The 66583-nt window shown below is 35.1% G+C and overlaps 2 protein-coding genes and 1 pseudogene across 2 annotated transcripts; all 3 read right to left on the bottom strand.

The window, feature by feature from the left end:
- Positions 1-24668: 24668 nt before the first annotated feature.
- LOC110604675 (MLP-like protein 28) lies at positions 24669-25327 on the bottom strand. Its single transcript, XM_021742943.2, has 2 exons — positions 25055-25327; positions 24669-24974 (listed from the first exon to the last, which is right to left on the bottom strand). Exons 1-2 carry the CDS (start codon positions 25239-25241, stop codon positions 24697-24699), a joined length of 465 nt encoding a protein of 154 aa, XP_021598635.1. The 5' UTR covers positions 25242-25327; the 3' UTR covers positions 24669-24696.
- Positions 25328-28793: 3466 nt separating this feature from the next.
- Positions 28794-29461, bottom strand: LOC110604917 (annotated as a pseudogene).
- Positions 29462-40515: 11054 nt separating this feature from the next.
- On the bottom strand, positions 40516-46728 carry LOC110605655. The gene is made up of 7 exons (XM_021744294.2): positions 46147-46728; positions 44853-45094; positions 44630-44752; positions 44393-44509; positions 44121-44303; positions 42143-42284; positions 40516-40748 (listed from the first exon to the last, which is right to left on the bottom strand). The coding sequence occupies exons 1-7, from the start codon at positions 46604-46606 to the stop codon at positions 40573-40575; spliced, it is 1443 nt and encodes a 480-aa protein (XP_021599986.1). The 5' UTR covers positions 46607-46728; the 3' UTR covers positions 40516-40572.
- Positions 46729-66583: the final 19855 nt, after the last annotated feature.

The raw sequence follows: 66583 nt of genomic DNA, 5'->3' as shown, positions 1-66583 counted from the left end.
GCCTTGAGGTCTCATAGTTGAGCACACAACGTGGAATGCCTTCAAATGCTTGTGAGGATCTTCATTTTCTAGGCCTCTGAATTTAGGAAGGAGATGAATCAGACCTGTCCTTAGCTCGAATGGTGCTGTCAATAGGGGATATTCAATGCATAAGGGTGCTTGATCTCCTGCTGGTTCAGCCAACTCTCCGAGAGTTCTTTCCCGTGGCTGAGGTGCTTGAATGGGCACGTTTCCAGCTTGAATTTCAGCTTCTACATGTGCAGCAGGTGGTGCTGCCATTGCTGGATTTTCTGCCATGACCAGAAATTCAGTTTCTGGGAAAAATTCTGTTGTAGCAGGTGCGGTGATGGAAGTTTCTGCTGGTGCAGAAATTTCTTCAGCAGGGGCAGTAGGTGGTCTGTGAGGTGGAGTTGTTGATGAAGATGGTTTTGAGGCTTGGTTCCTCAAATTTGCTTGCTTCCTTAAGCTCTTGGCAGTCTTTTCAATCTCCGGGTCGTAAAGAAGAGTGTCTTTACGGCCAGACCTGGTCATAAAGGGAAAATACGTTAGTTTAAATCAAGTCCCCGGCAACGGCGCCAATTTTTGATAGGCGGTTGTCGAAGCCGTCAAAAATAAACCTATTAAACAATCAACAATAAACTTGTAGATAGTGGCAATAGGGTCGAACCACAGGGAATTGACACTAAAGATCTTCCTAATAATAACCAAGATGAGTAAATAACAAATAATTAAAAGATGGGGGTTTGATTTGATGATTAAAATTAAATAGCAAAAGAAAGCAATAATTTAAATAGATGAGAATTTCAATGAGAAAGAGATTCTAGCTGAAGTGTGAGTCTAATTCAGTTTGTTCAGAATTGATCATTGATTATTAAAGACTCCTATTTGATTTCAATAAATCAGTTTTGGTTGTGGAAGACGCTTCTCACAATCCAAATTCTTCCTTAGTTCTAGTTTGATTAGGAAACGTTCGCTAATCAAACACTAATCAACAAGTTGCCAAGGAACGTCCTTGGGGCATTGTAGCATCGAACAACTGTTGATTGCATTAAGACTTAGAAAAACCCAATTCTATCCTTGCACGTGGTCAAGTTTAGATTATGCAACTTGATTAAATGTGTATTTGAACAACCTAAGCAATTACGGACCTAAATCATTCAAACAATATTACTTAAGCAATTTAAAAGCAATGGGCCCTTATTGATTCTAAAAGCAAAGTAATAATTATGGAAAAGATCAGTTTGCATAAATATTGAAACAAACAAGAGTTCAACAATGGAGTATTAAACCTCCCAATTCATCACAAATCTGAATATTCTCAACTTCAGCTAGAAAATAATGAATTTAGCCACTCATGGTGACTAAAATACACAAAAAGATTAAAAGAAGAGAAAAGGGAAAAGTTGCAGAGCTTCTGGCGAAGGGGAGAGTATGCTGAATTGCTATCTCGATCATGCCTTTGCTGGTTTTGAGACTACCCTTTTATAGCTGAAGAATTGTCTAGGGTTTTGAAATCCCTTTTTGATTTGATGTTGGACTACTCTTTTGATGTTGAATTTGATTGCAATTGGATTTCCTTGGATGAGAAGTTCTTTCGTGGCTCTTGGATAAGTGTTGGTAGTGATTGGATTGGATTTGGACTTCTGAAAATTCGGATTTCTGTTTGCTGTCCATTTTCCCGCTCTGCTGTAATTTTCTGCTATCAAAGTGATTTGCCCGGCGATTTGACCAGTTTCTTGGGCAAATCACTGGGCAAATCGCTTCTCTGTGAGTCAGTCCTCTATGCCTCTGCGAGTGATTTGGCCAGTGATTCTCGATTGTCTTGGTCAAATCGCTTGCCCATGTCACTGCTGTCTGTTGCCTCTGGGTATCTGTTTTAGCTTGATCTGGGCAGTGATTGGAGCAGATTTTTGGGCAAATCACTGGGCAAATCATCCTTTTGCAAATTTTCTGCACTTTTTCTCCCATTTTCCAGATTCTTCCTTTTCTGTAAAAACAAGATAAAAACCATAAATTAAGCTAGAAAATGTGTAAATAAGTAATAAAAGAGATAATAAAAATGTGGCTAAATTGTGCTTGATCAGCCGCCGAACCTCAAGTTCGACCGCCGAACATGGCATGCATGCGGGGGCACGTTCGGCTCCCGAATGTGGCCTGGCCAGCCACTATGAAAGAGCCCCTTAGCCGAAATGGGCGAGCTTTCTCCCCATTTTCGGCCAAGGTGAGCCCTTCCGCCGTTCCTCACCATTCTTGAGTTCTTTCCTTCAAATCTTTCAAGATTTTCACAAGTTTTTACGTTGTTTTGAAGATTTTCGAGTTTAAAGCAAGTTTTGGAGCTTTGAGGTTCAAGAACTCAAAATCTCCCACCTCCGAGTTTAGGACGTCTCTCTCTCGATCTTCAAGAGGTAAGAGCCGATCTTAAGCTCATTTCATGTTTAAAGTAAGTTTTATGCAAGAGCCGATCTTAAGCTCATTTCATGTTTAAAGTAAGTTTTATGCAAGATCTATGGGGTAGAATGCATGTTTAGCTCATAGTTAGGTTTTTGAGTTAATGTTATGTTTTGAGCAATGTATGTTGGATTTTGTTGTTGTTGTGTGTTGTAGTTGGGGTTTAAGTTAGTTTGAAGCCCCTAGGAGCCAATGTATGTATATTTGCATGGTTTGGATGAGTTATATGCATGTTGGAATGAAAAGGAGAAGTTTTGTGCAAGGGAGCCAAGTTTCTGCCCTTTGGCAGAAACCAGGTTCGGCAGCCGAAGGAACTTTCGGCCGCCGAACATGGCTTAGGAGGCAGGCCTTTCGGCTGCCGAAGTTGCCCCCGAAAAGAGACTTTCGTCTCTGTCTGGGACTTTTGGCCGCCGAAGGTGCCGCCGAACCTGCCTGGGTTTCGGCTCTGGAGGGATTTCGGCCGCCGAAGGTGCCGCCGAACCTGCCCTGTCCAGCCTTCCTTTGCATGTTTTTACATGATTGTTTTGAGGTGTTTTAGGGGGTTTTTTGGGAGATGTTTTTAGAGTTATGTTCTAGTTGTTTGGTCCCTCATTTGAGTCCACCTGTGTAGGTTCGGACTCGAGGAACCGAGGACCTCAGCAGTGAGTCAGCTGCTTCAGTCAGTGTCTGAGCTAGCCGAGGTGAGTGGAATGACTCTTATGCTTTTAAATAAATAAATAAATCAGTTTTGAGCATGTTCATGCATCACGGATACCATGTGATATTTTAGGATGCTTGCATTAGAAATCACGAATATGTTGCATTGCATAATATGTTGTTGATGTGGATGAATGTTGAATGATCCATTAGCCCTCATATGTTATGACATGATGATATGATATGGAAGTCCAGGTGTGGCCTGCACTACGCCCCTGGCACTATGTAAGAGAAAGACCGGACGTGGCCTGCACTACGCCCCCGGCACCATGGAATACGTATGTTATGTTATGTTATGTATAAGGGAAAGACCAGGTGTGGCCTGCACTACGCCCCTGGCATGATTGGATTATGTAGAGGGCTAGATGGTGACAAGTTCATCCTTGATATGATTAGTTGTGATGTGATGCATTCCATGATAGCATGTGTTTTAAATGCTTTATGATTCTGCTCACTGGGCTCTAGTAGCTCACCCCTCTCCCAAATTCCCCAGGTTTGCAGGTACGGGCTAGACTGAGAAGTCAAGAAGAGTAAAGTCTTGTAATTGTAATAGTTAGAAAGTGGACATGACAAATTGTAAGATGATGTATAACTGCATAGTTATGTTATGTATAATGATATTGAGGATTAGAAGTTGTGCTTGACCCTATAGAGATTGTAATCCCATTTTGTTACATGATCTTAACGTCTATTGATGTTTATGTTTAACCAACTCAACTTATAATGTATCGCCCATTGGGGCATTGATGAGAATCCCACTGAGGGATCAATGTTTATAGTTATGATCATGTTTAGTGCATGCACAGGTTGAGTTTGGTGTATGAGAAACGAATGAAAGAAAAGTTTTAATTTTTATGTATGATTGTTGATCATGTATGGGATTAAACAGGTTTACAGGTAACATGTCAGGCTTGCTACGGGTCCCGGCGGCCTTAAGCCGATCTGGATCCTAGCGCCGGTAGCAGTTCGATTTTCGGGTCATTACAGAATGGTATCAGAGCCCTAGGTTCACATGGTCGGACCTAGAGTGTCGGGCTCATAGAGGTTATAGAAGGTCAAGCACAATAGGAAAGGTCATGTCCACTAGGATAGGATGTGGAGTCCTGTCTTACATGATGTTGTGAAATGCCATGATTATATGCATGTGCATTAATGATATGCTATGATGTGTGATGCGGGTTCATGTGTGCCCACATGAACCATATGATGCTAATATTTATGTGATGTGTGCTTGTTTTCAGAAATCAGGATGAGAGGAACTCGTCGATCAGCAAGATTAACTGGAGTACCACTTGAGGATGAGGGCACGAGCGCCCATCCTCCAGCATTGCCTAGGGCAATGTCTAGTAGGTCTAGCAGAGAAAGAGCAGTAAGAGACCCTAGAAGGTCTTTGGATCTGGATAGAAGCATATCAGTCAGAGGAACAGTTCAGGGAGAAGCGTCAGAGGATATGGGGGATGATATGGATGTAGAGCAGAGGAAGGATGGCAGTCTGGGAGTTAGCATGTCAGAAGAAGGAATGGGAGAATCCCAAGGAGGCACTCAGGCCTCGGGATTTGTTCAGCCACCTTACTACCCACCCTTCTCACAAAACCCTGGGTATTCGATGGGAGGCACATCGGATTACCATAGCTTTAGCCCTTATCCCACACAGATGCCATACCCACCCTACTACCCACCATATTCACAGTACCCAATGTATCCACCTCCACCTTACTATCCAAATCCAGCAAACCCTACCTCAGAAAATGTTGCACCACCTCCACCACCAGCAAAACCAGCAGCCCCAGCTACCCAACCTCCTAGACCTAGCTCAGCCAGTGGGAGCAAGGTCAAGATGACCGACTACATGAAGTTGGATGCTCCCCAGTATGAAAAAGGGGATGACCCATTTGTGTATCTTGAGAGGGTCAAGGTGATCACAGATGAGATTGGGGCTGATGATAGTAGAGCCATTTAGATGGCTGGGTTCACACTTAAGTGCAAAAAGGCACGAGAGTGGTTCAAGAATTATGTGAACCCGAGGGTGGACAGCATGTCTTGGGAGGAATTTGCAAACGAGTTTGCAGGATGGGCTTTCCCTGACAGCTCAAGGGAGCTGAAGATGATAGAGTTTGAGCAGTTGAGGCAGACTGACGAGATGGGTGTAGAGGAGTTCACAGACAGATTTTTGGAGCTGTTGCCATTTGCAGGGCAAAGCCTTGACTCAGATCAGAAAAGTTCAAGGAGGTATATCATGAAACTCCACTCCAGATATTCCTCCTTGATCCAGTCAGCAGATAGGGAGAGCTTCCATGCCATAGTGGATATGGCCCGGAAAATGGAGGCCAGTGCCATCGTTCAGGGGTCAGTTAAGCAGTCAGTGGCACAGCCTTCTGGTTCTAAGACCCCAGGCTCTTCTTCAATGAGTGCAGCAACTTCAGGTAGCAAGAAGTGGGATAGAGGTCCCAGGAAGTCTAAGAAGAACAAGTTCTGGAACAAGGTTAAGTCCAGTCTGGGACTAGGGAGTGGCTCAAGCTCTGGCGCGGATAATGCAGTTTGTGCAAAGTGTGGTAGGCTACACAGGGGAGTTTGCCGAGCTGGGACAGCAGCCTGCTTCAGATGCGGGCAGGAGGGACACATGGCTCGGGAGTGTCCCAGGGCAGCTTTTGGAGCACAGTCTCAGCAGACAGCTTCTGGTAGTGTGGCTCAGCCAGCAGCTCCAGCCATGACTCAGGCCAATGGCAGAGGCAGAGGGAGAGGGGCAGCCTCTTCTTCAGCGGGTTTCAGAGGTGAAGGTCCATCAGCTCCAGCACGGATCTTCACGATGACTCAGCAGGAGGCAGATGCATCTAACACTGTGGTGGCAGGTAATTTAGTCATTGGTTGTTCAGATGTGTATGCCTTGATGGACCCTGGTGCATCTCATTCTTTTATTGCTCCGAGAGCCGTCCAGAGGTTAGGGTTGATGATCTCTGAGTTAGAGTGTCCTCTCTGGGTCAGTGGACCCAAGTGTGATCCATCAGTGGCAGAGTCAGTCTGCCAGTGTAGTCCTGTGTTTATTGAGGGAAGACGCTTGTCCGCCAACCTTGTGGTTCTAGACTTGACAGATTTTGACGTTGTTCTAGGGATGGACTGGTTATCTACCCATGGTGCTACCTTGGACTGCAGGGACAAGGTAGTCAAGTTCAGAGGTCAGGATGGATCAGAGGTTGTCTTCAGGGGAGACAGGAGGGGTACACCTAGAGGTCTGATATCAGCTCTTCAGGCTCGTAGGTTGCTTAGGAGGGGATGTCAAGGGTATTTGGCTCATGTGAGAGAGCTTAGCATTCACGTTAGAGAGCCCGCCTCAGTGCCAGTGGTTAGAGAGTTTTTAGACGTCTTCCCAGACGAGCTGCCAGGTATACCACCTGCTAGGGAGATAGAGTTCGAGATAGAATTGATGCCTGGAACCCGACCGATCTCTATCCCTCCCTACAGGATGGCTCCATCCGAGTTGAAGGAATTGAAAGAACAGTTGCAAGAGCTGGTAGACAAGGGCTTCATCCGACCGAGTACCTCACCCTGGGGTGCTCCAGTCTTGTTTGTCAGAAAGAAAGATGGATCCCTTAGACTTTGTATCGACTACAGGCAGTTGAACAAAGTCACTACCAAGAACAAGTACCCTTTGCCAAGGATCGACGATCTATTCGACCAGCTAGCAGGAGCGGGTTGTTTCTCCAAAATAGATCTGAGATATGGGTACCATCAGCTGAGGATCAGAGATGAGGATGTGCCAAAGACAGCTTTCAGGACCAGATATGGGCATTTTGAGTTCCTTGTAATGCCGTTCGGGTTAACTAACGCCCCTGCAGCATTCATGGACCTCATGAACCGAGTGTTTAGCCAGTACCTGGATCACTTTGTTATTGTCTTCATAGATGATATCTTGGTGTATTCCAGGAATGCAGAGGAGCATGCCCATCATCTGCGGTTGGTTTTGCAGACCTTGAGAGAACATGGCTTGTATGCCAAGTTCTCTAAGTGTGAGTTCTGGCTGAGGAGCATCTCTTTCTTGGGGCATGTGGTGTCAGAAAATGGGATAGAAGTGGACCCCAAGAAGACAGAAACTGTGGCTAACTGGCCTAGACCCACTTCAGTGACGGAAATCAGGAGTTTCTTGGGTTTGGCAGGTTACTACAGGAGGTTCGTTCAGGACTTCTCGAAAATAGCAGCTCCTCTGACCAGACTAACCAGGAAGAATCAGAAGTTTCTGTGGACCGACCAATGCGAAGAGAGTTTCGAAGAGCTTAAGAAGAGGTTGACTTCAGCACCAGTTTTAGCTCTGCCATCTAGTGATGAGGACTTTGCAGTCTTTTGTGATGCGTTCCGTGTGGGACTGGGTTGTGTACTGATGCAGAATGAGAGGGTGATTGCTTATGCTTCTAGGCAGCTAAAGAAGCATGAGTTGAATTACCCCACACATGACCTTGAGATGGCAGCAGTAATCTTTGCACTCAAGATGTGGAGGCACTACCTCTATGGGGTAAAATGTGAGATCTTTACAGATCATAAGAGCCTGCAGTACATCCTGAGTCAAAGAGATTTAAACTTGAGACAGAGGAGATGGGTAGAGCTGCTGAGTGACTATGATTGCAAGATTCAGTATCATCCGGGTAAGGCGAATGTCGTGGCAGACGCCCTAAGCCGGAAGTCACTAGGCAGTCTATCCCACATCACGGCAGAGAGGAGACCAGTGGTGAAGGAGTTTTACAAGCTCATTGATGAAGGTCTACAGTTGGAGTTATCTGGTACCGGTGCTTTAGTTGCCCAGATGAGAGTGACACCTGTGTTTCTGGAGCAAGTGGCTCAGAAACAGCATGAGGACCCAGAGTTAGTGAAGATTGCCAGGACTGTTCAGTCATGCAAGGACAGTGAGTTCAAATTTGACAGTAAGGGGATCCTCCGCTATGGGAGTCGATTGTGCGTACCAGATGACATAGGGCTAAAAGGAGACATTATGAGGGAGGCTCATAATGCAAGATACAGCGTTCACCCTGGAGCCACCAAAATGTATCAAGATCTGAAGAAGGTTTATTGGTGGCCAGCGATGAAGAAAGAAGTGGCACAGTTTGTGTCAGCCTGCGAAGTGTGTCAGAGGGTGAAGCTGGAACATCAGAAGCCGGCTGGAATGCTTAACCCGCTACCTATTCCATAGTGGAAATGGGAGAATATAGCTATGGACTTCGTAGTGGGGTTACCGGCAGCGTCCAACAGATTGGACTCCATATGGGTGATTGTGGACAGACTCACCAAATCTGCTCACTTCATCCCTGTCAGGAGTGGCTACTCTGTGGACAAGTTGGCGCAGGTATATGTGGATGAAATCGTCAGGCTGCATGGGGTTCCGGTTTTGATAGTGTCGGATAGAGGGCCCCAGTTCACCTCCAGGTTTTGGCGGAGTCTGCAGAATGCCATGGGTACTAGATTAGATTTCAGTACTGCCTTCCACCCCCAGACGGACGAACAGTCCGAAAGGACCATCCAGACTATCGAGGATATGCTTAGAATGTGTGTGCTGGACTTTGGCGATTCTTGGAGGCAGCATCTACCTTTGGTGGAGTTTGCCTACAATAACAGCCATCATGCTAGCATCGGGATGGCTCCATATGAAGCTTTATACGGGAGGAAGTGCAGGTCACCTGTTTGCTGGGAGGAAGTTGGAGAAAAGGCCTTGGCAGGGCCTGAGCTAGTAGAGATCACCAGCAGGGTGGTACCTATAATCAGAGAGAGAATCAAGACTGCTGCAAGCAGACAGAAGAGTTATGCAGACATCCGCAGAAGACAAGTAAAGTTTCAGGAGGGGGATCTGGTATTGCTCAAGGTGTCTCCAATGAAAGGAGTGGTTCGCTTTGGGAAGAAAGGTAAACTAGCCCCACGATACATCGGACCCTTTGAAATCTTGCAGAAGATTGGGAATGTGTCGTACAAGCTAGATTTGCCTGCTTCAATGGCAAGAATCCATCCGGTTTTCCATGTTTCAATGTTGAGGAAATTTGTGTCAGATCCGGGCAAGGTTCTTAGTGAGCCTGATGTGGAGATCCAAGAGGATCTCACCTATGTTGAGCAGCCAGTACGGATCCTAGACACCCAGATCAGAAAGCTAAGGAACAAGGAAATCCCGATGGTGAAAGTCCTTTGGAACCACCACAATATTGAGGAATGCACTTGGGAGACACGGGAGTCCATGCTCCGGCAATATCCCCATCTCTTTTAAGGTTAGTTTCTATGTGTTTAGTATGTGTGTTACGTTTTATGCTATGCATGTACTAGGTGAGGAACATTCGGGGACGAATGTTCTTAAGGGGGGGAGAATGTAATACCCGGCTAGACTCCGGTATCGGAATTCCTACCGTGCGGTGGAACCTCGGATGTCGGAGACCTCTAGAAGGGTAGAATCATATTTGTATGAAATGTTTTTCATGTATTTCATGTTTTTAAGTAAGAAATTAAATGAGTTTTTGCATGAAAATAGCATTGGAGGAAAACCCAGGTTCGGCCGCCGAAAGTCAAGTTCGGCCGCCGAACATGCATGCGTTTTGGAGGCACGTTAGGCCCCCGAAAGCATGAGTGAGGGAAGTCCAGGTTCGGCCGCCGAAAATCAAGTTCGGCCGCCGAACATTGCATGGATGCGGAGGCACATTCGGCCCCCGAACGTGGCCTGGCCAGCCACCTATAAAAGGGTCCCTTAGCCGAAAATGGGCGAGCTTTTTCTTCCCATTTCGGCCAAGGTGAGCATTCCGCCTTCCTTCCCCAATCTTGAGTTTTTCCTTCCTTTTTCCATGATCTTTACAAGTTTATAACTTTGGTTTTGAAGATCTTTGAGCTTAGAACGAGTTTTGGAGCTTGGAGACCAAAAGTTGGAACTTCTCCCATCTCCGAGTTTAGATCTCCTCAACCCTCGATCTTCAAGAGGTAAGAGCCGATCTTAAGCTCAATGTATGATTTAAACAAGTTTTATGAAGTTTTAAGGGATAGAATGCATGTTAGGGCATATGTTGAACCTATGGGTCTATATTGATGTTTTGAACAATGTAGCTTGATTGTGTGTGATTGAAGTGTTGTAGATGGGGTATATGCATGTTTGAGGCCCCTAGGAACTTGTACGCATGCTTTGGTTGAAAAATATGCATGTTTGGAAGGTTTGGAGGCGAAATGCGCAAAGGAGCCAAGTTTCTGCCCTTTGGCAGAAACCAGGTTCGGCAGCCTAAGGCACTTTCGGCCGCCGAACATGGCTGGGGAGGCAGGCCTTTCGGCTGCCGAAGTTGCCCCCGAAAAGAGACTTTCGTCTCTGTCTGGGACTTTCGGCCGCCGAAGGTGCCGCCGAACCTACCTGAGTTTCGTCTCTGTCCAGGACTTTCGGCCGCCGAAGGTGCCGCCGAAAGTGCCCTGTTCAGCCATTTCATGCATATCTCTATGTGATATTTTCAGGATGTTTTAGGGGGTTTTTGGGGAATATTTTAGAGTTATGTTCAGGTATGTTTGGTCCCTCATTTGAGTCCACCTGTGTAGGTTCGGACCCGAGGAACCGAGGACCCCAGCAGTGAGTTCAGCTGCTTCGGTATTGTCAGAGTCAGCCAGAGGTGAGTGGAACTAAACTTAATCTTTTAAATTAAATGTTTTTATCATGTATCATGCATCATGATTATGCAATAGGATGATTGCATTAGTTTTCACGAATATGCCGCATCGCATAAATTGTTGTTGATGTGGGTGAATGTTGGATGACCCAATTAGTCCAAGACAGGAAGACCAGGACCCCATGCTACGGCCTGGCACAGAGTAAGAAAGACCAGGCCCCAGTCTACAGGCCTGGCACAGAGTAAGGCACGGTTATGGGACTCGAAGACCAGGAGCCCAGAGGAGGCCCTGGAAATTGGTAAGTAATGTATGTATGACAGGAAGACCAGGACCCCATGCTACGGCCTAGCACAGAGTTAACTTGGACTATTTGGTGACAAGTTCACCCAACCCTTATGTGAATTGTCTGTGTTATGATGCATTCCATTTGAGCATAGTGTTAATGTGTTTTACTAGCTCTACTCACTGGGCTTTTAGCTCACCCCTCTCCCTTTACCCCCAGGCTTGCAGGTACAGGATAGAGCAGGAGTCCGGATAGGATAATGAAGTCTTGTTTATGTAATAGCTAGCAATGGACATGATCAAATTGTAATGTAAAAGTACAGTATAGTTATGTAATGAGGTTTAAGGATGTTAGTGGTGTGCTTGACCATAGATTGTTGTATCCCTTTTATACATGATCTTAGAGATTTTGTTGATGTTTATGTAAACCAACTCAACAGATGTATGTTACCCATTGAGGGCACAGATGAGATCCCACAGAGGGATCAAAGTTATGTTAATGTTATGCACAGGTTGAGTTTGGTTGATGTTCAATGGAAAGAAAAGTTTTAATTTTTATGCATATTGTTGATCATGTATGGGATTATACAGGTTTACAGGTTTTATGTCAGGCTTGCTACGGGTCCCGGCGGCCTTAAGTCGACCCGGATCCTAGCGCCGGTAGCGGTCCGATTTTCGGGTCGTTACACAGTATATGTATGTATCTTTTCTTGTTGATGTATATGAGAAAACCAGGCTTAACATTATGAGTTTATCCGCTTAGAGACGGATAAGAGAGAGCAGAAATAGTGCATGCACAGGTTAAGCCCTGGAGGAAAGAACAGTTTTAATGGTTTGACAGAAAAAGTATGATCATGTATGGGATTTCACAGGTACACAGACAGGATAGCAGGCTTACTACGGGTCCCGGCGACCTTAAGTCGATCTGGATCCTAGTGCTGGTAGCAGTTCGGTTTTCGGGTTGTTACACATGTGGAGTCTAATCTGTTGGACACTGCCGGTAAGCCCACTACAAAATCCATAGCTATGTTTTCCCATTTCCTCTCTGGAATCGGCAGTGGGTTAAGCATTCCAGCCGGCTTCTGATGTTCCAGTTTCACCCTCTGGCAAACCTCACAGGCGGACACAAACTGTGCCACTTCTTTCTTCATAGCTGGCCACCAATATACTCTCTTCAGATCCTGATACATCTTGGTGGCTCCAGGGTGAAACTGTACCTGGCATTATGAGCTTCCCTCATAATGCCTCCCTTCAGACTTATGTCATCTGGTACACATAGGCGATTCCCATAGCGGAGGATCCCTTTGCTGTCAAATCTGAACTCTGCACTGTTACCCGACTGAACAGTCCTGGCAATTTGCACTAACTCAGGGTCCTCATGCTGTTTCTGAGCTACCTGCTCCAGAAACACAAGTGTCACTCTCATCTGTGCTATCAACATACCCGTACTAGACAACTCAAGCTGTAGCCCTTCGTCGATGAGCTTATAAAACTCCATCACCACTAGTCTTCTCTCTGCTGTTATGTGGGACAAACTGCCAAGTGATTTCCGGCTTAGGGCTTCTGCCACAACATTCGCCTTACCCGGATGATACTGGATCCTGCAATCATAGTCACTGAGCAGTTCTACCATCTTCTCTGCCTCAAATTCAGCTCTTTCTGACTCAAGATGTACTGTAAACTCTTATGATCAGTGAAGATCTCGCATTTAACCCCATAAAGGTAATGCCTCCACATCTTGAGTGCAAAGATAACTGCCGCCATCTCTAGGTCATGGGTGGGGTAATTCAACTCATGCTTCTTCAGCTGTCTAGAAGCATAAGCAATCACCCTGTCGTTCTGCATCAAAACACAACCCAATCCCACTCGAGACGCATCACAGAACACTGTGAAGTCCTCATTACTGACAGGCAGAGCTAACACCGGTGCTGATGTTAATCTTCTCTTTAACTCTTCAAAGATCTCTTCACATGGGTCCGACCACTCGAACCGCTGATTCTTCTTAGTCAGTTTGGTCATAGGAGCAGCTATCTTTGAGAAGTCCTGAACGAACCTCCTGTAGTAACCTGCCAAACCCAAAAAGCTTTTAATGTCTGTCACAGAAGTGGGTCTAGGCCAGTTAGCTACAGCCTCTGTCTTCTTGGGGTCTACCTCAATACCTTCTGCTGATATTACATGCCCCAAGAAGGAAATGCTCCTCAACCAAAACTCACACTTCGAGAACTTAGCATATAAACCATGCTCTCTCAGTGTCTGTAGAACCGTCCTCAGATGCTGAGCATGCTCCTCTGCATCTCTGGAGTACACTAAGATATCGTCGATGAAGACAATAACAAAGTGATCCAGATACTCGCTGAAAACTCTATTCATGAGGTCCATGAATGCTGCAGGGGTGTTAGTCAACCCGAACGGCATCACTAAGAACTCATAATGCCCATATCTGGTCCTGAAAGCTGTCTTTGGCACATCTGCCTCTTTGACTTGCAACTGGTGATGCCCGGACCTCAGATCTATTTTAGAGAAACAACATGCTCCAGCTAGCTGGTCAAATAGATCATCAATCCTAGGTAGGGGATATTTATTCTTGGTAGTGACCTTGTTCAACTGCCTATAGTCGATACAAAGTCTGAGGGATCCATCCTTCTTTCTGACAAACAATACTGGAGCACCCCAAGGTGAGGTACTAGGGCAGATGAAACCCTTATCTACCAACTCCTGCAACTGCTCTTTCAACTCTTTTAACTCTGCTGGCGCCATCCTGTAGGGAGGAATAGAGATAGGTCTGGTACCAGGCAACAATTCTATTTCAAACTCTATCTCCCTATCAGGTGGTAGTCCTGAAAGCTCATCTAGGAAGACGTCTAGAAATTCTCGGACTACAGGATCTGATGCTGGTTCCCTAACCTGTCTATCTAGCTCTCTCACATGAGCTAGAAACCCCTGACAACCCTGCCTAAGCAACCGACGAGCCTGAAGGGCTGAGATCATACCTCTAGGTGTCCCCCTCCTGTCTCCTCTGAAGACACACTCTGACCCATCCTGGTCTCTGAGACTAACTACCTTGTCTCTACAGTCCAAGGTAGCACCATATGTAGATAGCCAATCCATCCCTAGAATGACATCAAAATCTGTCAAATCTAGAACCACTAGGTCAGCTGGAAGGCATCTACCCTCTATGAACACTAGACAGAAACGACAGACTGACTCTGTCACTGAGGGGTCACATTTGGGTCCACTGACCCAGAGAGGACACTCTAACTCAGAGATCATCAGACCCAATCTCTCCACGGCTCTCGAAGCAATAAAAGAGTGAGAAGCACCGGGGTCCATCACAGCATACACATCAGAACACCCAATGATGAGATTACCTGACACCACTGTGTTCAACGTGTTTGCCTCCTCCTGAGTCACAGTGAAGATCCGTGCTAGGGCTACAGGACCTCCACCTCGGGAACCTACTGCTGAAGAAGAGGCTGACCCTCTCCCTCGACCTCTGCCACTACTCTGAGGCATGGCTGGAGCTGCTGGCTGTGCTACACTGCCTGAGCTCATCTGCTGGGATGGTGCCATAAAGGTCACCTGAGGACATTCCCGTGAAAAATGTCCCTCCTGCCCACACTTATAACAGGCTGTTGATCCCAACCGACAAACTCCTTGGTGCGGTCTCCCACATCTCCCACATACTGGACTGCTTGCGCCAGAGCTTGAGCCACTGCCCATTCCCAGACCAAACTTGATCTTGGTCTAGAACTTATTCTTTGTACCTTTTGCCTTTCCCCATTTCTTGCTGCCTGAAGCTGTTGCACTGGGGGTCTTAGAACCCGAAGGCTGTGCCACTTGCTGTTTTACTGCACCCTGAATGATGGCAGGAAGAATCAAGGAGGAATACCTGGGATGAAGTCTCATGGTATATCTCCTTGCCTTCTTCTTGTCAGTATCATAAGCTTGACCCACGTACTGAAGCAGATCCAGGAACTTATCTGTGTATGCATCTACACTCATCTCCTCGGTCTGCCTCAACTGCTCAAATTCTATCACTTTCATCTCTCTGGAACTGTCCGGAAAAGCTCACCCTGCAAACTCATTGGCTAACTCTTCCCATGACATGCTGTCCAACCTGGGGTCCACATAATTCTTGAACTACTCTCGAGCTTTCTTACATTTAAGTGTGAACCTTGCCATCTCAATGGCTCTACCATCATCAGCACCCAACTCATCGGTTATCATCTTAACCGTTCTGAGGTACTCAAATGGATCATCTCCCGTATTGAATTTGGGAGCATCCAATTTTAGGTACTCTGTCATCTTTACTTTACTTTCCCCAGCTGAGCTAGGTTGAGGTGCTTGGACAACAGGGGCTACTAGTTCTGGTTCTGGTGGTGGAGGAGGTGCTGAACTTGGATCTGGGTATGCTGAACTAGGATGGAAAGGTGTGGGTGGATACATAGGATATGGTGGGTAAAAAGGAGGATAAGGCATGTAAGGCATGTAGGTAGGATATGGGGTAAAACCAGAGAAATCCGACGTACCCCCCATCGGATACCTCGGGCCCTGTGGAAAGGGTGGATAGTGGGGTGGATAACCAACTCCCGAGGCCTGAGCGCCTCCTTGAGACTCTCCCATACCCTCTTCCGACCTGTCCATACCCATGCTTTCCTCTCTGCCCTGATCCACATCCATAGCCTCCCTCACTTCATCTGACCTTCCTCCTCTATCTGTTCCTCTTCTGCTCTCGTCAAAAGACCTTCTAGGGTCTCTTGACGTACCATCCCTGCTTGATCTCTGAGATCTCACCCTTGGCAACGTAGGAGGACGAGCAACTGTACTCTCACTTTCTGGTGGGACTCCAGTCAATCGTGCAGATCGACGAGTTCCTCTCACCTTAACTTACTGGAAAAAAACACATAACATTACATATCAGCATATAAACAATGCACATGCATAACTCATGGCATTTCACATCAACAAATAGACAGGACTCAACATCCTATCTTAGTGGACATGATTTCCTATTGTGCTTGACCTACTATAATCTCTATGAGCCCAACACTCTCTCTATAGGTCCGACCATATGAACCTAGGGCTCTGATACCAATCTATAACGACCCGAAAATCGGACCGCTACCGGAGCTAGGATCCAGGTCGACTTAAGGTCGCCGGAACCCGTAGCAAGCCTGCTAGACTCTCTGTGTACCTGTAAAATCCCATACATGATCATACATTTTCCTGTACAAATTAAAACTTTACTCTGCACCAAGGTTCAACCTGTGCATGCACTGACTCTGAACTCTGTGCACAGACCCCCTTACTAGAGCCCTCATCAAAATACTCTAGTTGGAAACACAATATCAATTAAACCTGGTTTTCATTCTCATGAACAAACATTTATATAACTAAACCATGTATACAAAAAGGGATTTACCGAACATATGGGTCAAGCACAATACTAAACAATACTCTATACAGTACTAAAACATCTCTTTACACTATGACATGTCCACACTATGCTATTACAAAACTCTTTACTCTTTCTGTCCTCAGCTGACTTTCCCTGAACTTTGACCCTGCAAGACTGGGGTTAAGGGAGTAGGGTGAGCTATACTAGCCCAGTGAGTAGAACAGATAAAACATGTTAATAAAACATGCTCTCATGGAATGCATCACAGCACAGACAATTCACATCATCTCATGGTGAACATGTCACCAATAGTCCCGACATCCTAAACTCGTGCCAGGGCGTAGAATGGGCACCTGGTCTTCCTATCATATCACATCATCTCATAACTTACCATATACCGTGCCAGGGCATATAATGGGCACCTGGTCTTTCTACTAAATCGTGCCAGGGCATAGAATGGGCACCTGGTCTTTCTCAGGGACTAATGGATCATCCACTATCACCCACATCAACAAGAATATAAAATGCAATGCAACATATTCGTGATGTCTGCTAAAAAGCATTTACTTACTCATAGTAAAAAGATTTAGTTTAGTTCCACTCACCTCTGGCTGACTCTGAACTGACTCTGGAAACTCTGAAGCAGTGCTCACTGCTGATCTTTTTGGTTCCTCTGGTCCGTTCCTACACAGGTGGACTCAAATGAGGGACCAAACTAACTCAAGAATACTTCTATAATATTCCCCAAAAACCCCCCTAAATCATCCTAAAACAATCAAGGAAAACATGCAAAAGAAGACTGGACAGGGCACTTTCGGCGGCAGGTTCGGCGGCCGAAAGTCCTCTTCAGAGCCGAAACTTAGCTACTTTCGGCGGCACCTTCGGCAGCCGAAAGTCCTTCCAGAGACGAAACTCATGCATGTTCGGCGGCACTTTCGGCGGCCGAACCTCCCTCCAGAGCCGAAAGTCCAAACTTTCAGGGGCAAGCTTAGGCAGCCGAAACCACCTCCTTAGCATGTTCAGCGGCCGAACCTTCCTTCGGCGGCCGAAACTGGGTTCTCCAGTAAGGCAGAACCCTGCTCTGCTTCATGCCAACCTCTCCCAACTTCATTCAAACATGCAACCAACAACTTACCAACAAGCATATACCTAAATACATGCTCAAAGGGGTCCAAAACTCACTTAAAACCCCAACAACAACCACTACACATCACATAAACATATTATGCACCAAAAACTCACATAACCCTACTCATGCATTTCTACCCATAAACCTCCATAAAACCTTCATAAAACATCAAAGAATCTAAGGATTTACACTTACCTCTTGAAGATCGAGAGGATAGGTGATCCTAACGTGGAGATATGGAGAATCAAGCTCTCAAAGTCTCCAAACTTCAAAACTTTGGTCTTTTGCTCAAAACCTTCAAAACAACATAAAAATCTCTCAAAACTTGGAAAGATTTGAAGAAATCATGAAATTCACCCAAGGAAGAGCATGGTCTCACCTCTGTCTGTGAAAATGGAAGAAACTTATCCATTTCACCGACCTAGGGCCTTTTATAGGTGGCTGGCCAGACCACCTTCGGCGGCCAAATGTGATCCCAAATGCCATGCATGTTCGGCGGCCGAAACTCACCTTCAGCGGCCGAACCTTGCATTTCTTCCTTGGTGCTTTTCTTTCAAAAACTAGTTCTTTTATACTTAAAACTAGTAAAACATGCTAAAACACAGTAGAAAACATCACTAGTACCTTTCTAGAGAATTCCAACATTCGAGATTTCCGCCGGACGGCAGGAATTCCGATGCCGGACTCTAGCCGGGTATTACAAACCCCGAACTAAAGCAACAGTTAAAACTAAACGGATGGTACCAGGTTTTATAACGGGTGAAAAAGTTTCAGTGTAATCGACACCGTCAAGTTGATGGAAACCCTTAGCAACTAAACGAGCTTTCAACCGTTCTAACGTGCCATCGGGTTTTAACTTAGCTTTATAGACCCACTTACACCCTATAACATTTAAATCAGCAGTGCGAGGAACTAATGTCCAAGTCTCATTCTTAATTAAGGCATTAAACTCATCAAGCATAGCATTTTTCCACCCACTATGAGCAAGGGCATGTTTGACACTCTTAGGTTCAAGAGGAATAGACGGAGACATGGTAACATTCAAAGCATATTTGGGGTTGGGTTTAACAATCCCTGACTTCGACCGAGTAATCATAGTATGTGAAGAAGGTAAATTCAAAGCATGTTCATCAAACATAGTATCATCAAGAGAAGCAGAATTACCTTGTGCAATTAATGATAATTTTTCAAATTGAGAAACGAGAGACTCACTTACTGAACAGTCCAATGAATGTGTTTCTGTGGGCTGCTCTGGAAGGTCATTGTCCAATGAATGTGTCTCTGTGGGCTGCTCTGGAAGGTCATTCGAGACAAACAATTGCTGGTCTGGTATTGTTGAACATTGTTGCACCTGGTCTGCAATCTGAAGCTCCTCTGGACCTTGATAGGAACTTTGTGCAGGAGCAGACGATTCTGCCACCACCACCACTTGGTTTAAAACTGACGAACTAGTCTCCGGAACATCCGTTGGCACTGGAATAGTAACATGTGACAGAACTGGGGACTGAACAGCAGTGAAATCAGCTGCTGTTTGCTGCAGAACTGAGGATGTAGATGAGGGCTGCAACACCACCGCAGAAGGCACAACTGCGGCAGGCTGTTGGACCTGTGTGGCTTCACATTCAGACGGCAGAATACTTGTGTTATGAGCATGAGAAGAGTCTGGCGAGGTAGCAATCTCAGAAGGCACACTCCCCTGTAAAGAAGGAAAAACAGTCTCATTTTGATTACTTTCATCAGAGTCGGTACATAAACTAGAAGAAGCAGGCAATCACGAATTCATAACTTGAAGAGCAAAAGATGGATCAGCAGAAGTAGATTTGAAAGGAAAAATAGCCTCATCAAAAGACACATGACGACTTATAATAAATTTCTTAGATCTAGGATTAAAACATTTATACCCTTTGTGTTTCTCACTATAACCAACAAAAACACATAAGCAAGACTTTGGATCAAACTTATGTGCCTTAGAGTCCCAAATGTACGGAAAACATTTGGAACCAAAGACACGCAACGAACTGTAATCAAAATGAAAACCATGAAGCATATAAAAAGGAGTCTCATTTCCTAAAATAGTAGTAGGTAATCTATTTAAAAGAAAGACAGCTGTTTGAAATGCTTCAACCCACATATATAAAGGTACATGACTATGATACATCATAGTTAATCCTAATTCATGAATTACTCTATGTCGCCGTTCAACGGCACCTGTTTGCTCAGGAGTATATGGACAAGAAATGTGATGCTTAATACCATGTGTGAGAAAATGAGAAGACAAAGCATTATTAACAAACTTACCTCCTCCATCTGAATGAAAAACTTTAATTTGCTTTCCGTATTGACGCAATATAAATTGTTCAAATGCCAAGTAAGTAGCAAAGAAATCAGATTTCCGTTTTAGAGGAATAATCCAGGTATATTTTGAGAAATCATCAACAAAACAAGCATAGAACTTAAACTTAGCAAAAGAAATAACAGGCGCTGGTCCCCACAAATCGCAATGAATTTTATCAAAAACAGAAGAACTAGTATGTTCAGAAGCACTAAAAGGCATTTTACTTAATTTGCCTAACTGACAGCTATCACACAAAAACTTAGAACGCAAAGAACCTGTTACATTAACTAGATTTTTATTGAATAAAATAGAAACAGCCGAAGCTTGTGGGTGTCCTAATCTCTGATGCCAAAGCTCAGCAGTACCAGCCTTAAACCGATTGAGAAGTAGGCCTTAGGAATTCCAGATAATGTATACAGATTAAGCCTCCTTGGCCCTTTCAGAAGTACCTGCCCTGTTTCCCGATCCTTAACACAAACAGAAATATTAGAGAACTCACAGTTTACTGGATACTCATCAGTTAGTTGACTAATTGACAACAGGTTTTGTTTTAAATCAGGTAGAGACAACATATTAGAAAGAGGCAGATTATACTTTTGTTTCAAAAAAGATGTACCAATACCATCAATTGGCAAGAACGCACCATTTCCGATTGTGATAGAATCAGACCTAAGATAACTACTAATATTTTTTAACAAATGTTTGTTACCTGTCATGTGATTGGACGCACCTGAATCAGCTACCCAGTCGACATCGTGAACTCCATTGTCGAGTGTGAGAGCTGCAAGAGCTTGTGGAGAGCTTTCACGTTGTCCTTTAGAAACCCACCAGCAAATTTTAGCAATATGTCCTTCTCTGCCACAGTATTGACAAATTTCATCCCTATAAAGTTCCCGTTCAGCCGGTGTCATTCGCCTCTGGCCTGGTGGTGGTGGACGGCGTTGGGCAGAATACCCCCCTTTGTTCTGATTCTGACCTCGGGTCTGCTGGGCTCAAAATCCTCGTCCTTGCGAATCGAAACTGGAGCGTCGATCTGAGCTGGGATTTGTGTGTTTCTGTTGATTCCCATAGAAAGCTACATGTGACGCGATCTGTTCCAGCGAAATATTGGTCTGACTTGAGAACCAATTCCGCCGTTGATCATGATTTTTCAATTGTGACACTAACTCATTATAGTTAGGTCGTGGTGGCTTGAGCATAGTAGTGGTGAAGGTCTCATATTATGGACCTAAGCTAGTGAGAAGACAGAAGACTTTCTCACCATTGGGCACTTTTTTACCAATTGCAGTCAAATTGTCACAAATCTCTTTAAACAAGCGTAAGTGCTCTGTTATAGAGTTGTTGTCGTCTTTTCGAAAATACGTTAACTGTTGTCGAAGGGTAAACTCTCTCTCTTGTGAGTCTTGAGTATAGGCTTCTTTCAAAGCACTCCACGCATCTCTCACAGTTTCTAATCCGATGACAAGTCCCAGAGATTCTTCACTGAGAGTCCCGTAGATCCACCCTCGAAGCAATCGATCGGACTTTTGCCAAGTTTTAAAAGCATCTGACTGTTGTGGTTGATAATTTTCTGGAACTGGATTTGGAGAAGGGTCGAACTTCTGATCTTCTGGAAAATCCCTCACAAGGTGATCGGATAATTCCTTACTCTCAGCTAAACTCAGGACCTGTTCTCTCCAAAGTGGATAATTTGTCTGTTTAAGTTTTAGAGTTACGAAATTAGCTACATTCAAAGTAGGAGAAGCCATGGGAGCGGACAGAACCTGCTCTGATACCAAGCAAGAAATTATGAAGAAGTGAATAATATAATATTGAATGTAGCTCCAATCCTACAATGAGCTATAATACACTGCTTTAAATAAAATAATAATAACAACTGCTGTAGCAACTAAATAGGAGAAAGCGGAGAAAGTGGAGAAAATGACTGAGCTATTTCAGGTAATCAAACCCATTACCCGTGGGATCCTAACCACTAAAACTTATTCAAACTAAACATATTTACAATAATACACCTTATCTCTCCACAGCTCTAGCACATGGCATCCAGCCTTATAACTCCAGAGGGATATTTGCATCCTTATAACCCCTTAAGTTATTAGTTTCAAAGAATATCGTTTGGTTAAGACGAAATAAGAGAAAAGATAGGATGAAAGACTAAAAGTCTTATTGAAATTTTTCAAAGATTGAAAAGTATCTTTCTAATAGCTAAGGGAGGCTATTTATAATAGAAACAAAACTCTAATGTGCAAAATTATGAAAATATCCAAAATATCCAAAAATAATAATTAAAATATAAAAGTTAGCCCCGGTCCAAGTCTACCATAAAATCCAAGGCTAGTTGCTCCATGTCAGAAGGTGTGGAGAAGAGTTCTCTTGCTTGTTTGTGATCCTTTTATAGCTGAAAGTGTTGCCCTAGATTTCCTTATTGAGGTGGAGCCTCTTTTAAATTTTAAATTTTAAATTTTGAATTCTTGGGAGGCAAGTGCATCTTCTTGAAATTTGGTTTTCTGAATAGACTGAATTGAATGCTAAGGTATCTTCACATTTTTAATAAAGGAAAGACTTTTGTAAGATTTAAAATTTGAATTTCAAATTACTCTGCTGGTTGTACTTTCCTTATTTATCTTCACTTCAGCTGCAATTAGGTTTGGGCAAACCATGCTTGTTCTTAGGTGTGAGCAGTATTCGGTTCAAACCGAAAAAACTGACCAAACCGAATCGATTTGAAAATTTGGTTCGGTTTTTATACATTTCGGTTCGGTTCGGTTCGGTTTTCAATTTCAGAAATTTTGGTTATTTCGGTTCGGTTCGGTTCGGTTTTGATAAAAAAAAACTGAAAAAACCGAACCGAACCGATTAGTGATAATAATATATTTTTTTCAATAATATAGAGAAATTAAATTATATTAAGATTAAAATATTTTAATTAAATTTTAAAATATTAAAAATAAAATGTAAAAAATAAAAAAATTATTAAAAATCAAAACCGATCAAACCGAACCGAATCGAACTGAATCAGACCGGTTCGGTTCGATTCTGTTTCTGACCAAAATCGGTTCAGTTTTCATAAACACTAAAATTTCAGTTTTCGGTTTATTCGGTTCGGTTCGGTTTTGAACCGAACCGACCGAATGCTCACCCCTACTTGTTCTCCTTTATCCTCTTTTATGCAGTTTTAAGAACATTTTCACCAAATTACATTTTTACACTGTTTTCTGCAATATAAAATCAAAACCACAAAATTAGACAGAAAATGTGCAAATTAACATTAATAACAACATGATAAATGGATCTAAATTTAGTCTGATTAATCAACTTGAAACTTTTATACTCCTTTAATAGATCTCCTTCAATCACTTTTGAAGGTGGTTGACAAGTTCACATCATCTATGGCTTCAATTATCTCTTTGGCTACTTTGCGAGATCCGTCTGTTTTTCATTTTAATACTTGATTAACAATTTTCAGAAGTAAGAAAAAAGAAACCCTAAATAGAAACCAAAGAAAGTTTCAATTGAAAAAGATTTAAGGCTTACCAAAGTGTCTTCCTTACCCATTCACCTTCATGGAGATCACAACCATGAATTTTATCAGGACTCATATTGGATACATGGTGTGGTCTGCAACAACTAAAGACATCGTGAAATTGTTCTGCTGGAGCATCGATCACAATATCTGCCTCCAATTTGCCCAATAGCGTCATTTTTGCTTTTCAAGAAAAAGGAGATATGGAGAGAGAGTTTTTGTTAATGCTTATGCAGCTTTGGCATTGCTTTCCTTATATAGAAGTGGCATGAGCTTAGTTGTCGTATATGTATTTTTAATATAGTAGAGATCTTTCCTACTCAATTATGAAGCATTGACTATTGTGAGTGATTTCAATTAGGGTTTGTGTTATGGGATTGAAAATGTTACAATGCCTTAAATAATTATATATCTCATTCTAATAAAAATAAATTTATGTTTTCTTCTTTTATTTTAAACAATATATATATATATCTGCGCAATTGCTGCATATTTTTATTTTTTATATTAATATAAATAATAAATAGAAAATTTTATATAAAAATATATTGTAATACTATTTATTTGATATACACAAATATGGATATATATGATAGCTTAAGTGAATTTCAAAGAGGAAATTAAGTGGTTTGTTTGAATGAACATGTTTTTAAATTTTTTGATATTTGAAATATTGAGAAAAATTAATTAATAAAAAATATTTTTTATAATAAATATTTTTAAAATATTTATTCTTTATAAATAAAAGGAGGCTAAATCCTCTAAAATATACATCAGTGTGCTTTGATAATATTATAGTCTTCTAATTTTACGTATCATAGTTGATTATTTTTCAACACACCTCAATAAATTTAAAATTGATTAAAAATCCTAGAAAAATTAGATTTGATCGATGCTACTAATTATTGTTTGAAACAGAAGAAACGATCGGTGAAGAAATTCTTGAATATGAATATCATAATTTATATTGGTAAGTTTTTATGAGTATTTTTCATTCTATGTTAAATTTTAAGTTGCTAGAGTTCACTCTTGTATATGATATATTTCTTACTTGTGAAAATTTAAATTTTTAATTTTTTATAATAAAAAATTAAAAAAATAAATTTAAATCAAGTCGATAACCATCTATTGGATATTAAAATTTTAAATAGATATCGATAGAAGAAGCGTAATTATTAAATTGATACAAGTTCATATGTAAAGATGCATTGTCATTGGTGCTTCATTATAGAGCACTTATTTAATTATTACGTAAATCACATATTAGAGCGTAGCATGTTCTATGATCATTTCTTCTGGCCTTTCACGAGATGAGCAGAAACATCCTTACTAAAGTTGACAATCAACTCTAGCAAGGAGTAAGGATCTCGTATATTCTCATGGATCTTCTTGTATTCTAAAGTCCAGCGCACCACGCTGCCCTTTCCCTTAGGCGTAACTTGAACAGTCAACTTAAAACTCTTATATTCCTTCAACAAATCTCCTCCGAACACTTTGAAGACGGTTAATAAATTCACATCATCTATGGTTTCAACTATCTCTTTTGCCACTTTGGCAGACCCATCTGTTTTTCATTTTTATAGTTGATTAATAATTTTTTTAAAGAAAAAAGAATATTACAATTGAAAAAGATTAAACGCTTACCATGCAAATATTTCCAGCAGACAATAGCACCTTCCTTACCCCATTCACCTTCAAGAAGATCATAACCCTGAACTTTGTGAGGGGACATATTGGATATATGGTGTGGTCGGCAACTGAAGACATCATGAAACTGATCTGCAGGAGCATCGATTTCAAACTGTGCCTCTAATTTGCCCCATAGTGTCATTTTTAGTTTTTGAAAAAAGAAAGATACAGAGTGAGTTTTTGGTAATGCTTATGATCACCAATGAATCTAATGATGCATCAAGTCCTTTGGCATTGCTTTCTATATATACAAGTGGCATGAGCCTAATTTTCATTTATATATATATTTATTTATTTTAATATTATAGAAATATTTTCGTACTCAATTATGCAGATGCGACTATTTTGAGTAATTTCAATTAGAATGTGTATTATGGGATGAAAAATATTGTAAATGCCTTAAATAATTTTCATTCATTAAAATATTGTTGGTCCCTTATCATCACAGATTTTAAATATATTTTAATATATCAGCTTTCCATCAAAATAAATTTATATTTATTATATTAATATAATAATAAATAAATAAAGTTTACATAAAAATATATTTAATTTTGTTCTATAATAATAATATAAAATATTATACTTATACATTATAAACAAAATTATTATTTATTAGTAATCATTTATTTAAATATTTAATTAAAATAAAATTTTATTAAAATTGATTAATCTAACTTATAAGAAGGGTAAACAAATGGATCCTTAAATTTATAGTGAAGAATTTCGATAAAATAATTAATAAAGTTATTTTTAAAATATGATGATATGAGAATAATAAAATAAAGTATTATGTCTGAAAAGGCAAATATATAAGATAAGATTTTTTTTTTTTTTTTTAATCAGATACAATATTTGTGAAAGTGTATTTTCAAATGTTTGAGGGCAAATAAAGGTGAAATGTTTTTTGTGATAATTGATGACCGTTGGATTTCACTACCTGATCTAAGGTTAGGCCCACAATGACAGCTCAAAGATTTCTGAGTCTCCCGCATGGGACAGGTTTAGCCCGTCCAGTTTTAAGACCGGACCTCATTTAGATTCCTCAATCAAGCCGGTCCAACCTTATCTGCCCAGAGACCAGACCTCCCTGGGGCACCAGTCCTACTCTCATCTTCCGATCCAGTCCGGAGAAGGAAACGCAGCCAGCCCATCCGCCTGGTAGGTCAGAGGAGAATTAAATGGCAGGTATGCATGAGACAGAGATTTGATACTCTCGTAGTATGGCAGAGACAGGTGGCCCAATGAAAATAAGGTCATTACACGTCACTGACAGGCAGAGGAAAGGAATAAAAGGGGAAGAACACCCTCCTCTCAGACTAAACTTACAGAACGCATTGTAAACCCTATTTTTTAGATTTTTGATTATCAATAATTTTTTCCTGAATATATTAATATGAGAATTATTTATAAAAAAATTTATAATATACTTTTTATTTTGAAGAGTACAATAAAAATTTTAAAAAAAGGGCAATAATAATGAGTGATAATTAAGATTTCTTTTAATCTCTTACAATATTTGTAAGAAGGTGTTTTTAAATTATTGGGGACAAATAAATGTGAAAGTCATGGGTAGATATTTATTTTATGGTTTAAATAAAGTAACTTTTCAGTCCTGAACTGAAATTAATTAATAAAAATAATTGTTTATTTATAAATCAAATAGTTTAATTCCTGAATTATAATTCAACATTCGATTTCTCCCCTTCAAATTCCTATCAACCTTCCATTATGGAATTGTAAAATAACTAACGCTTAATAATATTTCTTTACCTAAATCTCAAATCCTTCCATATATTTTATTGGTAATTAAATAGACTTATTTAACTAAATAAAATAATTAAAAAAATTCAATTGAAATTCAAGTAATAATGCATTAGATCGGTTTGATTTAAAATCAAATCAAACCGAATAAATTGAAAATTGAAATTTTGGTATTTATAAAAATCGAACTGAATCGATTTTAGTCAGAAATTAAACTGAAACGAACTGATCTAATTTGATTTGATTCAATTCATTTGATCGGTTTGAAATTTTAATAAATTTTTTATTTTTTATATTTTATTTTTAATATTTTAAAATTTAATTAGAATATTTTACTATAATATAATCTTTCTATATTATCGAAAATAATATACTGCTATCACTAATCGGTTAAATTCGATTTTTTTAATTTTTTTTTCATTAAAACCAAAACGAACTGAAATAACAAAATTTTTAAAATTAAAAATCAAATCGAATTGAAATAAATAAAAAATTGAATTAAAATTTTAAATTAATTCAGTTCGATTAATTTTTTTGATTTGAATTAAATATTACTCAATTCTAAATATATATTTCTTGATCACAGTACTTAAATTTAGCGAGATAAAACAATTACTACGAATAGAAATAATAAGATAAATTATGAATTTAGATTTTATCTCTTTTTTAGTGTTAAATTTATTTTAAAATTTAGTTAAAATTTAATTTAAATTATTTAAATTCATATATAAAAGCCAGTTAGTCTTGATAATTAAATAAAAAAATTTATATTAAAGTTTAAGTAAAATATTTATTTTTTATATAAGATTAGGTATTTCTAGCTACTCAAAGAGGGTGCCATAACTCATAGAGGAGTTGAGCATTATTTGATGAAAAATTCTAAGGAAATTTTAATATATAAATCTGATACATAAATAAATAATATATTATTTTAAATTATAGTAAATCTCACATTTAATTTATATATATATAATTAATAAATGAAAATGTGAATATATATTATAATCTAAAAGTGCTATGCTACTTCTAGCTTGAATGAATTTCACAGAGGAAATTAAGCGGCGAAAATATCTTTCAATTTTTTATGTTTAGAATATTCAAAAGAAATAATTAATAAAAACTATTTTACTGATAAAAACATTAAATTATTTTTAAAGATAATAAATTTTTTTAAAAAAAATAAAAATAAAAATTAAATTATTTTTCTAAATATTTTTCATGAAAAATATTTTATAAATATAATTATTTTTTATAAATAAATAGAATCTAAATCCTGCCTCAAATTATGATGTCTATCACAATATGTATGAATAAGATCATGGTTTCTGATTTTATTTATCATAATTAATTATCAGACACACTTGAATAAACTTAAAATCGATCAAAAATTTCATAAAAATTAACTAGATCGATTGATAGATACTACTAATTAATTATTTATTGTCTAAAAAACAGCAAAGAGATTCTTAGATATGGATATATTTGAGGTTAATTTTTCATTCTATGTTAAATTTTAAGCTACTGGAGTTTGTTTTTGCCCTGTGATGTGCTCCTTACCCATTAGAATTTGAATTCTCAATTTCTTTTAGTAATAAGTGAGAAAAAAAAGCTTACATAAGTAGGAGAGCAATGATCGGAAATCAAAATTTTAAATAGATACTAAGAAAAAGAAACATAATCATTAACAAATACATAAATATAGACTTAAAATTTAGTACGTTGTAAATATAAGTTTATATATAAAGATGTCGCTGACATTGGTGCTTCATTATAGAGCACTTATTTAATTATTAAGCAAATCACACATCAGAACATAACATATTCTATAATCATTTCTTCTATAAAGAAGTCGCTGACATTGGTGCTTCATTATAGAGAACTTATTTAATTATTAAGCAAATCATACATCAGAACCTAACATATTCTATAATCATTTCTTCTGGTATTTCATGAGATGAGCAGAAATATCTTAAGTGCAATGGATAAGAAATTCCATTAATGTATGAGGATCTGGTATATTTTCATTTAGCTTCTCATATTTTAAGGTCCAATACACCAAACTGCCATTTCCTTTGGATGTAGCTTGAACGGTAGCCTTGTAACTCTTGTACTCCTTCATTATATCTCCGTCAATCATTTATAAGTGGTTGATAAGTTCACATCATCTATGGTTTTAATTAATTCCTTTACCACTTTGCGAGATCCATCTTTTTTTTTATATATATACTTATTAATAATTTTCAGGAGAAAATAGAAAAAATAAAAGTTTGAATTGAAGAAGATTGAAGGTTTACCATGAGAATAATACCAAAGATGGTGCCTTCTTTACCCATTCACCTTCATGGAGATCACAACCGTGAATTCTGTCAGGACTCATATTAGATACATGATGTGGTCTGCAACCGAAAACGTCATGAAACTCAACTGCTGGAACATCAATCTCAACATCAGCCTCTAATTTGCCCACCAGTGTCATTTTTGTTTTTATAAAAAGAAAGAGTTTCTTGTGATACTTACGATAACCGAAGAATCTAATGGTGCAAAAAATCATTTGATATTGCTTTCTTTATATAGAAGTGGCATGAGACTAATTGTCATTTGAGATATTTAATTTTCTACTCAATTATATTAATATAAATAATAAATAGAAAAAATTTATATAAAAATATATTTAATTTTGTTTTATAATAATATAAAATATTATATCTATTAGTAATTATTTATTTAAATATTCAATTAAAATAAATTTTTAGTTGTTCGCTTTAACTAATTAGTTTAAATCAACCTTATTATTTACTTATTAAAATATTAGAAGACTCACTTATTTTTTATAATAAACTGCTTATAAATTTATTATATTGTTATAAATAAATAATTCATTTAACTTTTAGAATTTATAAATTAATTTGATCAGTTTATAATATAAGTCAAAATGCTTGATAATTAAACTAATATCAAATTGGGGGAATATCATTCTCAATATAACTTATCAAATGAATTAAGTATTTTATTCTAATTGAACATTTAAATGCAACTATTTTTATTCTGATAAATCTTCAAAATAAAATTTATTAATTTCAAGCATGTAAATAATTCAATTATTCATTTGCATAATTTAATTAAATTTTAATTTTAACTTTTGTAGACCCTCCAAGCTCTTTCTGTATTATTTTTAAAAATTATATATTTTTTTTCCACTTAAAATGTTAATTTCTAAATTGGATGTATGAAGAGAAATATTGACTATGTTAAGTTTTTCTGCATATATTAATAAAATAAAAATTTTGAGGAAAGGGGCAATAATATCAGATAAGATTTTCTTTTTTAATCACATACAATATTTGTGAAAGTGTATTTTTTATTTGGAGGAATTAAATAAAAATTAAGAAAAAAGGGCAATAATATATATATATTTTTTTTTGAAATAACAAGAAAACTTCATTAATTCAAAGAGAACAAAGAAACAATATGAGGAGGAGGGATATCAATCCAAACTCCTTGACCTGACTCAGAATAAGCCGATGTTGCTAGAACATGAGCGACATCATTCGCAGATCTATGAACAAAAATACACTTTGCTTCCTCATAACTAGATAAAAGCAGTTTACAATCTTGAACCAAAAGGCCAAAAGACGATAAATCATCTAACAAAACACAATTAACTGACATCACAAGTACCTGAGCATCCAATTCGAAAAGAACTCGATCCCATCCACACTCTTTAATCCAGCTCAATGCTCCCCGGAATGCTATAGCTTCAGCACACTTTGCATCCATCTGGCTATAAAAAGAGCATGCTCTAGCAGCCACAAAACTCCCATCATCCTTCCGGATTACACAACCGAAACCTACCGAACCTCGTTGCAAGCTTAAAGAGGCGTCAATGTTTGCCTTGATCCAACCGTGCGGCGGAGGAGACCAGATCGAGCGAGCCGGGTCGACAATGATGCTTACTGAGGACACGACCCGGGCTGCTTTCTATTGCTGCAAAAAATTCAGAGCCATGAAGAACACACCACTCGCAGTCTGACCCTGGCCCTTCCATACAACATTGTTCCTATTTTGCCACAAAGCCCATAAGATCATTAGCATAAGGGAGGCATTTTCCACAGAAGCAGAAGAGAAGGCTAAAGAAAACCACTCATTTAAAGAAGATGCAGAAGGCGCATGCCAACCCAACGGCGAGCTTAACCAGCAGCTGCGAGCAAAAGGGCACTGAATCAGAATATGCAAGACATTCTCAGGGGCTACATGACACAACGGGCATGAAGGATCAACTGGGACTCTCTTGGACTGAAGTGACGAGAGGCAAGGGACAACATTAACTAGAGCCCGCCAGCAGAAATTGAGCACTTTTGGGGGAACTTTAGCTTTCCAGAACCTTTTCCATATCTCGCTCCCTTCCCTATGTTGAAAGCCATCAACCAGGAACCTATATGCACTCTTAACCGAATAGTGACCTTTGGACTCGAATTTCCAGCACCATGTATCAGAACACGATGAAAGACTAAGAGGGATGTTCAAAATACAACTTCTATCTCTTTCGTTGAACATTTGTGCAATTAAACTCTCATTCCATCTGTGGTTAATTATGAGATCTGAAACAACAACTCTAGCATAGTTCAAAGGAGGGGTTGTGGAAACCAGGGACTCAGGCAGCTCTCTCAACCAGGGTTGCCCCCAGACTGAAACTGACTGACCATTCCCAATCCTCCAGTAAGCCCCAGCTCAAATCAGACCCCGAGTTTCCCATATGCTGCGCCACAAAAAACTAGGGTTACTTTCCAAAGGAGCTTCAAAGAAAGATTGTGTCGAAAAATAGCGGGCCTTAAGTACACGAGCCACTAAGGACTGAGGCCTGTTGATAATGTGCCAGCCCTGCTTCCCAAGCATGGCCAAGTTAAACTTATGAAGAATTTTGAAACCTAGCCCGCCATCAGATTTGTGCTTTGCCATTCTGTGCCAACCCAGCCAATGAATACCCCGATTTTGATCCGCCCCCTTACTCCACCAATATCTAGTCATCATGCGTTGCAGTTCATCACAAAGAGTCTGAGGAAGTAAAAATAAGCTCATCACATAGTTTGGCAAAGCTTGGAGGACTATTTTCAAGAGAACCTCCTTACCTGCTTGAGACAGTGCCCGATGCTTCCAAGAATTCAGCAAAAGGGCAATAATATTGAGTGATAAGATTTCTTTTAATCACTTGTAATAAAAGCATATATTTTATTAATAATAAGATTTTAAATTGGATGCATGCGAAAAAGCATGCTAACTTAAGTTAGTATCAACATGGTGCATTAAGTTTTTTCTGAATATATTAATAAAATAATTATTTATAAAAAAAACTTTATAATATACTTTTTATTTAAAAAAAAGGCAATAATAGTGAGTGATAAGATTTTTCATCGCATATAATATTTGTAAAAAGGTGTTTCTGAATTATTGAGGTTAAATAAATATGAAATCTCCATATAGATTTTATTTTATTTTATTTTTTGTGTTAAGGTGATGTAAGGTTATGACCAAATATTTATTGTACGGTTTAAAAACTTCCAGTCCTGAAATTAATTAATAAAGATATTTTTTTATTCATAAATAAAATGTTTTTTTATTTAGTAAATAAAATAAATTTTTAATGTTATTTTAAATCATCAATATCATATAGTTAATTTATATTTAATGATCATAGATTCACACAAAATGAGGAAGACTTTGTAATTTCGTTATAAATATATTTTTAGAAATTAATTATAATATATATTGTCATTTTTAATAAATTGTTTCAGATTTTAATAATTTTCCAAAAGGGTAGAAACATTTTTTAAAATTAAAGTAAATGCCTTTAAATTTGACTTAAATTGTTTTTTATTAAAAATATTTTTAATCAATACTTTTAAAAATTTTCGATTACTAATAAATAGTGGAAAATATTTTCTAATCTTAACATAACCCCACTTATGAGCTGCAACATGCTGACCCAAAAACTAAAATAAAAATAAAAATTGCACATTATAATACAATTTATTCCTTATATACATATCAACGCTTTAATTGTTCTGCTGCATTTGCTAAAAAAGGAAAAAAAAACGTTTAATTGTTCTGCTGCATTTCCAAAAAAAGAAATATTTAATTGTTCTACTCAATTTCGTCCAATGAAAATCTTGACTCGCCGAATATCAATGGAGGAAGAGTGGGTGATTGATTGACCGTCCTTTGAGAGTCATAAAGAGGGTGACGTTCGGCTGCAACGTGATCATAGAAAAAAGAAAATAATAAAATTAAGAATAAAAAATATAAAAAGTAAAAGTAAGATTAAAAATAATAATAATAAAAGAAAAAATAATGAAATAAACTCATGCACTAAAATATATTATTTTGAGTATGATATAAGAGTTCGAACCTAAAAAAAATTTTAAAATTACAAATAATAATGTATCAGATCAAATTATTTGAAAAAAAGGTTTAATTATAAAATAAAATAGAAATGAAATAAAATGAAAAATTGAGCAGAGATGGTTTGGTTTAAAATAATTTTATTTGTCATCTTACTCTTTATCATGAGATATTATAAATATATTTTAATATATTTCTTTTTTATAAAAAATAAACTTTTATTTTTATCTATTATGGTTGCAGATTCTTAATTTAAAATCAATTAATAATAATTAATATTATAACACTTATTATTTACTTCTTATAATATATTAAACAAAATATAATTGATAGAGGGACAATGTTTTATAATAGAAAGTTGGAGAAATAAGTTCATATCAGTTCGAATGAGCAATGATTGATTGGAAATCAAAAATTTAAATTGATGTATAAATAGTACTATTAAAACACACAAACATAGATTTAAGATTTGATACGTTGTAAGTAAAAATTCATATGTAAAGATGCCGTAATCACGGGTGCTTCATTATAGAGCACTTATTTAATTGCTACGCAGATCATACATCATAGCATATATAGCATGATTCATGATTATTCCTTCTACATTCCACCAGATGAGCATAAATATCGTTGGTGCAATGGATAAGAAATTCCATTAATGTATTAGGATTTGATATATTTTCATGGATCTTCTCATATTCCATAGTCCAGTGCACCAAGCTACCCTTCCCCTTTGGTATAGCTTGAACAATAAACTTGAAGTTTTTGTACTCCTTCAACGGATCTCCTGCAATCACTTTGTAAGTGATTGACAAGTTCACATCATCTATGGTTTCAATTATCTCCTTGGCCACCTTGCGATATCCATCTGTTTTTCATTTTTATACTTGATTAACAATTTTCAAAATAATAAAAAGAAAACCCACAATTGAAATAGATTTAAGACTTACCATCAAAATAATGCCAACAGACAACAGTGCCTTCCTTGCCCCATTCACCTTCATGGAGATCACAAGCATGAATTTTGCCAGGACTCATATTGCATGTATGGTGTGGCCTGCAACTGAAGACATTGTGAAACTGGTCTGCTGCAGCATCAATCTCAACATTTGCCTCCAATTTGCCTGATAATGACATTTTTGTTTTTCAACAAAAAGAAAGAGAGAGAAAAGGTTTTTGGAGATGTTATGATCACTGACAAACTATTGGTGCAGAAAGGCTGTTGGCATCGCTTTCCTTATAAAGAAGTGATATGGGCTTAGTTGTCATTTAATATATATATAATTTGTTTATTTTTAATATTGTATAAATTTCTTCCTACTCCATTATGAAGGAGTGAATATGGGATGAAAAATGTTGCAAATGCCTTTAATAAATGTAAATGTCCTCAAACTACTGAGAAAATGGCTTAAGCTTTTTTTTTTCTAAAAAAATTATCCAAAATACTCATAAAAGATCTGTTCACAATGGATAATATTGACATTTAAGGAGCGTCTAATTGTAAAAAGCTATTATTAGAAGACAGTGCTAGAGGAGATAAAGAAATTATATTAGTAAGAGTTCAAGTATAACATATTTGGATATAGAATGATAATATAAAAATATTTGATGAAATCTATATTAACTTTAAAGTTTTGTAAAAATATTTTTTACGAGATGAAGTCATGGAAAAAGGAAGAAGGTTTTTGATCGGTATAAAGGGCTAATATGTGAAGTAAAGAAAAGGAAAACAAAAAATATACCAGTACTTTGACTATGTACGGAAGAAATGGCAAAAGGCATGGAGCACAAATGAATACAAAGTGTTCAAAATTTGTCTCGAATTGAATGAGTGAGATTGGTGGATCTGGCACCAGGATATCTAAATGAAATAATAGTAAACATTATGGTAAGCCACAGATAGCTCGGAAGAAAGCCAGATCCGCACAAGTTATTTGAGGTCACTCATAAAAAGAAGGGAATAAATGAATTTCTAGAGAGACATAATAGAGCTAGTCATGTAAGCAATATATTATTAATGCATTATAAACATTTTAGTCAACTTTTATCTATCATGTAGGTAATTTACAAGTATGTTATTAAAAACTTATTGCATATTATGTTAACGAGAGCGTTATTTGTAATTGAAGTCAAATGCATCACAATCAATAGAGGAATAAAATGATCCAACACAAGTGAATGAAGCTCATTTGTATTGTGAGGCAGTAGCAGATAGAAGAAGCAACGAATATATGGCTTAGAATTATGGACATTGGTATTTTTTTCTATTAGTCACAGTCGCATATTTCTAAATCGGTATCATCTGTATCACCAATTTCAAATAAAGTTAATGAATTAAAACAAGAGTTGGCACATATAAAAACTGGAAATGAGATAATGTAGAGTGAAACGCAATAACTGAACAATATTATGAGTCAGCTCGTGGTCGAGCGTGCATTAGCTCCTCTACCATGTTTTTATCAACCTCAACACAAACCATCGTATCCTCCATCAGGTCCTTCGTATCTTAGAACTGATGATCATGGTTCAGATGATGACGAATCTCTTATTTGATTTTTTTTATGTTTAATATATTAAATATACTTTGAAATATTGGTGTTTTTAGAAGGTTCAGCATAATTACACATAAGTTATTATAATGAAGTATTTGTTGATAGTTCAACACATTATACTTAACAACTTATTTTATTATTATAATAAAGTATTTATTGATAATATTATGTTAAATTTATTATTCAGTATAATTTTAAATGTGTATTTTTATTGTAAAATCATCTATTTAATTATGTATTTAATAGGTGGTTTAATGGATTATGAATTAATTGATAATTTAATATATGGAAATAGAGAAATTAAAAATAAATTTTAAAAAAATATATTTATAATGTAAATAATCATAAATCGACTCGCAAATAGATTTGTAAATCCATTTATAATACAAACGTATTATAAATATTTTATAAATAAAAAATATATTTATAATAAATCTATTTGTAATATCAACATATTATAAATATTTTATAAATAAAAAATATATTTATAATATAAATATATTGTAAATATTTTATAAATATAAATTCTATTTGCAATACAAACAAATAAAATAATTCGTTTAAGAATTTGTTTATAATACATATTAAATCTATTTATAACAAAATTATAAATAAAACTTAAAGAAATATATTTAATCTGTTTATAAAAATAATTACAAATATATTTTATTTTTTACAAATTATAATTTTTTAACGTCTAGAAATAGATTGTTGGTTCAGATGACTGTTGAATCTAATTAATTAAAGGGAAATAATTGAATTGTTTAATTATGGAAAGTGCATGGCTGAGAAAATTAAATCAATTTGATTTTGTTCAATTTAATTTAAAATTGGTTGAGCTGATTTCTTATACTTTATTTAATTACATCTTAAGTTTTCTTTATTTCATAAATTTTACTATAATTTAAATTTAAAAACCAATAATTTAAATCTAATATAAGAGCTCTCTATTCAGTTTAGTTTAGACGAAATATTTTTAGCCAACGAATCAAACTAATATGATCAAAATTATCAAACTAATGAATTAAATTAATGAATCGAACTATTTTTATTTTAAAATTAAATTAAAATTTTAAATTATAACAATTCAATCTAGTTTTTCAATTTGAATTGATCAGTTTTCATCTATCTAAAATTTTTTATCTGAATTTTTATATTTTAAATTTATTTCACATTTTATTATTATTTTAATATTATTGAATTAAAATTAATTAATAAATTTATATTTTTAGTAATGTTGATACTTAATAATTTGATGATAGAATGCTATTATTATATCCCTTTTCTACTTTCTTTCTATCGAAAAGTATTCTTTTTTAAAATTATTATTAATTAAATTTTATTGGTAAACATTAAAATTTCCTCAGTAAATTATATATTTTTTTGTTTTTTTTTTCTATTTCTCTTGATTTTTTAATTTCATATTTCTTATTAATTAATTAATTAATTAGTTATATCTCTTTGTTCTAAAAAATATATATATTGATGAATTATAAATAATAAAAAAAATGGATAACCATGAGAATGTCAATATCTAGGATGATCTTAACTACTCAAAGATGACGCCACTGCCTTACCATATAAGATGATAGCCAATTTATTGCGTGCTGACAAAATGATAGTTGAGTAAAAGAGGATGCATTTAGGCAAATTTATTATGAAAAAATTATTAATTAATTTTTTTATTTTAAAAAATATATTAAAATATTTTAAATATTTTTTAAAATTTATAATCTTTTTCGGTACTTAATAGATAAAATTAATATATGAATTAATTAATAAATTTTTTATTATGAATATATATTTTAAAATTGGCTAATAAGTTCACATCAACTATTACTTTAATTACATCTTTGATCACTCTAGGAAACCCATTTATTTTTCATTTTATATTTTTTAATAAACAAAATATTTACTAAAATCATTTAAATTTGATTAATAATTTTCAAAAAAAAAAATCATATGAGAAGAAAAAGAAAGTTTCAATTGAAAAATAAAAATTTACTACATTACTATATTTTAAGATTCAGATAACAGTATTTTAGTAGCAATTTTAAAATTATTATTTTAATATTATTAAATCAACGGTTCAAAAGATATTTAAAATAGTTATAAGAAAATTAATTTTTTATATATAATAATATATTTTAATAAAAATATTATTTTATATTCAATAAAATTATAATTTTAATTATATTTTTTATTTATTAAAAAAATAAGTGTTTTAAACATATATTGGAAGCTGAATATATGTGTAATTTACCTGCATATGATAAAATGGTAAAAAAGATGATTGGTTGTGTGATTAAAAAAGAAATTGGTTGAATATATATTTATGTTAACTTATTAAATATTTAAATTAAAATTATAATTTATTAAATATCTAAATTTATAAAAATAATAATAATAATTAAATATAACGTAATCATACTATCAACAATTGGATTCTAAATTTTTATAAATCGAAAAACTTAGACAAAGAAAATTTAATATTTCATTAAAATTTAATTAGCAAAATTTATGTTACAGTTAACAATAAATAAGATAATTTTTTATTTTATTATTAAAAATCATCAACATGATTAATTTATATTTAATTCTCATCATTTTTATAAATTTAAATATTTAATAAATTATAATTTTATTTCAATATTTAATTGGCCAAAAAATTTGTGATTCTTTTGAGGTTGAGTTGTTTGGATTGTGAGATCGGGTAGAGTTATTTAGTGGGCTTTTCTTTTGGACTTTGTTTTATGGGCTTGGGCAACTTTTCTTTTATTTTTAACTTGTATTATTGGACTCATATTGTTTTTGGGCTGCCTTTATTTTTAGAAATTAATTAATATATAATGTCATTTTTTAATAAATTCTTTCAGATTTTAATAATTTTATAAAAGGGTAGAAACTTTTTTTAAAATAAGGTACTTAATTACCTTTAAATTTGACTTAAAATTTTTTTATTAAAAATAGTTTTTTAATTTTTCAAATACGGTGAAATTTTTATAATTAAATCTGCAAACTCTTAAGGTAATTTTTTTAATGATCTTTAACTAATATATTGAAAATGACATTGACGCAACAAAAACATATGTAGATGTTTTTAAAATGGAAATTAAAAGAATAGAATATAAACATGTCAGATTTATTCAAATGCATTTATTATCAAACTAAACCTATGAATTCTAAAAAATAAATACTTTATCTTTTTATTATAAAATATTAATAATTTTTAAAATAAATAAATAGAGTGAAGAGGCTCGAATTCTAAGTCTCTACACTATATAGGTGAATGATAATTAATAAAGCTACTCTTAATAGTTTATTCTTAGTTTATTATCGTTTCATAATTTATATTCTAGAAAACAAGAGTAATTAATTTATAAGTTTTTATCAATAGATTTTAATCGTTCACATTTTTAAATTTAAATACTTGTAGAGCTATATATATTTCAAGAATTTTTTTTCTACTAATTTATTTTAAATACTAGTAGAATTTAAATACTAGTAGAGCTATATATAGATTTTAATCGTTTCACAATTTATGCATTTACAGTGTTTTAGCTATACTAGACTGTCAAATTGAGGAAACTAATATGAGGATCAATCCATGAATCCATATTACACGGTGAAGGAAGAGTATCCCGGATCATGTTTGTCGCAGTCCGGTGATCAGCCGCCGAGAACTATCCTGCCACAGCCGATGGAAGAGCCGCATGATACAGGGCCACCACTGTTTCCGAACAAGACTTTTGAGATGGTGGATGATCCAATTGCCAATCGTGTAGACTTTTATAGTGTCCCATTCTTTATCTCCTCTTCTCTTTCTCTAAGGGTATTGCTTAATTAATAAATTAATTAATGGTAAATTGTTTTTTTTATACTAATAATCTAACGGTGTAAAATTTAAGGATTTAATTTTTATGCAAACCTTAAATAGAAACTACTTTTTTTGGGCTAAAACTCAGGAACTTAGTAATAAATTATCTAAAAAATTAAATATCCTTTTTTATTTATTTTCTTTTCAATTTTGGAGTGGACTTAGCTTATTTTCTTCACTTTTTAAAGGGTGAAAATTTTATATACTTTTCACCCTTTTTCCTTCCCTTCTTATTTTCTTTTTATCCAAACAAGATATAAAGGTCGAATATTTGTTTTCTTTAACTATTCCCGTGGACCAAAGTTTAGTTCTAATATGATTGAGGGTTGAGGATAGAGATTGAACTTCATCCCTTAGGACCTTGATTTGATTTAAATTAACCCATTATTTTGATTAAATTTGATCGTGTAGCCCAACAATTAGACTTCAATGAAGAATTAAGGGGTAAAAAACTGAGTTGATTTTGGACAAAGAGTGTGGTTAAGCCTTTATTTACAAGGACGTGTTTATAAAGGACAATAAAGTTTTTTTCAAGATTTAAAAAACTTAAATTTGTGTAGAATATTGAAGTTTTTAAAATAAAGTTGTTGAAAGTTCTTTAAAACTTCAAAAACCTCCATTTACTATTTATCAAGTTGCCATGGATTGAGAAGATTTTTTCCTTAAAAATATGAAACAGATGACTGAATTGACTGTAGAGCTCTCCCTTTTTCACATTCTTTATTGTATAAACAAGTATTATGCACAAATGTTACATGGTGATGTTATGGCTTTGGGCCTCTAGGATTTTTCAAAACTAAGACCCATTTCTGATGCTATATTGTTACAAATTGAAAAAAAAAAAAAAAAAAAGTTCTGATAATCAATTTAAAGAAGAAAGGGCCTTACTTTTTCAATGTATTAATTAGATCCTTGCTAGAACTGATTGGAACTGGAGAGGTAGAGAAACCATTTTGCTTATTTGAAACCATAAGGCGATCAACTTTTTTATTTCTCTCTTCATCTTCGTTTGACCCACCGGGGGATGATGATCCGAATATTTGTACCGTAAGGCTTCCAACTGCAAGCATATTTCATTTTATTAATAGACATCATAAATCAAGGAATCAGATGTGAAGCGAGATTTCAATAACTAGGTAACTGGGTAGTTTGTTTATTAATAGACATCATAAATCAAGGAATCAGATGTGAAGAGAGATTTCAATAACTAGGTAACTGGGTAGTTTGTCCTTTGATGTAGCTGTAGCTGAACAATGACAAGAACACACTTCTTCAAGGTTTCTTGCTTTTCCTGTTTTGTTTTCTATTACAACTCTAGCCAGCTAGCCACATGCAAAACTTTGAAGAAACATGTTTCAATACCACAAAAAAAAAACTTGAATGCATTGAATTAGAAAGAAGTAAACACACCCTCTTCCTCCTCTCCTTTCCTGCTTGACAACAAGCATATATTTATATATACAACTCTATGCCTTCTTATTCTTGCAATAATACTAATGAAATAGCCAAGAAATCTAAATTCCAAAATGTGATAACTTAGGTATATAGAAATTCAATGAAATTTGATTATTCCTGAAAATGTCTAGGCCATAATCTGATTAAGAACTTCATTTCCTACAAGTTAGATCATGATCTTCCTAAACTAAATTAAAACTAAAATGAAATAAAATAAACTATAGAATCTTCAGTGCATGAGATTCCGCATTGTCCATTACTCTTGCACGGTCTTGTAAATAAATACGCATTTAGATGAGAAGTGCACAAACCAATTTATGCAAACACATCATGCTTTTGGTTATGCATTTCTTGTGACAAAAGTGTGAAAGCAATTTTTTTTCTTGGGATGGAAGATGGAGATCAGGAGATGGGTAGTATGCATCCACATGCTGTTCCTAGTAAGATAATAATTGAAGGGAGGGCAGTTGGTAGGGTTTCATCTAAATGCTGAGAGCAGCAGCGAAAAAAGGAGGCAGAGTCGAAGAATGCAAGGATAAAAAGAACAGAGACATGACTGTTGAAAGAAATTTGGCTAAATGCATTAAACACAACTTTGCCAAATCTACGGTTTTAAAGTTGTGTTTAAAAGTAATTTTTCAAATCCATAGTTTTAAAATTATATTTAAAAGTAATTTTTTTTTAAAGTTTAGGTGTTTAAAATAATGTTTTTTTAAAGGTTAGATATTTAAAAGTAATGTTTTTTAAAATTTAGATATTTATTAAATCACGATTAAAGTTGAGATGTCTATCAGGCTAAAATACGAGTGTGCAAGTTTGTATTTGACCAAAGAAATTCCAACAAAAAGAATAAAATAAAAGAATAATACTGTTTCTCAGATAGATCATTTGCTGACATTTGTTTCCAGCAATATTAATTAAAACACTCTTTCCTTTCATGGTTTCTAATCATATAATAGAAACTATAAGAATAATAACCAGAGATAGAAATTTATTTACCAAGTACAAGAGCGGCACCAATCCAACCAGCAGCACCCCACCTTTCACCAAGGAGAAACCACGCAAAACCAGCACCCCACACTGGTTCCAGCCCATATATTATTGCAGTTTCTGTCGCAGATACATCACGCATGGCAGCCATCTGTATAATCAACCAATTATGTTGTTTTAGATGCAATTTCCTAAGAAAAGGGTATCCTTTATCTGAGACGAGAATTTAAACAGGAAAATCTCCCAAAGTTCTATTGAAACCTTCTGCCCATATGATGACTAGTCATCCCATAGGCTAAGCTCATAAACATTTCAAAAACTGTTAGCGAATTTAAGAGACCCACAAAGGCCAACGACAAGTACGTTTATCCTAGTTGTAAGATCTCACGTAGCACTCTCAACAACACTTTCACAAACTACAAGTTAAAAAAGAAAAAGGAAAAAAGAACAATACAAAAATGTCTCAAGTCTTAAACATTAGAAACAACTGCTGGTATTTGATTGATAAGACACCAGCATTGCCATAATCAAATTCTCAACTATAAGCATCACAGAATTATAATATCAAATTGAAGAAATAAACATTCATAAACCATAAAGTTGATTGAGAATGCATGGCCCAAAAAACAATGGATCCTAACTTAAACAGCACATTATGATAAATGAATGTCGTTTAAGGTAATTTACCAGTTGTCTATTAATTTTAGAGGTTACACTTCAATACTTTAGTTGTCGTCTATAGTTTTGTTACCACAAATTCTCCCATCTTTAAAAATATTACATAAGTATCCCTCATCCTTAAAAACTATACACAAAAAATTTCTTATCTATACAAGTGATATATAAAAAAAATCACTCAGGGCAATTTTCCATTCATTTGTCTGATAGAACTGATATGTGGTAGTACTATAGTGTAAAAATAAGAAATTAAAGAATCAAAAGTGCAACATAAAATATTAAAACATTCTCTCATCACCCACCTTATCTCTCTCTCTATCTTAATGTGTGTGAGGAGATAAAATGTTACTTGTAAATTCTTTACTTTCTTATTTTTACACAGTGGCACTGTTACTTATTAGTTCTGCAGGAGAAATTAATAGAAAATGGGCAAAAGGATTTTTGTACAACATTTTTATAGGTTAGAGATTTTGCAGTAACAAATTAAAAATGAGGGAGTAAAGTATAACATCCTCCAAAGTTGACGGACAAATAATATAGATTACCCATCATTTAAAAGGAGGGCAAATAATTGAAAGGAACTTCAAGAAACTAGCCTAGAAGGATAAAGAGAGGATTGTAGAGTTTATTAGGCCACATCTACCATTACCCTAAAAGAATAAATAATGGTTGGTAAGCCACTAGGCACTATGCGGGTGATTAACAAAACCTACAAATGTTAGGGGGAATGATAGAATTCATTAGAATATAAGAAGATAGAAAGGCCAAAAGAACCTAATTTGAAATGTTATAACGGCTGCCAAAATGGTTAAGAGCCAAATCAGACTTAATGCAAATGATATTACTTGAAACACTCCCCTCCCCTCCCCTCCCTCCACTCTTTTAGCGACCTTTTGCTTTCAAGTTTTTTTCCATTAATAATTAATTATTTATTAATTTGGACATGAATATGACATTTTTCCTATGAAAGTAAGACAATTATAGTAGCAGCAGTAAAAAAATAATAAATCAAAGTAAAAAAAAAAATCATATTTTGAATGAAGATCATTAAAATTCATTACAAAAAAGAAATTCAATTGCACTGGTCCCTACATAATGTTAAATCATGTTTCTATGACACGAAGCAATCATGACCAAGATTGAAAACCATATTGCTCACATTGATGTCTCTCTTCTGTTATTTGAAGAACGTCAAGTGGCAGAAATAACATAGGAAGAAAACAAAAGCAACAAATCAAGAAAAGCTAAAAAGTATAAATTTTTGAAATTTTAAGTTTTTCTTCAGAATGTTGACAATATATGAGATTACCTCTATCCATAAGCATAATCCAGTTGAAAACACTCCTGTATACAGTGCAGGTATCCAAGGAAAAGTTACCATCCAATGCCAAACCATTGTCCACGTCCAGGATGATGGATCACAAGCTTGGATGCCATCAGAACAGCCTCCAACAAAATACCATATTGTTGAGCAGAGAGCAACAACACATACCTAAAAGTAAAAAATCAAGATTATTCAAACCAATCATGAAGATAACTGTGCTGCATTTCTGCCCTGCAATAAATATGAATAAGACATGCCTCATATCCAAGGAGAGATACGAAGTCCTTTTTATTTGTGCTTCTTGCTATATGTTCAGTTCTAAGCATATGGACACCAAAAAACACCGCACTTAAGAAGTTCAAGAGATCTCCAACCTGAAAGCAATTAAGTAACATCAACACGCTAAGAATCCTTCATCATTGATCAGCATCAAATATCATACCACTAACAGATCATGTAAGAAACAACTAGCAAAACACAAATTCAAGACTTACTCTAGGAGGAGATCCACTGGATTCCAGCATTGCAACTCCTATGATGGACATGAGAGCTCCAAACCAGGTGCGGGCAGGAACTACTGCTCCTAACATACCATCAAGCAATGGAACCACAATTACCTGACAAATTCACCCAAAATATGCCAAATATTGTACCTTCAGGTACTGTCACAGGTCCAGAAACTATTCTTGATACACCTAGACATTGAAAGAAACTTACAGTGAACATGGATATAAAGGATGCACGCCCAGCATCTGATGTCATCAATCCAAGTGCCTGCATCAGGTATCCTAAACTAACCCAGAAGCCCAACTCTATCCCTGCATTACGGGTTTTAACATTGCCTCGTGCTTGCAATACAAATGGGATGAATGGAATAGCAGATACAGCAAATCGTACAACAGTGAAGGTTGCTGGATCCATGATTGATTCAACTTCTTTGACAACTGGAATGTTGCTAGCTACAATATAAAAAGTGACCATTTTAAAAAGTTAAAATTGTGAAGTAGATATGGTTCTAACAGTAAAAAATGAATTGACTGATAAGAAGATATGGCCTAATAATAACCAATTTGCCAGTGATATTAATGTGCAAATGGATGAAGGATCCAACTTGACAAGCTATGAATCCATAAACTCTCACATGTGCATCAAAACCAGCCAAACAACCAACCTCTGGGCCACAATTCTTGTAAGCATTGTAAATTTAAATGTAGAATTAGCCTAACTCTCATTATATTTTGACCTGATTTTTACAAAAGTATAAGATCATGTATGAGAAAATAAAATAAAATAAAAAAGAATAAACTCAACTCAACGGCATCCAAATTTCATTCTAGTAGGTGTCTGCCTTATGAGTATTTTTTACATTCCAAACTTTATCAGGTTATAACAATACAAAAATCTAGAGCAGCTAAAGTCCTTATTTGTTCCCTCATTCCATATCATTCTAGGTATACCCTTCTCTTCTTCAATCAGTACCAAATTTCTCCCTTTTCTTTTCGCAATTCGGTGTTACGAGGCCTGTTAGAATGCATAACAAGGTAACCCTCCCCTTATGTAAAAACCCACCACATCCCACCAAATAAACTAGAACAACAACTATCATTATTCATTATCCACAGATGAGTTGTTAATATTGAAATCCAATTCCAATATCCAATTGCACTATATGATGAAAATGTCAAACCCATCTCAATCTCCGCTCTATCCTCAATGGTTGCTAACTTGCTATGGATATACTTATTTCTTATTTGGTGTTTTGATGTTTTCTTGAGTTATCACTTGTCCATATCAACATTCACACCTCTCATTTCCCATCTCTCACCCTAATATTTTTGTAGAAATATTATTTGTTAACCGCTGCAATAAATCTGTTCAATCAAACAGAAGTCTCACTAATTTTTTAGCTCAGGATTGGGCAAAAAGATTTCTCACATTTAATTATTCTTGGAATGAAACGGAGAAATTGAAAATTTTTTTAAACACAAAGGAGAGAAAGGAATTAACTTACCATAAACAACAGAGATGACGTTGAGCAAAATGATGCTCCTGACTTTCGTCGACGCAAACACTATCCTCCTCCACGAAGATTTCCTCCCAAACAAGGCCTTAAAAATGAAGGTCCGTAGCTCCTTTTGAGATCCATTTGGATTCCGCTTCGAGGAAACGGAATTGACGAAAGCGACCTCGTTGTTTGCAGCATTACCAAATCCAACCCGTTTTCTCGAAGTCGAATTACGCAAATTTATTGATTTTGTTAATTCAGAATCCGAATTAGAGCTCGAAGATGAAGATGAAGATGAAGACGAGGCAGAGGAGGAGGATGAAGAATCGTACAAAGAGAGTATGTTCACACGACGTCGTTTGACAGAACACAAACGAAATGAGGAAGGAGGAGATTTATTAACAGTATAAAGAGAGTAAGAGGGTGTTGTGTTTAATGACCATTTACATGGCGGTAGAGAAGCCATAAACAGAACGCTTAAGCTTCAATACGAATCTCCGCGTTCTGTCTGTGGCTGCCTATTCGAATCTCGTTGCCTGATTTCTCCCAGCACCAGCAATTCAGAGCATCAATTATCAGTCAAAATCGCGGTCGTTTTATGCTGTTTTGTCTTCGTCGTAAAAAACACGTGACGAATCTGTGGTTGGCTACCGTGATGTTATTTATATCTTCTGGTTGTGGCTGATCTTTGTGGACTTTCCATTGGTGATTAAAAAAAATAATCCTTTTATTTTAAAGAAACTCAATTAAAACGTTTTTAAATTTTAATTTTATTAAACATTTTGATTTTTTATGTTTTATTTTATGTATATTGCATAGAATTTTATAAATAAAATTTTGATTAAATAACTAAATAATCCTTACATTATGTTGTTATTAATATCTTCATCCATTTATTTTAAAAAAGATATAACAGTGTAAATAGAATCGAATAAATTAAAATTTTAAATTTAATTTTTTAAAATTAAATTAAATTAAATTAGAAGAGATATTATTTAAATTAAATTAATCTGATTTAATTTAATTTTTATTCAATTGATTAAAATTTTAATGGACTTTTTAATTTTTTTATTCTATTTTTAGTGTTTTAACATTCAGAATTTCAATTTTAAATAAAATTTAATCTTTTTATATTATCAAATGACATAATATTATTAATTAATTGATTTGATTGGATTTTATTGAATTTTTTTTATAAAAAATGAATTAAAATAATTTTAAATTAAAACTTAACTGCATAAAAATAAATATAAAATTGAGTTAAATTTTTTAATTAATTCAATTCCATTGGTTATTTAGATTAAATATTGAATGACAAAAAAATTATTTAACAGAATTAAAATTTAAAGGTATTTTAATGAGTTTTTAAAAATTTGAGGATCAAATTATTAATAATGCATTATTTAGGGATGATTTTGTAATTTAGTCTTTTAATTCCATTTTCATGCGATCTGAACTTTCAAATCTGTCAGATAGTTAATGGGCTACCATAATTTATATTGGGCCTTCTATGTGGGCTAAAAATACTCTTTGCCCATTAAGACAACTCTTCTTGAGGCCCAACTAAATATTTAAATGGGTCTTTAGTATAGACGTAGGTCCTGATCTTTTCTCCTTTATAATCATGCTAGTTGATTTTTTTTTTCAATATTCTGTTTATTTATGAGAAATAATTTGTACTTTAAAAGTATTTTTTATATTTTTAAAAGATCTACTTAAAAATATTAATTTAGAAAAGTAATATATATATATACACTATAGAATTAATCAATTAATTTTAAATTTTATAAATATTTTAATATATATTTTTTTAAAAAAAATTCATTGATGAGATTTTTTTATATTAATTAAATAATAATTTTCTCTTTCTAATTTTTTATTTTTTAAAATTTCAGATTTACTCATATATACTTATCACCAGATTAATCCTATAAATACAATTTTACGATTTAAATATCATTATCGTATCCGTCAATATTAATTACATGATGTAATAGGTGAAAAAATGAAAAATGAGATACGATTATTCCCTTTGTTCCACGAAAGATGGCTTATTTTGTTTTTTCATGTCTTAATTAAATTATTAGTCATTTTTCTTTCTAAAATAATGGCTATTTATTAATTTTCTAATTTTCCGTTATTTGATATGTGTTAAAAAATAAAGTTTATTAGTTTTAAAAATGATTTAATAACATTGATTATTTTTCTTATAATATGGATTGCTTAATTTTTAAAACATTAGTAGATGATGATATATTAGGAAAACTAACAAAGTTTAACTTTTTAACTATATTAATTATTTTTTATCAATAAATAAATAAAAGTAAGTCTATAGTTATAGGCCAGGGCGAACATTAAACCTTTTTTCTAATATTTATATATGAAAGAAAATTAATTCAGATCTAGCTATGTCAAAATCTTGTTGGCTATAAAGTTTGAGGGAAAAAAAAAAAAAAAGGAATTTAGCTATAAAGGAGAAGTACATGTAAGCTAAAGTTATGGTCCAACCAAGGCAGAGCTAACTAGCCTGCAAATGGAACTTATTTCAAGACCAATTTGTTGCTGACTCATTAACTCATTCATATTAGAATTATTTTTAAAATAGTAAAATTTGAATTTGGATTTTGATAACCGGAGATCTAGACAATGGACTATGATTGATAGGATGAGGAGTAAGGGTAGATTTCGTATAGGTCCCTCTATATTTAACATTAAAAAAGGATTTACAAAATATGATAAAATAGTTAGGTGTCTATCGAGAATATCTTCAATGGAGACTCTTCAACACTCAAATTAGATTTGATATATTTTAAATGTGCAAAGAGAAATAAAACAAATAGAAAAAGATAAGAAAAAACTTCATAATGGTGTTTGTGAGAGAAGACGAAAGAGAATTCGATATGGTTGGTTTAGAAGTATTTATACACCGATTATTTTAGTGTTTTCTAACTTATGTCCTATAAGAGTGAATGGGGACGTCATGTGGCAGGTATGTCAGGTGGTTTATTTATATGGAGCAGGTTTAACTCATACTTTGTATATTGTCTATCATGTATGTCTTGTTAGTCAATCTTTCGTGTATTTATAACTCCAATGATATATTCAGGAGATGACCAATATGTTGGAGGTCGACTTCTTATCTCAATTCCATTAAGTTGTATTATGCACACCTAATCTGTATGGAGAAGGGTTCTCTCAATCACTAAAATTGAAAATTTCCATATTTAATTTCCGAGATATAAGTTTTAAAGTAATTAGATTGTCCGCTCCAAATTTTGGCAAGATCAGGAGTATTGATAATTTGATTCTCGTATTTTATAGATCATATTTTTTATTGTTTGATCGGATCAATTGAAAAGATTTACATTATCCTTCTAAATTTTATATAAAGTATCATAATTTACACGAGTTCTATTTTTCATTTGTTATTATATTTGAATTCCAATTTTAACTATTTATACAAAAAAATACACAAAAATAAAATTTTATTTTAATCGCAATTTCGGACTCATTTGCAGTTAAATTAATTATATTCACATTTGGATGGCCCTTAAAGGGTCTTGTCTTTGATGCATTAAAGTGGGGGCATCTTCAATCAGCAGAGATAAGGCACTCATTGCTTAACTTCTGATGAACCGTACACCTTCCATTCTAACAATCTTCCACATTATCTTGCAGTCAAACTCTAATGAAGTTGATGATGCTCAAATTTTGACTACCACTACCTCTCTTATGCATCTCCCACCAACTCTCCATTGAATCATATGATTTTATTAAATTGCATTGAATCATATGATTTTATTCCCCATTCAAAAGTATTAAACTTTGGCAATACATCGTATTGTGAAATTAGGTCAAATGTATAATTTAATTTTTAATTTTTATATAAAAAAATTTCTTTGTACTTTATTTTTTTTTATTTTTAATATGTTCTTTAAAAAATATAATATTTTAAATTATAATATAATATCTCTCGTTATATATTCAGCGATCATTTTGCATTTTAGTATTGAGTTCTACATCAATTAATAATTAAAAATTAATTAAAAATTACTGATAAATTTTATTATCAGTAATTCTGTTGGATCTATTTTTATCAATTGTGATATGTGATTAATTAGGTGATGATTTCCACTTTCATGTTGTGATTTGTCTTTTCCGCCATTGATGTTTTGGTCTTTCCCTCAGTCATGGCAATTGAGTTATTCAGAACTCATTAATTCCTCGATTTCAGCAGGAAAAAAAGAAAAAGAAACCAAACAGCAATGGATAGAAAATTGATTGTAGGTAGTTCAAAAATTAAACACACCTGATCACAGTTGGAGAATCTAATTGCTTAGACCCACACTCACTGTACTTCTCCATTTCTTCTGAATTCTCAAGCCACTGCCATGAGATGAGTCCTCAAATTTATTATTATTTTTTTTAAAAAAAAAAGAAATTATTTCACTCGTGCCACTGATTTATTTTCCATAACCACCAAGCCATGATTACTTGATAGCGAACCACTACAACTTGTCTATTTTTGCCAGTTGGCCACATCTAATTAGTTGTTTATTTTTTTGAAAAAAATATTGGAATTTGAATTTATTGTTACAGAAAATATAGATTTGAATAATTATGCTGTGAGATGAATTCCATGGAAGATGTTTGTCAGAAGTACATGCAAATATAGATTTCTGGTTTTAAAGACCTGGCCAGCTATGGGTGGTGCTGCTTGTGAGGTAAATGCTTCTTTGAGTAAAATAAAAGGTGAAGATCAACAGCAACACTACTCTGTTACCTATACTTAGCCCTAAATCTTCGGGTCAGGTGATAACAGAATTGAATTTAATTGCGCAGCAGACATTAATATAAAGGTAAAATTAATATCCGATGCTTATGAAAATATTTATTAATTAATTTAATTTATAAAAATATTTACTAATTATTTTATTTGTATTAAAGTATTTTTTAATATTTAAAAATTAAAATCAATAAATAGATTAATTGATAAATTATTTAAAATTTTAAAAATATTTTAATATATTTTAAAATTAAAAGATTAATTAATAAATTTTTTTTATATTATATGGACTAAATATTAAGTTTTTATAATATATATTAAAATCAATACAATGACTATAATGTTAGTATTCCTTAATTGGATATAGCTTAAATCTAATAATTAGTTTTTTTATTAATTTTAATAGTTAATTATTTTATTTTTTATAATATAAAAAACACATTAATTAATCTTTTAATTTTATAAAAATATTTATTAATTAATTTTTAATTCTTTTATAATATTTAATGGCTAAAATTAATAAAATAGTCAATTAATAGATTTTTTTAAAAAATATTAAAGACATTTTAATATATTTTTTAAAATTGAGGGATTAATTACTAAATTTTTTATAATAAAAGGACCAAATAAAAATTTTTTCAAATTTATATTTGTCCTTTTTAACGTTAAATCTGAAGTCTAATAATTCATCTTCACGTGAAATGAGAATATTCTCACCCAACAACTAGATTTAACAAGGAAAAATCATAGCCTGAAGGTTAAAATCAACCACTTTCACGTACACATACATACATTTGAGTTTGCATGCATGAAGGCGACCCACATTTATTAGCATTAACGTGACCTCTCAGTTGGTTGATATAATACACGCAAAGATAAGGTCCGTGGTCTCTATTATTCGATCATAAATTAATCGAATTGAATTAATAAAATTTAATTATTTTCATAAATATTTTAAAATATAATAAAATTTCGATTTAATTCGATTAATTAAATGGTAAATTATGAATAAAAAAATAAACTCATATAATTAATACATATTAAATTAAATATTTTTATATTATAAAGTAAGTGATTAGTGAACTCGTACACGTATTCTAGTGATAAATATATTAAATTAAATTTGAGTATGAAAAACAAATGTGATTATTGCATGTTAAAATGTGTAATTATGAATGCAATGAAATGAAAGTCTAGTGAGCTTAGCTATAGGCAGCCAGCAAGCAAAGAGCTGTTCATTATTTGGTGGGTGGAAGCAATAAACAAAACTTTTTATTTATGGAAGTTGACACAGAGGGAGAGAGAAGAAGAGGTGGTTGCAATCTCATAACACCCTCTTAACTCTCACATTTAAATGCTCTTAATGGCTCCCAAGCAAACATTCATTTCATGGGGTGGGGGAAAAAAATTGAAAACCCTCTCTCTTCTCTTAATTTTTTATGTTTTAAAAAATATTTAAATATTTATTAATTAGTTAATTATTACTCCTCCATTTCCACACACAGAATCTTTTGAACTTATCAAAACTTACAGTAGAAGAAAAAAATCTTCACTTTCTGGCACATCTCATAGTTTCAATTTGGACAAAACTTATTCCAAGGAAGTTTCTACAAATTCTTATATTAGGTCTCACCTTGAGAGAACGAACATCTGCTTTCTCTATAGGTGACATTGAGATTAGCAAATAATATACTATATACAATGAGAAGGAGGGATATTATTGTCATTTAAGGCAAATGACAGGGGTATTATTGTCAAATTGAGGGGGGTGTGAGGTATTTTTTAAAAACATGGAGTGCACCCAAAGGATTTTATTTAAAATATCTATTATTAAATAATTGACCGTTAATTGTTGAAATTTCCTATTAATTTCTTTTTTTTTATAGTGAATAATACTTTGTGAATTATTTTAGTAATTACGAGATTAAATATCAGTTTAAATTTATATACTAATTATACAAATCTTAAAATAAATATTTATTATAGAATCTATTAGAGTTTATTTAATGCACTTGTAATAAATTAAACAATACTAATATTTTATACATAAAATTAAATAAATGTACAGAGTCCCAAGTTTCTTGAGAATGCGTGTTGGCCCAGCAAGACAGGCATCCTCTTTGAGAAAAATGGATGCATTTAAGTCAAAAAAACAAGATGGAACTTCTAGGAATAATCAATCAAATAAGTCTGTTACCTCCATTACTTGATTATTGTGCCTTGCTGTCTCAGCATAGTGATCATATGGACGACTTGTTCACCGTCCATTTTATCCGATTGAGATTTCCCTAGCTGATCAACGGTGATGAGGCATGCCTGCTGGTTAATTAATTTATACATCGCATGCAGATCACATAATTTATTAAATTGCCATCTTCATCGTTCACGGAAATCTATATCCAGTTAATTAATTAGTAATCTTAGTGGCCCGTTTGGAAATAATTAATTGGAACAAAAGCTAGCTAGAAATTAACCTTGATGATTAGCTAACTCCATGCAAATAATGCCTTAATTTCACCACGTTCGAGTTCTTGTCTTGTCTTTTTGGAGACTGATCAAGTTGATAGCCGAAAAATCAGAGAGCTTTTTCCTCCTTTTCTGATATTATTAAAAACTCGAGTGGAAAACTTGATTTAAGTACTAGGTTGAAGAAGTTTTACGAAGAAAGAATCACAAAATCAAGTAGAATTTAGAACCCAGAAAAATAATATAGCAGAGAATTGCCCCATATTTTTGCATGAAGAATTCAAAGTTGAAGGGCGGTGATATAATTAAGTAGATGAATGACAGTAACTACAGCAATTAAATTCAGAAGGGTACGGCAGAAGAACACTGCAAAGGAAACAAGAGCATTAACACTAGCCCTTTCTCATTAGCCATTTCCATTTTTTCTTCTCTAATTCTCACGCCATTGCTGCACTGCTCCATAGTACATACACCTCATTAAACATGACTGAAAAGGCTAAAGCCAATGCTCTCTTCTCTCTCTCTCTCTCTCTCTCTCTCTAATATTCATCAGAACGAAAACAAAACAGCAAAAAGCTGATACCCAGAAAATAAAAGCATCCATTAGCATACACAAAGTTACTAGAAACCTACCAACTGTTTCATAAATTCGCTCCTAGCTAGTTGTGAAGAGGATTTGGACCTGTGTGAATTATTCTCTTGTCGTCTCCATACACAGTGTCTGGATCTCCTTCAATATCCATAGATGACTGAACTTTGCTTGGAGGAGCATCAAACGATTGTGTCTCCAAAAGCCTTACTTTTCTCGGCAGAGACTTCACCAACTTGCCAGTTTCTTCATGAACAGCATAAAACAAACCTAACTGCGCAAGAATTAACAGAACCCACAAGAGGAAGACGATTGCAGCTCTACCTCCGGCGACATTTCTCCTTCTTCCTGTACATTCAATACTTCCTTTATCAAGTTTCATTGCAAACAATGCTGTAATAATTTGTGCAGCAACCAAATAGTGATAAGATAGAGTACAGAAGTTGGGTTTTGGATAATTCTGTGAATCTCAGTGTGGAAATTTTCAGAAGAAAGTTTAAGTTAGAGCAAGAGAATGATCCTACAGGCTAGAAAGAGAAAAGAGGAAGAAGAAAAAAAGAAAGCCTTTGAAGTTTGAGTACTCCTTATCTTATGGGTCTAGGCACATGATATCTTGACCCTTGATTCCTGGAACCTTCTTATATATTTCTTATTTCACTCACTGAATCTTTGGACTCTGCACCATCTTCTATCTAATAACACAACACACTCACACTTCCTCATTTGTTTTTCTTTTTTCTTTTTCTTTTGCTTTTTGGCTTCTGTTTTTTTCCTTTTGTTCTAATTCTTTTTTTATTATTTATTTATTTAATCTTCTCTCTCATGTTGCTTGAAGATGGAGTTGTGGGTCTGTCCAGTATTAATAGCCGCTGTCTCCGGAGTTTTTATTCAATTTTTTTTCTGCATTTGTATTCAAATATTTGAAAATATTTTTTACATTTTTCTTAAAATATTTCTGAATTCATATCATTTAAATTTAACACTAATAATATATATATACAGCAAGTTCTAGTCATTTTTTATTTATTTTTACATAATAATAATGACAAAAATCGCCTCTTCCATTCTCTAAATATATATATAAATGTATATCTCAGTCAAATCTGCCTAGTAATCTATGATTTGACTTTCTGTGCATCAATTCTGCAAGTTGTATTCCATGTCCACGATACAACAAACAAGCCCCCGTAAGGCCACTCCCAATATTTGACTATTTATAACTCTTTTTTATAGTGTAAATTAAATTTAAATTAAATATTTATAATAGATTAAAACTTATAAAACAAATATACAAATTTTAAATTTAAATATAAATATAACAATTATATACTAAACATTTCATTATTTAAACATAACAATTAAAAATAAATAATTAAAATATTATTCTCTTACTTGGTTGTCAAGTTTTTCACTGTGGTTCGATATTATCGTCTTTTTCTTTTCTTTAAATTTGATTTTTTATTTTTTTTTTCTCAAAAAAGATGATTTGTGTCAATTGACTATTGAAACAGCTCATCCCGTTAAAGATCAAGATAACCGAAAGCAATGATTGTTCTGTGTTGGAACCGCCGAGGACTCGACAATCATCGGACAGTTAATGCATTGAAGAATTTGGTTACTAGTTATAAGTCAGACATTTTATTTTTTATGGAAACATAATCTTTTAGTTATCGTATGAAATTTTTTTGTAGTTTTTTTACACTTTGATGGTTGTTTCTCAGTTAATAGACAAGGATTGAGAGGAGGCCTTTTGTTAATGTGGAAGAGTCATGTGTCTGTTTCTGTGGTTGGTTTTTCTTTAAATTTTATTGATTCGGTTGTTTTAAAAGGTAATGTTCAATGGAGGTTTACTGGTTATTATGGATTTCCGGAATCACAATGACGACGTCAATTTTGGAATCTTATTCGAGTTTTATCTCGTAGAAGCTCTCTTCCGTGACTTTGTTCGGGAGACTTTAATGATTTATGCTTGAGAGATGATAAAGAAGGAGGAGCAACTTTGCCAAATTATCTTATGCAAGGGTTTAGATAGGCACTTGAGGACAATAATCTTGTTCAAATAGCCACTGTTTGCTCTTTCTTCACATGGAAGAAGGGCAGGGGGTCGAATGAACCTAAATACAAAATTTTTTCATGCACAAATTAATGCTAGACGAAGAATGAATCGTTTTACTAAATTAAAGGAGTCGTCGGGTACCTGGATTGAGGATGAGCAGGAAATTAAAAATCATGTTCTGCATTATTTCCAATTTATTTTTTATGGTAATTTTGTGGATTGTGAACAGGTTTTTGAGTTGGTGCCGCCCTTGATTAGTGATGCTGATAATGCTGATCTTTGTGCTCCCTTTTCGAATGAGGAATTTAGAGCTGCTCTTTTTCAGATGCATTCAGACAAGGCACCTAGACCAGATAGATTAAATCCTGCATTTTACCAGAGATTTTGGCACTTGATTAACAATGATGTTTCCGATGGTTGTCGCCTATGGCTTCAACAACCTTCTTCTCTTACTGAAACATTGATTGTTTTGATCCCTAAAGTGGATAGCCCTGAAATAGTTAAAGACTTTCGTCCAATTGCATTATGTAATGTGTTATATAAGATTGTGGCTAAAGCTTTGGTGAATAGATTTAAAAGGGTCCTTCCTATGATTATCTCTGAGAATCAGTCTGCCTTTATCACTCATCGGTTGATTACCGATAATGTTATGGTTGCGTTTGAAATTATTCATAATATGAAAATTAATAAGGGCAGAAATGATGGTAATTGTGTACTTAAAATTGATATTTCTAAGGCTTATGATATGGTAGAGTGGGAGTTTCTAAAAGGCATGCTGGAACAATTTGGTTTTTCTACTCAATGAATTAGGTGGTTGACTATGTGCTTTTCAGAAGTTTCTTACAATATCAATTTTAATGGTGATTGGATTGGTCCTATTGTGCCTGGTAGAGGTCTTCGACAGGGGATCCTATTTCTCTGTATCTCTATTTGGTATGTGTGGAAGGCTTATCGTTACTACTAAAAGATGTTGAATCTAGGGGCTGGTTGCAGGACTGTAGGGTAGGTGCTAGATTCCCAAAGATCTCACATTTATTTTTTGCAGATGATTCTCTGCTATTTTTTAATGCTAGACTGGAGGAAGCAGATAGTATTAAATCTATTCTCAATACCTATACGACTGCTTCTGGACAAGTGGTGAACTTCAACAAATCTGACATTTTCTTCAATAGTAATGTGGTCTCTTCTGTAAGGTCTAATATCAGTAATATCCTAGATATTCATTTACCATTGAGTCATAGTGCCTATCTGGAATTACCTTCTCTTATTGCGAGGAACGAAAAAGCAATTTTTGATTTTCTGAAAGAAAAAATGTGGAAGAAGATTAATTCATGGAGCAGCAGATTCCTATCTAGAGCAGACAAGGAGGTTCTCATAAAATCTGTGTTGCAAGCTATACCTGCATATTGCATAAATATTTTTTTGATTCCCATTACTATTTTGAATGAATTGTATAGAATAGTCAATGGCTTTTGGTGGGGAGGTAAAAGAGAAGGGCGGAGGGGTATTAATTAGCTAGCGTAGGAGAAGATGTGTAGTAGAAAGAAGGAGGGGGGTATGGATGTAACGACCCGAAAATCGGACCGCTACCGGCGCTAGGATTCAAGTCGACTTAAGGTCTCCGGAACCCGTAGCAAGCATACTATGCATCCTGTGTATCTGATAAAATTCCATACATGAACATACATTTTCATAAAAAATTTTAAACTTTTCCATATACCAAGCTCGACCTGTGCATTCAACATAAACTGTATACATAAAACCTACACTAGAGCCCTCATCAAATGCTCTAGTATGGTCAACATCACATACATCAAGCTTGGTTCAACATAACTCATTATAAAAACTTTTACATAAAAACATGTTCACTGGGATTAACAACATAAACTAGGGCCAAACACAAATCTATTCCATTAAAAATTTCATGTCCATTACTATCTATTACATAAACTATACCCGCCTCAAGCCGACTTCCCTAGCTAATCTTGATCCTGCAAACCTGAGGTTAGGGGAAAGGGATAAGCTACAAGAGCCTAGTGAGCAGAACCATAAAAACAGTTTAAATAAACATATGCTCGGATGAAATGCATCACAACACAGACAATTCACATCAAGGATGGACTTGTCACCAGTAACCTTCTACATAATCCAAATAATGTCCGGCCCTCAACGGAGCTCCTCAGGACTTCATCTTAAACATAACATAACATATCCAACTGTGCCAGGGGCGTAGAATGGGCCTCGACCTAGACTTTCTCTTACATCGTGCCAGGGGCGTAGAATGGGCCTCGACCTAGACTTCCATATCATATCATATCATATCGTATCATATCGAGGGCTAGTGGGTCGTCCAATATCCATCCACAACAACAGCAAATTATGCAATGCAAAATATTCATGAATTCTAATGCAATACAACCTATTACATAATATGGCATTTGTGATGCATGAACATGCTTAAAAATTTAGTTACTTTTTAAAAATATAGTTTAGTTCTACTCACCTCTAGCTGACGTTTTACTAACACTGGAGCAGTTTCCTCACTGCTGGCCTCTACGGTCTCCCAGGTCCGATCCTACACAGGTGGACTTAAATGAAGAATCAAACATACTCTAACAAGACTCTAAACATCTCCCTAAAAACCCCCTAAAACATCACAAAATATGTATATAAAACGAGTAAAGGAAGGCTGGGCAGAGGACTTTCGGCCGCAGGTTCGGCGGCCGAAGGTCCTCTACAGATCCGAAAGTCGGGGTCCTTTGGGGGCAGGTTCGGCTGCCGAAAGTCCTCCACAAATCCGAAAGTTAGGGACTTTCGGGGGCAGGTTCGGCGGCCGCAACTCCCTTCCAGGTCCGAAAGTGCATGCTTTCGGGGGCATGTTAGGCGGCCAAAAAACTGCCTCCCATGCAGGTTCGGCGGCCGAACCTAGGTTCGCCAGAATGGCAGAACCCGATTCTGCCACATGCATTTCAACCCCAAACTCTCACATCTTCACACACAACTTCCTAAAACATGCATACTCACTCCAACCTGCATAAGGGGCATAAAAACTAACCTAAACCTCAACAAACAACAACAAAACATAAGAGGGAGCATACATTCATAAAAAACCCAACTCCAACCCTATAGCTCTAGATCCAACCATAATGTGCATCTTTACTCCTTAACCCTTCATAAAACTTAATTAAAAACATAAGAGAGGAAAGAATCTAGGCTTACCTCTTGGAGATCTAGGAGTGACAGCAACCCCAACGTGGAGATGAGTCAAACGGTCTCCAAGACTTCAAAAACTCGGGTTTAAGCTTAGATCTTCAAAGACAAGAGAAAACTCGTGAAAACATTGAAGGATTTGAAAGAAAATCATAAAATCATTAAGGGGAGGGCGTGAACTCACCTTTGTCCAAAAATGGAGAGAAAAGATCACCCATTTTCGGACTGGAGGCCTCTTATAGGTGGCTGGCCAAACCACCTTCAGAGGCCGAAAGAGCTCCCGCGGCAACACCATGTTCGGCGGCTGAACATGAGGTTCGGCGGCCGAACCTGGGCTTATCCCTTAAAAATATTTTCTTTTCATTTTTAAAACTTTAACTCAAAAACTTAGCATTAAAACCATGAAAAATATTTTGTAAAAACATATTTTACCCTTCCAGAGGTTCCGGTATCCGAGATTCCGGATTCCAACGGAGATTCCGTCGGAAGATTGGAATTCCGACGCCGGAGTTTAGCCGGGTATTACAATGAGGTTTTGGGACTTTAGGAGTTTGAATTTGTCTCTACTTAGCCAACAACTGTGGAGGTTCTTAACAAATCCTAATACTCTTTGTTATAGAGTGTTTAAAGCAAAGTACTTCCCAAATGGTGATTTATTTTTCACCAATGTAAGTAATGATGCTAGCTTTGTTTGGAAAAGTGTGATGGCATCAAGGAGTTTATTCGAAGAGGTACAAGGTGGAGGGTGGGTAATGGAGAGAAGATTTTAGTGGTTTCAACTCCCTGGATTCCTAAGGAGGATACCTTTTTTGCGGATGATGGCTCTGATTTTATTGAACCATATTTGTGTGTTTGTGATCTTTTTGAAGGTAATGGGAGGGTTTGAAACATTACTCTTTTAATGGAGTTTTTTTCTTCAAGAGATATTAGGGCTATTATTAGTATTCCTATTAGTATTACCAATAAGGAAGATTCATTCTTGTGGCACTTTGATAAAAAAAGGTATGTATACGGTGAAGTCCGCATACTTTGTGTATATGGACTTGCTAGGAAGATCCTCTTTTAATGTGGAGGGTGAGTTGTGGACTAGTTTGTGGAATATTTCGGTCCATCTAAAAGTGAAGGATTTCTGTTGGAGAGCTTGTAGAAATATATTGCCTACAAAGAATAACTTAAGACAAAAGGGTGTGGGTGTGGATGTGGATGCTAGATGTCTTTGGTGCCATGAAAATGAAAGTGTCAATCATATTTTATTGCATTGTCCTGTATCCAAAGAAGTTTGGAGGTTAGGGGGAGTGGGAGATTTGCAGCCTAATGATAATTTTTTTAATTTTTTACTACAGATTTTGAAGTTCCAAGACAAGATTCGAAAAACCTTTGTAATGGTCTGTGCATGGAGATTATGGTCAGTAAAGAACTCATTATTATGAAATCAGGTGCAAAATTCAGCAGTTCACCTTGTGGAAGACGTCATGCATCATATCTTGGATTGGAAAGCTGCTCAACGTGCTGGTGCTTTGCATGGAAATACCACTGCTACTTTATATCAGAGTAGAAACTTGTTTTATTCCTCCAACCCTGCTCGTGATCTTGAAACCATTCCTCTCCAAATTCATGCGTTATCTTCAAGTTTGGACAGTTTCAGTTGGCTTTGTCAAGTTGATGGGATTTTGTTTCAAGCTCAAGATTTTATTGGCTATGGTTTTGTTGTGGAAAACTCTGAAGGTATATTTTAACGTGGTGTTTCTGGTTTCTCGGAAGGTAATGGTACACCGGTAATTGTTGAAGTTTCAGCTCTCCGTCACTGTTTGCTCTTTGCGACAGAATTTTTGCCTTTTAATGGTTGCATTCTTATGGACTGTTTGCAGGTAGTTTAAGCTATTCAGTCTACACATTTAGACATTTCTGAATTGGGTTTGATTTTGAATGATTGTAAATCTTTATTAGACTCTAGAACTGATATTTCTGTTAGATGGGTTTGTCGTCATGCCACTCTAGCTGCGCATACTTTGGTTAGAGAATCTATTAGACATGATCGTCTCTCTGTTTGGAATGATATCCCTCTCTGTTTCATGAAATTTTATTAATATAAAAAATAGTTTTGCTTTTAAAAAAAATTAAAAGTATTATATATATATTGTAATACCCGGCTAGAGTCCGACATCGGAATTCTACTTTTCGGTGGAATACAGGATGTCAGAATCCTCTAGAATGGTAGGAATTATGTTTTTCTAAAGTATTTAAGTATGTTTTAATGTTTTAAGTAAAAAGGAAATGAGTTTTGAACAAAAAGAACCAAGGAAGAATTGCCAGGTTCGGCCGCCGAAGGTGAAGTTCGACCGCCGAACATGCATGAGTTTGGAATCACGTTAGGCCGCCGAAGGTGGTCTGGCCAGCCACCTATAAAAGGCCCTAGGTCGGTAAATGGATAAGATTTCTTCCATTTTCACAGACAGAGATGAGACCATGCTCTTTCTTGGGTGATCTTCATGTTTTCTTCAAATCTTGCAAAGTTTTGATGGGTTTTATGTTGGTTTGAAGCTTTTGAGCAAATCAACCAAATTTTTGAAGTTGGAGGTATGGGATTTTACAGATACACAGAAAGTATAGCAGGCTTGTTACGGGTTCCGGCGACCTTAAGTCGACCTGGATCCTAGCGCCGGTAGCGGTCCGATTTTTGGGTCGTTATATATATATATATATATTATATAACATTTAGATAATATACTTTATAAATTTTAAATATTATCTACTTAAATATAAAATTTAAAGTAAACATTTAATTAATTAATCAAATTGAAATGAAATTAAAAAAATAAATTTAACTAAAATTGAACTATTTAATGATTATTGATTATAATTAAATTAACCAAAATAAAATTTATATTTTTTAATATTATAATAGGAGTGAGTATTCGGTCAATTCAGTTTAAAATTAAATCAAATCGAAAAAATAATAAATTAAAATTTTAGTATTTATGAAAATCAAAGCGAACCGATTTGATTTAATTCAGTTTCATCAATTTGAATTTTTAATAAATTTTTTAATTTTATACACTTTATTTTTAATATTTTAAAATTTAATTAAAATATTTTAACTTTAATATGATCTGATCTCTATATTATTGAAAATAATATACTATTATGATTCAGTTCGATTTTTTTTCTGATCAAAATTATACCGAACCGAAATAATCGAAATTTTTAAAATTAAAAATCAAATTGAATTGAACCGAAATAAATAAAAAATTAAACCAAAATTTCAAATTAATTCAGTTCGATCGATTTTTTAGGTTTGAATCGATTATTACTCACACTTTGTAAAACTTAGAGAGAATTAGGTTTTCAATGTATTTTGTATTCAATAATCAACTATACTTATACAGTTCTACGTATATAGTAGTTACAGAGGATAACTATGAGAATACCATATTAGTCTTAGAATATAACTAAATACAGCTAATTGAGAATAGATAATATTAGTAGAATAACTTAATATTATCCGTAACAGCCCCCTTTAAGCTGAACTGCAGGTGACTGTAGTCTAAGCTTGCATAAATGAGATGCAAATAATTGTTGTCCCAATGGCTTGGTCAAGATATCTGCGATTTGATCCGCACTTTTGAGAAAATGAATAAAAACAATGCCTAGCCTTATCTGATCTCGAATAAAGTGATAATCTATTTCAATATGCTTTGTGCGAGCATGGAAAACAGGATTTGAAGTAAGATAAATGGCACTGAAATTATCACACCATATTGCCGCAGAATGGTTAGGAGCATATCCAATTTCTCGCAAAAGAGAAGTAACCCACATTAATTCAGCAGTAGCATTCGCGATAGCCTTATATTCACTCTCTGTACTTGATCGTGCTACGGTTGGTTGCTTCTTACTGGACCAGGAGATTAAATTTTCACCAAAATAAACTAGGTAACCACCTGTGGAGCGTCTATCATCGAGGCAACCAGCCCAATCACTGTCCGAATAACATTGAAGTGAGAAAGTTGATGATGGACGAAGCAGAAGACCCTGAGTGGCGGAACCCTTAAGATAACGCAACAATCTCTTGCATGCTTGCCAATGAATATCTGTGGCACAATGTAAAAATTGAGCTAATTTGTTGACAGCAAAGGCAATATCCGGTCTAGTAATAGTCAAATATTGCAAGGCCCCCACTACCTGGCGATATTCTTTCATAGAATCCAATAAAGTACCCATTTCTTTACTGAGATTTAGTGTTGCTGCCATAGGTGTGGCACATGATTTGGAGTCTTCCATGTTTGTTGCTTGTAAGATTTCAGAGAGATACTTACTTTGAGAAAGTAATAAGCCATCTGATGTTCTTGTAGCCTCTACTCCAAGAAAATAATTAATCTCACCAAGATCTCGAATAGGAAATGTAACAGCCAATTTTTGAATAAACCAATCAATGAGTGATGACTTTGTTCCTGTGACAAGAATGTCATCAACATAGACAAGCACAAATATTTTATCAATACCATTAGTATAGATAAATAAAGAGTGATCTGCCTGTGTATGTTGGAATTGAAGAGAGCATAGAAATTTCTTGAGCCTTTCAAACCAGACCCGTGGCGCCTGCTTCAATCCATAAAGAGATTTCTGAAGCTTGCAAACATAATCAGATTTTGTGTTATCAACAAAGCCTTTTGGCTGTTCCATATACAAATCTTCATCTAAAAAACCATTAAGAAAAGCATTTGAAATATCTAACTGACGCATTTCCCATCCTTTCGTTACAGCCAAATACAAAAGAATGCGAACAGTGGTGAACTTGATAACTGGGGAAAAGGTCTCTGTGTAATCAAGACCCTGCTGCTGTGTAAAGCCTTTCGCGACTAAACGAGCTTTGTAGCGCTTAATATGCCCATTAGAGTGTTGTTTAATCCAATAGACCCATTTACTCTGAATAATATTTGCCTTTGCTGATCGTGGTACCAATATCCAAGTTTGATTCTTCAGTAAAGCTGAAATTTCTTCTTGCATAGCATCACGCCACTCCTATTGTTTATGAGCTTGTAAGAAAGTTTTTGGTTCCTGAAATGGCACAAATTGAGTAACAGATGCATATTTTGGATTTGGTTTTGGATTAGTCCTCAAAACCATGGAATGTGTTCGAATGGGAGGAATAAGTGAAGCAAGATCAGAAATAATTGGTAAACCTGTAGATGAGACAGATTGGAACAATGGTTCTGCAGAATGTTGAGAGATTAATGGTGATAAAGACCGAATTGGAGTGCGTGGTGAAGATGGAGTAGAAAAAGGAGATGTACCTGATGAAGGTGACGATGAAGATGGCGTTGTACAAGTAACCTGTAGCCATATTGGATCAGCTTGTGGTTCTTGCATATCAGCTGGTACTGTGAACTTGGCATAGAGAAATTCTCTAGGTACAAATCGAACATGCTTTGCCAAATACACTCGCCCTGTCTTAAAATCTAAACATCTATAGGCAGAATGAAAAGGACTTTGCCCAAGATACACACATTCAGTGGACCGGTAACTAAATTTATATTTATTGTAAGGGCACAACAAAGGAAAAATACTACATCCAAATGGCTGAAATGATAAATAGTTTGGGTCTTTGGAGAATAGCTTAAAAAAGGGTGAAACTTTCTGCAAGACATTAGATGGTAAAGTATTAATCAACATGGCACTCTGTTCTATAGCATAATTCCAGTACTTTAATGGTAAAGAAGCATGAGCTAAGAGGGTAAGACTAGTATCTACAAGATGACGAATTTTTCTCTCTGATGTACCATTTTGCTCATGAGTATATGGGCAAGCAATCCTATAAACAATACCGGTAGCTTTAAAATAATGATTCAAACGTTGATATTCACCCCCCCAATCTGAATGAAAGGCTAATATAGGTTTGCCAAATTGATGTTTGATGAGCTTTTCAAACTGAATAAAAACATCGTACACCTCACTTTTATTTTTCAAGAAGTAAACCCAAGTAAAACGAGTGAAATCATCAATAAATAGAACAAAATAACGATGACCCAAACTAGATTGCACAGAGGCAAGACCCCATACATCTGAAAAAACAATATCAAATGGTTTTTGACTTGTATGTTCCTTAGAAACTAAAGACATCGAGATAATTTGCCTAAGCGACAACTAGAACAGGGACTCATTTCTGTATCAGAAACAATTATCTTATTCTGCCTAACTAAATCAGATAACTTGTGAAAGTTTGGATGCCCCAACCGCCGATGCCAATCATCCATGGAAGAAGCTGCTGAAACTTGATTCGCCATAGGATGTGGCTTGAGTTGAGTTAACTTGTACATGCCATCTTCACTGGGGCCTTGCATTAGTGTTTTCTTGGTGCACTGGTCCTTTATTGCAAAATAATGAGGCCAAAATTCAAAGAAAACATAATTGTCAGTAGTAAATTTTTGGACAGAGAGCAAATTTTTTATAATTGCAGGAACACATAAAACACTATTCAGCTTAAGCTTGCAATTCGAATTAGAAACAAGGCCATTACCACTATGCGAAATGTGCAGCCCTTGTCCATTACCAACCAGTAATTGATCATTACCTGAATACTCATTAATAGTATTTAATTGTTACGGATCCGAGGTAACATGATAATTTGCAGCAGTATCTAGAAACCATGACACAGAAGCAGAATCCGCCATGGAAGGAGCAATCGGGTAAGCCATGGTATGCACCATATTTGCAACAGGAGGTCTATAAGGTCGAGGAGGACGATATCCTGAATAATTGCCATTATTATAACCAGATTGATTACCACCAGTATTGTTTCCAATAGTACCACGATAAAACCTCCGACGGCAATTCAAAGCAGAGTGATTGGGTTTGTTACAGATTTGACAAACCACACGAGCCTTTGAAGAATCTGAAGAAAAATTACCATTAGCAGTAGCAGTTGATTTTGGTGCAGGCAGAAGAGGAGTAGTAGAGGAACTCCCTCGAAGACTAAGATGAGCCATAGGTTGATGAAGATTATTAAGAAGCATTTCATGTGCTACCAAGTGACTATGCAACTCAAAGAACGAAACTGGTGTAGGACGAAGATTAAGATTGGTGATAATCGAATGAAACTCAAAACCAAGTTTACGATAGATTATCGCATTGAACTCAGCTGGAGAAAGAGGTCGTCCAGCCGCACCTAACTCATCAGCTAGGGATTTTGTTTTTTTTAGATAAGCAGAGACTGAGAGATCATTTTTCTTGAGTTGTTGAAGTTCAATATGTAATTGCAGCTGCCGATCTTGAGAGACAGCACCGAATGCATTGGCTAGAGCTTGCCAAACTTCATATGAAGAATTAAGACCATATACAA

This window comes from Manihot esculenta, chromosome 17, assembly GCF_001659605.2.
Source record: "Manihot esculenta cultivar AM560-2 chromosome 17, M.esculenta_v8, whole genome shotgun sequence".
Classification (NCBI taxonomy): Eukaryota; Viridiplantae; Streptophyta; class Magnoliopsida; order Malpighiales; family Euphorbiaceae; genus Manihot; species Manihot esculenta.
The sequence above is the reverse complement of the archived record's forward strand: the minus strand, read 5'-3'. Positions and strand labels throughout refer to the sequence as shown.

Bases quoted from the DNA above. Each gene is read 5' to 3' on its own strand.
- LOC110604675 (XM_021742943.2), bottom strand. From the start codon at position 25,241: ATGACACTATGGGGCAAATTAGAGGCACAGTTTGAAATCGATGCTCCT. The intron at 24,975-25,054 runs GTAAGCGTTTAA...AATGAAAAACAG, and splicing joins CTGCTGGAAATATTTGCATG to ATGGGTCTGCCAAAGTGGCA.
- LOC110605655 (XM_021744294.2), bottom strand. From the start codon at position 46,606: ATGGCTTCTCTACCGCCATGTAAATGGTCATTAAACACAACACCCTCT. The intron at 44,510-44,629 runs GTAAGTCTTGAA...AATTGCTTTCAG, and splicing joins CCAGTGGATCTCCTCCTAGA to GTTGGAGATCTCTTGAACTT. The intron at 40,749-42,142 runs GTAAATAAATTT...ATATGCTTGCAG, and splicing joins TGGTGCCGCTCTTGTACTTG to TTGGAAGCCTTACGGTACAA.